Source organism: Mesoplodon densirostris, chromosome 18 (assembly GCF_025265405.1).
Source record: "Mesoplodon densirostris isolate mMesDen1 chromosome 18, mMesDen1 primary haplotype, whole genome shotgun sequence".
NCBI classification, from domain to species: Eukaryota; Metazoa; Chordata; class Mammalia; order Artiodactyla; family Ziphiidae; genus Mesoplodon; species Mesoplodon densirostris.
The window spans coordinates 52508482-52574088 of NC_082678.1; the positions used below are offsets into that span (position 1 = coordinate 52508482).

A 65607-nucleotide genomic window follows, 5' to 3' on the forward strand; every position below is an offset into this window, starting at 1 on the left:
TTAAGAAGGTGCGCTTGTCAAGGTAGAAGGATGGAATACATACGGCACTTTGTTGGCTTGATTCACAACTTTTAAGTATTTGGACAGATGGCATGTGGGCCTCCTTTTGCCTTTTTGTCATGGGATCCTCTGACATTAAGGGCAAGCCTGATGAGAGGCATTGCAGTGGTCCTGGCTGTGGGCAAGGAACCCATTTCTGGTTTCTGTAGACTGTCTCAGTGGGCGCCAGCCCAGGTGAATCAGGATATCTGTCCTGTTTGGAAACGTCAATCAAACTCCATGAAGCTTGTTCCTGGGAGGAAGCTAGTGGACCTTCAGGGCAAACCTACTCAAGCTGCCAAGAGGGAAACAAGCATTCAAAGCCTCTCACTCTGGGGCTATGTTGAGTCAGGGCTGGAAGACGGGCGTTTGTTGCAGGAGGTTCTAGAGACGAGGCTGGGGATCACAAAAAGGAAAGCCATTTCTCCTTTCTGTCTGTTCATGAGCAAAGCTGAAATTCATTCAACAAATATTTCCAGAGTGCTAATCGTGGTCATCATCATCAAAATAGCTAAGATTTATTAAGCACTTATGTCCTAGGACCTGGTGAGGTGACTTTTACATATAACCATGTACAATACATGTTATACACAACAGTCAGATGAATGGGATACTAGTATTTTCCCAATTTTACAGATGAGGAAACAGAGGCTTGACGTTAAGTGACTTATCCAGGGCCATAAAATTTGTACATGACAGAGCTAGGATTTGAATCTGGAGAAACTTGGGTCTACACATTGGGCCATAAGCCAGTGCCAAAATTGTAGAAGTGAGTCATGGTCTACTGGGAAAGTCAAATATGCACATAGATGTGTCTTGATAACTCAGCTTGGATAAAACTAGATGATCAAGAAGGACATCTAAATGAAGCAAAGCTAATGACCTGGGAGTGATGGGGCATGTTGGAAGTACAGTGAGGGGCCTACCAGACTCTAGAAAAGAAACACACAGAAACAGCGTGGGTGAGTAGTAACCAAGTTAGCTTAATATTGGATTGTGGAGGACTTCTAATGCCTAGTTAAAGGAGTTTGGACTTTATCTTCCAGTTAGTGGTAAGGTAGAGGAGTGACAAACAGCCTTAAGATTCATTTGTCTCCTCTGTGTTGGGTGAATGCAGTAGACACAACCAATGACAAGATGACCAGTGAGGAAGGCCATGGCACACAATGACGTGGGCTTATGGTGGGTGCTGGCCATCAGATAGGGAGAAAGGAATGGTTACAATGAGCTTGGCAAAGAAAGGATGGATAGGGCTTGCAGCTGTTTAGCTGGCCAAGGGACACTAGTTAAGATTAAGACCAGGAATAATACTAGGGTACTACCAGGAATGCAAGGTAGCCTCTAAAAATGATAGCTATGAACACTACATAGCAATTCAAGGAAATGCTTAAAAGGATAAGTGAAAGGACCAGAATTTTTACATTCACACGTACCTATGATTACAAATCTCTTTTTAAAGCCCCAGAAAAAATATGCCCAAACAAATTAAGTGAATCATCCTATCCCAAAATCTTTTTTCTACTCGGTTAGTGTTATGGAGTGAACTGTGTTCCCCCCCCCCCTAAAATTTGTATGTTGAAGCCCTAACCCCCAGTGTAACTGTATTGGAGATAGGGCCTTTAAAGAGGTAATTAAGGTGAGATGAGGCCATGAGGGTGGGGCCCTGATCCTATAGGACTGCTGACCTTATAAGAAGGGAAAGAACACCAGAGTTCTCCCTGTGCACACAAACAAAGAGAAGGCCACGTGAGCACAGAGCAGGAAGGCACCATGTACAAGCTGGGGAGAGAGGAACTGATTAGTTTCACCAGAAACTAATACCACCTACACCTTGATCTTGGACTCCCAGACTCCAGAGCTATGAGGAGATACATTTCTGTTGTTTAAGCTACCGAGTCTGTGGTATTTTGTTATGACAGCACAAGCAGACTACTGTAATACAGTTAGCCAGCCAGTCACTAAATCCTGTCAACTCTTATCTTTGCAATTCTTGCTTTCTTCCTCACCGTGTCCACTGCCAGCAGCAGTAGCTCAGGATCATCTTGTGACCAGATGAATGCAATCGACTCTCTTATCTTGGACTTTGTACTTCCTGACTTCTTTTTTTTTTTTTTTTTTTTTTTTGCGGTACGCGGGCCTCTCACTGTTGGGGCCTCTCCCGTTGCGGAGCACGGGCTCAGCAGCCATGGCTCACGGGCCCAGCCGCTCCGCGGCACGTGGGATCCTCCCGGACCGGGGCACGAACCCTTGTCCCCTGCATTAGCAGGCGGACTCCCAACCACTGCGCCACCAGGGAGGCCCTTTTCTTTTTTTTTTTTTTTTTTTTTTTACATTCATTCTTTGGTCCTAGTTTAATCCACTTTTTCATCAGAAATTGACAAGCATCCCTATTGTACATCACAGTTACTAAAGAACTTTTAAAACAGTTGGAATTGCTTTCTTGATCTTTTCTAAATAGCTCCAATCATATCAGTTATTTTACATGTAAAGCATTTTGAATCTCTTTAATGATCCAACCTGTGCTTTTATGTGCTTTGGATTGGCAAACACCTTCTTCAAATACAGCACTTATAAATGAATATGATTCTCAGAGTATGGTTTTACCAGTATAGATTAGAGTTTGCATAAGACTTTGCTCCATCTATATCATGTTAAAAAATATGAGTACATCCTTGCTCCCAGTCCAAAACAGTTAGACTCTAATACTCTTCTGCATCCATTTTTATTTATTTTAATGGCCTTTTCCTCATCTATGGTTTTTTTTATTTTTAATTTTTTTTTACAGTAGGTTCTTGTTGGTTATCTACTTTATATATAGCAGTGTGTACATGTCAATCCCAAACTCCCAATAATTCCTTCCCCCGCACCCTTCCCTCCTGGTAACCATAAGTTTGTTCTCTAAGTCTGTGAGTCTGTTTCTGCTTTGTAAATAAGTTCATTTGTATCCTTTTTTTAGATTCTGCATAAAAGCAATATCATATGATATTTATCTTTCTCTGTCTGACTTATTTCACTTAGTATGACAATCTCCAGGGTTATCCATGTTGCTGCAAATGGCATTATTTCATTCTTTTTAATAGCTGAGTAATATTCATTGTATATATGTACCACATATATACAATGACTTGCTTCTCATATTCCCAGCCACCAATCCCTACCTTGCCCCCTCCTGACTATCATCTCAAACATCTGAAATGTTTGAATCTGATGCCTGGTATTTTCCTCTAGTACCAACCCTTGGCTCCCTCTTTCCAGAACTCCCTGCACTCACCTAAAAGGTGCAAGTTCTCGGACCTCTCCAGGTGAACTAGACTTTTGCATTGTAAGTGCCCTTCATGCACATGTGTCAGTAATATCGGTAGGATCTATTCCTAGAAGTGAAATTTTGCTAGGGCAGCTGACGCGTTTTAAAAGGTACACTTTAAATTTTGATAGACACCATCAGATGGTCTTCTATAGGACTTGTACCAGATTAAACTCTACCCAATAACATATAAAAGAACCTGTTTCCCCAAACCATCATCAGCACGGTATTAACCATGTCTTTGACCTTTGACAGACTGAAAGGTAAAAATAGTATTCCACTTGTGTTTTAATATAAATCTTTCTGATGACAAGGGCTGAGTCATCCATTTCAGACAAGCACTCAAATAGCCGGCATGAAGACAGTCTCTTTCCACGTTTCCTGCCCCACCTCTCTGGGTCTTTCCTTAGCTCCACATTCCCAGACTTCTATTGCAGAATTTTCCACATGGAGGGGAAGAGGACCACCACAGCCTTAAGCCTAAATCATCCCAGCTTATCAAACAAACTTCGTTCTCCCAGCACCCATAGGTCAAATTCCAGGAAGGACTGTGACTGATCTTTCTTGGGTCAAGTGTTTGCCCCTGAGTTGGTCACTCTGGCCAAGAGGAAAGGAGATTCCACTAGGCCAGGGCTAGGTCATGATACAGCAGTTTGCAATAGCAAGAGAAGCCCCTATTATCAGAAGAGGAAAGAGGTATTGAGCAGATAAAAACAAATGTCTACTCTTCCAGGTAACACCTGCGCTGATGGAACCCAGCACACAGGGCACCTTCCCCAGGGTCACGCTCACTGACTTTGCCACATCCCAGCAGGAATGAATCGGATGGCACCGCCCCCCAAGAAAGAGCCCGGCATCCTGTGCTGCCCCACATCTCCGGGGCCATAGGTAACCTATTCTGATTGGTAATCCAGGAGAGGAGCATTTGAGCTCTTCTTGGAACAATGGGAATGTTTTTCTACTACAGTGATTTGTACAAACTTGGCAGTGGGGTTTTACAGAGAGAGGAAAATAGACACTGACATCTCTGATGCGAAACTGTGAGTCCTCCACAAAGCTGAGCCTCAGTTGGACAGGAAGTATTGGGGTTTGTGATGCAAAGAAGGAAAGTCTGCTGGCTTTAAAGGTTAGGCTAACACTGGTTTAGAGCACAAAGTAAGTCTGCAGAAGCTGCGTCCTGGGGGATCCTTTAAATACGACAAGCCAATGCTGGCAATGGAAAAGTGAATTGGGCACACGTGTACATTGTTGGTGGGACTGTAAACTAGTATAAGCCTTTCCAAGAGCAATTTGGCAATCCTGTCTCTAAAATGCCAATACCCTTTGACCCACAAATTTCATTTTCAAGAATCCACTCCAAGAAAACAATACAAGTGCTGAAGACGCTTTATACAAAAAAGATGTTCACTATGCTTATTATTTATAACAGTGAAAGTTTAGAAACAACATAAAGGAACAGTTAGATACATTACAGCAAATCCTCCCCATGGGATATTTCTCAGTCATTAAAAACAAAGTCTAGTCATTTCACAGAAAACAAAATATAAGTGGCTTTGAAAGATTACTCAGGGCTTCCCTGGTGGCGCAGTGGTTAAGAATACACCTGCCAATGCAGGGGACACGGGTTCAATCCCTAGTCCGGGAGGATCGCGCATGCCGAGGAGCAACTGAGCCCATGCGCCACAACTACTGAGCCTGCACTCTAGAGCCCACGAGCCACAACTACTGAGCCCACGTGCTGCAACTACTGAAGCCTGTGCGCCTGGAGCCCGTGCTCCGTAACAAGAGAAGCCACGGCAATGAGAAGCCCGCGCACCACAACAAAGAGTAGCCCCCGCTCTCCACAACTAGAGAAAGCCCGCGCGCAGCAACAAAGACCCAACGCAGCCAAAAATAAAAATCAATAAATAAATTTATTTAAAAAAGATTATTCAGCCTTTCTCATGAAAACAAATGATGTTAAAAGTGGAATTTTTACCTTTCAGTTTGTCAAAGATCAAAGACATTGTTAACACTCTGTGCTGGTGATGGTATGGAGAAACAGGAACTTTTTTTAAACTTTTTTTTTTTTTTTGGCTGCATTGGGTCTTTGTTGCTGTGCGTACAGGCTTTCTCTTGTTGCGGCGAGTGGGGGCTACTCTTCGTTGCGGTGCGAGGGCTTCTCATGGCGGTGGCCTCTCTTGTTGCAGAGCACAGGCTCTGGCGTGTGGGCTTCAGTAGTTGTGGCACACGGGCTTAAGTAGTTGTGGCTCGCGGGCTCCAGAGCACAGGCTCAGTAGGTGTGGCTCATGGGCTTAGTTGCTCTGTGGCATGTGGGATCTTCCCAGACCAGGGCTCGAACCCGTGTTCCCTGCATTGGCAGGCAGATTCTTAACCACTGCGCCACCAGGGAAGCCCTTTTTTTTTTTAATTTTTATTTTTGCTGCATTGGGTGTTCATTGTTGCGCACAGGCTTTCTCTAGTTGCGGCCAGCGAGGGCTACCCTTCTAGGCGTGCACACTTCACTAGTTGTGGCACAAAGGCTCAGTAGTTGTGGCTCACAGACTCTAGGGCACAGTCTCAGTAGTTGTGGCGCACGAGCTTAGCTGCTCCGCGGCATGTGGGATCTTCCCAGACCAAGGCCCAAACCCGTGTCCCCTGCATTGGCAGGTGGATTCTTAATCACTGCGCCACCAGGGAAGTCCCGAAACAGGAACTTTTATATGTTATTGAGTAGAGTTTAATTGGGTACAAGTCCTATAGAAGGCAATCTGATGGTATCTATCAAAATTTAATGGGTGTACATTTTAAAATGCATCAGCTGCCCTAGCAAAATTTCACTGCTACAAATTTTTCCTACAGATGTTACTGACACGTGCATGAAGGGTAGCACTGTTGCTTGAAACATTGTCTATAGGAATTAAAAAAAGGAATAGTCTTCAGTAGGAGACTGGATAATGTATTATGATACATCCATGAAATATATTTTATCAGCCATTAAAAAGATCATGTCAAGATCATATGTGCTTTTGTGGGATGACTTCCAAGATACATTAAGTGAAACAGAAAGAAAGCAAGGTGCAAACTAGTATGTCTGGCACTCTATTATTTGTGCAGAAAAGCCCATTTATGTTTGAATATGCATAGAATTTCTCTGGATACACAAGAAAATTAGGACAATGGTTCCTCTGGAGAGGATGACTGAAGTCAAGGGTGGGAAAGAGACTTTTTACTGTACACCCTGCCCTATTTGAATTTTTTAAAATCATGGGTATGTATTTCCTTTTCAAAAAAAAAGACAATAAAAATAATACAATACATAGGCTAAAAAAGGATATCTATATATGTTTACAGTTATATAAATATCTATATTATAACAAGCAAAAAAAGAAATTAAAATTATTCATAGAGTATATTCAGTTATGTGAAAAGAGAAAAATGTTTGGAAGAAAATAAGGAAATGTACTAAAATGTTACCCTTGAAACTAAGAGTGATTTATTTTTCAACTTTTTCTGTCGTTTCCAAAATGTGTTTAATAATCACATTTTACTCTTGTAACAGAAAAAAATAAACTTTAAAAAATTGTGTTAAATTAAAATATAGTATCCATCCATCTTTATAGTCTAAATGCAGAAGGTAAAATCAGGTGAGACAAGAGGTATTAACTTTTCAACTCCATGATTCTGCATTAATGAAGTTTGCTGTGGTTTATTAACTCCTTTTCACTTTTTTGGGCTTGGCAACTGCTGCCGATAAAGACAAGACCTAGTTCATAAATCAGTCTCAAGAAAACTGTATTTATAATACCCAGTACCAATGGATATGCAGTTGGATGAGCTTCTTCAGACATTACTGCATTCAAATTGATACCACCTTTTTGGAAAGCAACTTGGCTACATGAATCTGAAGCTATAAAGAGTGTTTATGCCCCCTGACCCAGTAATTTGACTTCTGGAATCTTAAGGAAAAAACCTGAAATACCGGAGAAGTTTATACATAAAGGTCTTAATTAAGAATGGTATGCAATCATAAAAAATTACAATTACGAATAACATGTAGCAACATGGGGAAATGTTTATGATACAGTGTTAAGTGAAGGAAAAAGAATACAGAAAAGTGTATATCCTACTATTACAACTGCTTCATAAAATACATGTGGAAAAATCCCAGAAGAGTTTTACACCAACATGGTCACAGTGCTTATGTTCAGGTGGTGGGACCTTGGGGGAATTCTTGATATTTTTCTCCTTTTCTCTTTTCCAAAATGTTTATAATGTTTTTTTTTTTTTTTTTTTTTTTTTTTTTTGCGGTACGCGGGCCTCTCACTGTTGTGGCCTCTCTCGTTGCGGAGCACAGGCTCCGGACGCGCAGGCCCAGCGGCCACGGCTCACAGGCCCAGCCGCTTCGCGGCATGTGGGATCCTCCCGGACCAGGGCACGAACCCGTGTCCCCTGCATCGGCAGGCGGACTCTCAACCACTGTGCCACCAGGGAAGCCCTGTAATGTATTTTTAATAATATATTTTCAAATATGTAAAAATTTGAAGTCTGGGCTGTTCCACTGGAAATAATGACTCTCTATGTTATCGTGTCTCTAGTTCCCTTAACTGAAAATAAAACTCCTTCCTCTCATGTAATAATAACGGTCACTGACATTTATTAAGCAACTACTTTCTGCCAAGCCCTTTACACATTTTAGTTCAATGACTTCAGTGAAATAGAAATTCTTATTATATACCATTTTGCAGATGGGGAAAACTGAGGCTCAGACCGGCTAAATGACACAAGCAAGAGGTGACAGCATCAGGATTCAAACCCACGTCCTTCTAGCTTTAAACTCAGTTCTTTCCACCATTATATTGTCACAATAACTACGCAAAACAGTTCTCAGGGTCCAGGGTGTACCAGGGAGAGTACTAATGCTTTACACACATTCTCTCATTTAATAACACTGTAGATGTAGATGGTGTCCTCATTTTACAAATGAGGAAACAGTGGCTGAGGGAGGTTAAGTCACCAGTACAGCTGGTAAGAGGTAGAATCTTTTTTTTTTTTAATATATTTTTTGGCAGCACTGCAGGGCATATGGGATCTTAGTACCCCAACCAAGGATCGAACCCATGCCCCCTACAGTGGAAGCGCAAAGTCTTAACCACTGGACCACCAGGGAAGTCCCAGAACTGGGATTCTAACCCAAGTTGGCCTGTGTTGGGAACCATGACTGTCGTGCCTTCCCACAACAAGGAAAAACCCAAACCCTCCGAGCCCAGGATGCAGGGCACCATCCCTGGTGCAGCCACTGTCAAAAAGGAAGCACCTGGCAGGAAGGTGAATGCAACAGGAGGAGGTGGGCTCCCGGGCTCCCCCGCTGGGCAGGGCCGGCTCTGCACACACTGCACACCTGAGGCCCCCGGCTGCATGAGCTGGCGCTGTGCACTGACATCCGCGTGGCGTGGCCTGGCCTGCGGCCAGCACACATGTCACGTCCTCCTGCCGGCACTGACAGGGCTGGTGCTAATCTGCCCAAAGGCCTCAAGAAAAGCCCTTAAAGCTGTCTTTAAGGTTTCCTGGTTCTGGGAGGTGTGGGGAGACAATACCGCCTCCTCCATGGTGGAAAATTCCAGGGCCACCTGGTTTGGCAAGAGAAAGTGATGTCTAGCCTACTTGACCCCCAGGAGCCAGAGGGCCCTATGCCTGGACCCAGAGGCTGAGCCAACAATATGAGCCAGGGCTCCAACTCTCTGGGAAACAGGAAGTTCAGGTCAGCCTGGGGGTGGGGGGAGGGGGGGACCAAACCAGAGGGACTCAGGCCAGAGGCCAAGTGAGACCAAGGGGCCTCTGAGATGTGGACACAGCTGAGTGGACAGACCAGCACTGAGGAGAGCTCTGAGGATACGGAGTGTTAGGAACACTCACAGACTGCTGGGAGGAGTAGTGGACCCAAGTATTTGGAAGATAGGTTGGCATTACCCAGTACACACACTCTACGACCAGGTAGCTCTACCTGTCATAATGCACCTGGAGAATCTCTTCCACCACATGGGCCCCAGGATGTTCATAGCAGCACTGCTCATAAAAACAAAAGCTGCAAACAGTCCAAACACCCGAGGACATGAGAATGGGTTAATATATATACATTCTCTATTCAAGAACAGACTTGCGGTTGCCAAGGGTAAGGGAGAGGGGGAGGGAGGGACTGGGAGTTTGGGGTTAGTAGATGCAAACTATTACATATAGGATGGATAAACAACAAGGTCCTACTCTACAGCACAGGGAACTATATTCAATATCCTGGGATAAACCATAATGGAAAAGAACATAAAAAAGAATGTATATATGTGCATAACTGAGTCACTTTGCTGTACAGCAGAAAGTAACACTTTGTAAATCAACTATACTTTAATTAAAAAATAAAAATAAAAATAAATATATTCTCTATTCATACAAGGGAATACTACATGGCCATAAAAATAAATATGCTCTAACTTCATGAGTGAATCCCATAAACAATGTTAAACAAATAAGGGAAATCACAATATAATATATACAGTGTGGTTTCATTTAATAGAAGTCCAAAAAACTCTCCAGACTAAACAATGTACTGATTGGGAAGGAGGAAAGGGGAAGGGGGGTTGTTGGCCAAGCCCTAAGCCTCTGTCTTCAGGACCTTCTTTTGGGGACCCAAGTTACCAGCAAAAGGGCAGATCCTCACCCACAGACTCACCATGTCCATACTCGTCTCCACTACCCACCCAGCATCCGTGGCCCTTTTCCCGTGTGCGATGTCAGTCTCTTCCCTCCTCCCTGCCCCTCCCCCAGTCTCTGGGGAATTGATAAATTGCCCTTCATTTCATATTTCTTACCCCTGGCATCCCACATCTGCCATCTCCTCTCCCAAACCAGACCCGGGGCCTGGCAGATCATTGAGAGCACACAGAAAGGCCACCTGAACTGGGAGCTTTCTCCCCTCTCAGTCATGAGCTCCAGTGAAACAGAGATGGTCTGTCAGTTAAGGTGGAATCACAGAATCTTTGAGGCCACCGGCCCCTAAGCTCTTATTTTATCAGGTGAGAAGCTGAGGCCCAGGGGGTCCGTGTGATGTGACTGGTCTAAAATCACAGCTAGTTTGAAGGCAGGGCTAGGCCTGGGACCAAGGATTCCTGAACCCCAGTCTTTTCTCCTACAACGTGCTGTCTCCCTAAAGCTGACGTTGAACGGACTTCTGATTCTGGCCACAGAGCTGACTAGATACCTCAAACTACTTCCTGCTGAAACAGTCAAAAGGCTGGACAAAACATTTTCAGTCCTTGAAAGGCACCAACTGAGCTGGCATAAAGGGTTAAGAATAGTCAGAGGCCAAAGAGGAAGGGAAAGCAGGAAACTGGAGAGAATGTAGAAGCTGGCTTTCTCCCTGAGGACCTGTGTCAAACCCACGTGATCTTGAGCACTGGTTTTCAAGGCCTCATAGAGTGCGTAGACAAGGAGACAAACCCCGGCCCGGTCAAGGTGAAGAATTAAATGGAGAGCTTCCCATAAGGCTGGGCCCCATCTTCAGTACAAGAGTGGGCGAGAAATAAACTCCTTTTCCCCCCACAGGAGCAAGGAAAATTGCCCATGTTAAACATTGGAAGCAGGTGGGAAGGAAAACAAACAAAAAACCTTTACCGTGAGAATTCTTTAACCACAAGCCAGCTCTTATATATATATTTTTAAAGATAACTTCCTTTTTTTTTTTTTTTTTTTGGCTGCACCGTACAGCATGCGGGATTGAACCCGTGCCCCCTGCACTGGAAGCAGAGAGTCTTAACTACTGGACTGCCAGGGAAGTCCCAGCTCTTATATTTAAATTCAGAGATAGTGGGCAAAAATCCTCAAGCTAATTGAGCAAGGCTCTGGGGGGTTGGGGGGGGTGGGGCGGTGAGGGAGGCAAGAGAGTTAGCCGTAAGACTCTCTGGAACAGAGCATTCCGGGCAGGCAGAGGTTATCGCCAACTCAAAGGCCCTAAGGCAGAGTCATGCCAGGCTTGTTCCAGGAACACGAGAAGGCCCAAGGGGCTGGGGTAGAGAGAGCCAAGGAGAAGTAGAAGGAGATGAAATCACAGGAATAACAGGAGACCAGGTTGGCCAAGGCCTGACATGCTGTTGTAAGACCTTGGACTCTTCCTCCGGAGTGTGGGTCCATTGGAGGAGTTTGAGCAGATTATTAAAATGGTCTACCTTATGCACTACAGGGATCACCCTGTGGTGATGGTGGCACAACAACGTGAATGTACTTAACGCCACTGAACCATACACGTTAAAATGGTAAATTTTATGTTATGTATATTTTACCACAATTTTTTTTTAAAAAGATCACCCTGGCAGCTGCTGTGCTCACACGTGGAATGGAAGCTGGAACACCACATAGGAAGACATTCCAGGAATCTAGGTGAGAAACGATGGCTCCAGCAAGGATGGCAGCAGGATAAAGGATGAGGTCATATTTTGGATGTGCTGGATGTAAGGTATCAAAAAAGGGAAGATCGTGGTGACTCCAGGGTTTCTGGCCTGAGCAACTGGAAGGACAAAGTTGCCATCGACTCAAGAGGGAACAGGTTTATAGGAGAACAGAAGAGTTAAGTTTGGGACTTACTGGGTTTGAGATATCTATTAAACATTTGGCTGGAAGTGTCACGTGTTAGTGAAGATGTGGAGCAAGTAAAACTTTCACACACTTCTGGGGGAGTGAAAATTGCAACAACCTTGGAAAACCCTTTGGCAGCATCTATGACCCAGTGATTCCATTCCTAGGTATATGTCTGATAGCAAATCTCTACATATGTTCACCAAAAGACATGAACGAGAACGTTCATAACAGCATACTTTGTAACAACCCAGAACTGGACATGACCCATCAACAACAGATTAGATAAAAGTGATATATTCACATCATGACATTTTATCGAGCAATGCAAATGAGCGAGCTACTGCTATGCAGTAATGTGGATGAATCTCTCATTACAGAATATAATCTTCACAAAGTATGAAGTCAGACAGAAAAAGAAGATGAATCTGATCCAGCAAACCCACTCCTGGTCATATATCTGGAAAAAATGAAAACTCTAATTTGAAAAGATACATGCATCCCAATATTCATAGCAGCACTATTTACAATAGCCAAGACATGGAAGCAACCTAAATGTCCATCCACAGATGAATGGATAAAGAAAATGTGGTATACATGTACAATGGAATATCACTCAGCCATAAAAAGAGAATGAAATAATGCCATTTGCAGCTAAGTGAAGTAAGCCAGATAAAGACAAATATCATATGATATCACTTATATGTGGAATCTAAAAATATGATACAAATGAACTTATTTATAAAACAGAAATAGACTCACAGGCATAGAAAACAAACAAATGGTTACCAAAGAGGTAAAGTGGGGGAAGGGACAAAGTAGGAGTTTGGGATTAACAGATACACGCTACAATATAAAATAGATGAACAACAAGGACCTACTGTATAGCACAGGGAACTATATTCAGTATCCTGTAATAACCTATAATGGAAAAGAATCTGAAAAAGATTACATCTATATAACTGGATCACTTTGCTATACACCTGAAACATTGTAAGTAAACTATACTTCAATTTAAAATAATTAATTAATTAATTAAAAAAAAAAGAATATGAATCATGTGGCCAATTTTAAAGTTCGAAAACAGAGAAAATTGGTGTTCAAACAAAAATCTGTACACGAATGTTCATAGCAGCACTATTCATGATCGCCAAAAGGTGGAAACAACCCAAATGTCCATCAACTGATGAACGGATACAGAAATGTGGTGTAGAAATACAATGGAATGTTATTCAGCCGTAAAGAAGGAATGAAGTACTGACACATGCTACAACATGGATGAACCTTGAAAACATTTTGCTAAGTGAGAGACACCAGACACAAAAGGCCATATATCGTGTGATTCTATTTATATGAAATGTCCAGAATTGGCAAGTCCATAGAGACATAAAGCAGATTCGTGGTTGCCAGGGGCTGAGGAGAATGGGGGATGGGGAGTGACTGCTAATAGGGGTGGGGTTTCCTTTTGAAGTGATTAAAATGTTCTGAAACTAGGTCACGGTGATGGTTGCACAACACTGTGAGTGTACTAAACGCCACTGAATTGCATGCTTTGAAATGTTTAAGATGATAAGTTTAAGTATTTTACTGCAATAAGATAAAAAAGATAAAACTCGGGCTTCCCTGGTGGCGCAGTGGTTGAGAGTCCGCCTGCCGATGCAGGGGACACGGGTTCGTGCCCCGGTCCGGGAGGATCCCACATGCCGTGGAGCGGCTGGGCCCGTGAGCCGTGGCCGCTGGGCCTGCGCGTCCGGAGCCTGTGCTCTGCAACGGGAGAGGCCACAACAGTGAGAGGCCCGCGTACCGCAAAAAAAGATAAAACTCATCTATGGTGTTATAAGTCAGGATAGTTGTTATTCTGGGGTGCAGAGACGGGTAAGTGATTGGGAGAAGGACAGGGCTTCTGAGGTACTGATAATATTCCTTTTTTTTCGAAAACCTAGATGGTACTTACATGCGTGTGTTCATTCTGTAAAGATTCATTGAGCAAGAGACAAGTACAGACAATTCTTGCAAGGTGTTTTGCTGCAGAGTAGGGCTGAGAAAGTGGGCAGGAGCTAGAGAGAGAAGTGGGATTACGGGAGGGTTGTTTTCAGATGGGAGAAATGAGAGTGGTAAAGAGGGCGAAATAGATGATGTAGGGAAGGTAGGAGAGAATTGCCTAAGTGGCTCTGAGAGGAGAGAAGACCTCATGCATGCACAGGGGTTCTGCAGTGAGCCCATGATAGAAACTAGTAACAAGCAGGAAGCTGATCTCAGGGGCGTCAAAGCTGGGGGTTGGGGAGAGCAGTGGTGAGTCTGTAGAAGTTCACTCCTGGCTTATTGCCTGGTTTATTGCCCCTCAATTTACCAGCGAGCGCCCTGAGACTCAGGGAGAAAAGAGGGTTGCTCACCCTCACACCACTGGGGCCAGGAGTGGAACCCAGGTCTCCCCGATGCCGCGTGCAGGACACCGTGCCGCCCACATGCCTCCAGTCCACCTTTCCACCGTTGAAAAGAGCGCTTCCTGTCATTTGCCCTGAAACAACTTCTCAGAGCTTCAGGAGTACCCCCCTAGACTTCTAAGGACTCTGGGATTCGAGGAAGACGTCTGTTCCACCTTGTGGACATGCCTTATCACATAAAGGACTTGAGTGCTGCCCCTCCTCAGCGTCCGTCTTTCCCGGCTGGAGAATTCTCACTGTGGAGCTTTGCCCTGATGGTACAAAGCCCTTCATCACTCCAGTGTTTGGCCCCTTTCCAGTTCTGTTACGTCTTTCTTGGAATGCAGAGGCCATAACAAGAGAAACCACAGTGGCTTCCATTTTGAAGAGCCTTTCGCAGGGACAAGGGCCCCATTTATGCATTCAAACCGATGGTCAGGGAGCCTGTGGTCTGCCCAAGGTCACACAGAGTGTCAACAATAGAGCCCAGCAGAGGAGAATTCCAACTGCTGCAATCTCTCCTCACACCCAACTGCCTGCGTGCAGGACTCCAAATGGGCACATATATCTGTCAGGAGGCACTCAGCAGCAGGGGACGGGGGAAAGTCATGTCAAAGCAATAAGGAGGATTGATTGAATTACATAACTGGAAGTCCTGGAGCAGGCAGGCTTCTGGGGTTGGTCCATAGGGGCTCAATGATGTCATCACAGTCCCAATTTCATCGTCTTGCCACCCACAGAGGCTGTAGTGGGTTGAATGGCAGCCCCCCAAAAGATATGTCTCCCTCCTAATCCCTGGACCTGTGAATGTGACCTTATTTGGAAAAATGGTGTTTGTAGATGCGATTAAGTTAAGGATCTTGTGGTGAGATCATCCTGGATAACCCAGGTAGGCCCTAAATCCGATGACAAGTATCCTTACAAGAGACAGAAGAGAATAGGAGAGGCTTGTGAAGGCGAGGCAGTGCCTGGGCTGAGCAGCTACAAGCCAAGGATTCCGGCAGCCACCGGAAGCTGAAGGGATTAAGGAACAGAATCTCCCCTAGAGCCTCTGGAGGGGGCACAGCCCTGCCGATAACTTGATTTTGAACTTCTGGACTCCTGAACTGCGAGAAAATAAGTTTCTGTTGTCTTAAGCCACCAAGTCATGGTTATTTGTTAAGCAGGCCTAGGAGACTCATACAGAAGATGAGATATACAGATCAACTTAGACCTGACCCCCATGCTCCACCCCTATGTCCAGGGGTGGGGTTAGCTTTCCCCAAGGTCCATGAGAGACACAGGAAAGGGGTGATCATCAAGAGGAGGGCAACGGATGTAAGGGAGGCAATCAGAGAGTCCACCCCACACACCATGTGCGAGAAGGTTCCATCTCCTGAGCATCTGCTCTCCGGGCATAGGAAAGACAGAGGGTGCCCTGGACGTGTGAGCTTCACAGGTGAAGTTCAAGGTGGAGGGCTACACAGCCCTGGGGAGTCCTCCAAACCCTGAGAGCAAAGTTGAACATCTGGAACAGGGAGCACCTTCCTCTTAAAATACTGGCTGGGAAAGGTCTTATGAATCTAAAGATCATTCACTCGTAAGAGACTGTTTCACCCACCTGGTTGCCCAAGCCAGGACAGACCTCAAGCTCATCCCAGACCCTTTCCTGTCTCTTGCTCCACCCTTACAGCCAATCTGTCCCCACTTCTATAAATAGTCCCAATCTGTTCGTTCCCCTCCATCTCCTTAGCTATCACCCTAGTTTAGGTCCCCATCCTCTCTTACTAGATTACAGCCCCCAGACTGACCTCCCTGGCTTGAGTCTCAGCCTCCTCCCACCAGTCTCCACCAGGAACTAGAAAGTTCTTCCGAAAGTGAAAATCTGCCCAGGACACGTTCCTGCTAAGAACCCTGAAAGCCCCTTGGCATAGCTTCCAAGGACTCTTGCTTACCTGACCATCCCTCACCACGTCCCCAAACACACAAGGCCTCTCACACCTGGGGGCCTTTGCACACACAGCTCTGTCTGCCTGGGCGATCCCCCATCCCACTTCCTGGCCAAGTCCTCCAAGACTCAGCTTCTAGGCTGTCTGCTTTGAGGGGTCTCCTTGACCTCCATCCCTTCTTCTGGGTTCCCACCATACCCTGGGCTTTTGTAGTTCTCCTGTGCTAACATAAGGGTCGATTTATGTGCCATCAACTTCCCCCTAGGCTCTGAGCTCCCTGAAAGCAGGAACCAGGTCCATCCTGAGTACATAGTATATAGCAGATGTTCAGAAATAAATTGATGACTAAAGATCAAATCTACACAGCAAGCATATGTTAAGCACTTACTACATGCCAGACTCTGGGGTAGGTGCTGGGGTAGGAGAGAGGGGGATAATGATGACTCTTACCCTAAATTTCACAGTAACTTTTTCTGAGAAAACCCATCTATAAAATCAGGAGTAAATCCTGCCATGAATTCACAGGTGAGCTTGCCAACCAGTAGGAAGCCCACCGACAGGAAGGTAACCCTGAGCAAGCTCAGCACCTCCTCCAGGGCCCCTCGCTCTTCCCTCCCCGTGGGTCACGCAGGAGACAGAGCAGTGATGGGTCTTTACTGCCACCTGCTGGACGAATGGAAAAACGCTACAGGCGGCAGCCAGGAGCAATTCAGGCGCCTGCCCTGAGTTGCCAAACACATGGCTCTGACTTATATCTGCCACATTTGTTCAACAGCTAATGAGAAGCTGTCAGGGGAAATAGCTTTTGAAATCAAGATCACCTCACCAGAAAACGGGGTAGGGGGGAAGAAGAAGAAAAAAAGGAAAGCCGACTGTACCTTGCAATGGTCAGAAAGTGAGAGCATGCCTCCTGGGGAAATTTCTCTCTCTGACTCAAAGGGGAGGACCAGAGAATCCTGTAAGATGGAGAGAAATATCTCCTTCTGAAACTGGGGCTGTTTTGGTTTTTTTTTTTGCGGTACGCGGGCCTCTCACTGTTGTGGCCTCCCCCGTTGCAGAGCACAGGCTCTGGACGCGCAGGCTCAGCGGCCATGGCTCACGGGCCCAGCCGCTCCGCGGCATGTGGGATCTTCCCGGACCGGGGCACAAACCCATGTCCCCTGCATCGGCAGGCGGACCCTCAACCACTGCGCCACCAGGGAAGCCCTGTGGCTGTGTTTTATTCCCCAGGCCCCCAGCAAGCACAAATCCTGGTGGAACTCTCCAAACCTTGGTGCCCTGGCACCCAACTGAACTCTCCTCCTGCCCATCAGCACCTGCAAGATCTAGCTCAGTCCTGGAACCAGCATAACAGAAACTGCCGGAAGCTGGGAGGCCGTTCTTTCCAAAGGCCTTGGCTTTGCAGCCAGACTCGCTAAGTCAACAAAGCGGGAGCCAGCGTGCTGCTTGCCCTCCTGTTACACCCTCCAACTTCTCCTGGGCCTGCCACACTCACACACATGTGTGCACGCTCACACAGAGTGCTCCAGACCCAGCATTCTGCTATTTGGGTGGGGAATTTGCTCTGGGAGAACTGGGAGGCAGAATCCAGATGGGCTACAGCCAGAGTATTGGGTTGTTTTTTGTGTTTTTTCCTCTTTCTCCATATTCCAACCATCCTGTGAAAAGCTGGGCCCAAGAATGCAAACTCCGGAAAACCAAGGGCAGTGCAGCGCCAAGATATTTACTTAGCCAGTGAGTGTGCTTCCGTCCCACTGAAAGACAGTCTCAGATTTCCTCAGGGCACTGGAGCCTTGCAGAGTCCAACCAGCTGCTTCTTTATATAAAGAGAATGGTCCCTGCAGCCTTCACTGTCAACCCACCCAGCCACCCAGGCATCTGAGAGAAAGCTAGGGGAAGCACCATCTACCATCCCCGCCCTGGGGTCTCAGGATGACCAAACTGTCCCCACTATAAACAGCACCAAACTAATTTAGAGGTGGGGTGAAAGGGTACATTCCCCCAGACCTTCCCAAAGGGAAGAAAGCTATAACAGACAGAAACACGCCAGAGCCATCAAAAATACACAAAACTGGGACTTCCCTGGTGGCGCAGTTGTTAAGGATCCGCCTGCCAATGCTGGGGACACGGGTTCGAGCCCTGGTCCGGGAAGGTCCCACATGACGGGGAGCAAGTAAGCCCGTGCACCACAGCTACTGAGCCCGCGTGCCACAACTACTGAAGTCCACGCGCCTAGAGCCAGTGCTCCACAACAAGAGAAGCCACCGCAATGAGAAGCCTGCGCACCGCAACGAACAGCAACCCCCGCTCGCCGCAGCTAAAGCCCATGCGCAGCAACAAAGACCCAACGCAGCCAAAAATAAAAATAAATAAAATTAAAAAAAAAGAGTACCCAGGAAACTTCCAATGCATTTATAACTTTAAAAAATAATAATACCCAAAACCACTTATACAAATTGTTAATGGCACAATTCTGTTTGTTCTGCCACAGTACAAAAATGGCAAGTTTTTCATCCAGATAGAAAATAAAAATGAAGAAAAAATTATCAACAGTCTGATATGAATCAACCCATGATGATACTTTCAATACACCATTCTCTACCTACCTGATGGCCTGGTCCCCTGCCCCCAGCAGCAAGTCATTCTCATCTAGGCTTCTGTTAACTCTGCATCTCTTGCATCTTGGGGGTTCAAGAAGCAAAACTGTCGTCTCTCTGACCATCCCAATTTCCAACCCCAAGCTTCCATGTGGGCCTTCTGGGGTTCTCACCTCCTCAAGCAGTGCATGATGTCATCCAATATCCATCTTCACAGGTCCTCCTTGTCCCATGGCCCCTCTGGGTCCATCAGGTTCTCTGCATGCTCAAGGCCTGGGCACCTTTTGCCAGATGGTCCTGACCGCCTAGAAGAACCAACATCTGTCAGTCTCTGGGGACCTAACTCCCCAGGGACACACCAAGAAGCAGAGTTCATCATTCCATCTGCTCTTAGCGTCTCCAGATCTCTCTCTCTCTTCTCTCCATCTTCCTTCTCATAGCCCAGGGGATTTTTTTTTTTTTTTTGGCCTGGGGGAAATTCTTTCTTCCCAAATGCCTACAAGATTCATAGTCTGTTGGCCCCAAACTCCCTTGCCTCCTTACCAAAACAAATTTTTTTTTAATTTAAAAATCCCTTTCTGTAAAACCAAAACTAAAAAAATTTCTTGGCTGTTTTCGACTCTGTCACATGCCTCCACTAAGGCAATGAGCCTGCTTGCATGGAGAGAGGGCAGGAGAGAAATGAGGGTATATCTGAAATGTCATCCAGTACACGATAAACACGTTTTTCCTCTCTTTTCCATCACCCAAGATTTTTAAAGTGGTCAGCTGTGGTTTCTTTCCTGGTAAATGACATTGTCTGAAAAAAACGCCAACGACTGTCCCTCCGAACAGTCCCTTTGTGCCTCTATTTCTCCAGCAGCCTCTGCCCACTTCTGTCCCTTTCCCTGGTCCCTCCTTTTCTGTCCCATGGCTGCCTCTTCCAGCCTGGCTTGTGCATTCTGAGAGAAGCTGGCCGGAAGTCACCACTGCCCCCCAGCCAAGAGAAACAGTAGCACCAAGGGGTCAGGTGCATCCCCCAAAATGTGTTAGCCTGCAATGCCCTGTCCCCATCCCTGCACCTGCACCAAGTCAATACATTCTCTGAGCACTTTCTGATTCCCACATCCCAAAATATCTTTTCAGCCTGCATCTTACTTTGCCTCTCTCTAGAAGAGATAGCCACTCCCTCTTCCTTAAAACTCTCTTCTCCTTAGATTTGGCTTGAGTGGTGTCTACACTCACCTGGTTTTCCTCCTCCTCTGCCACAGCCTGCTCTTGGGATCCAATTCTTCCGTTTACCCTGTAATCGCTAACTCTCCCCAGGGCGCTGTCCTTGGCCCTCTTCTATTCCACAAGCCCTTGCTGAACAAGTTCAACCTCTCTCAACGCTGCAACGCCTGCCAAAACCTCAAAAATCCCCAAAACAGTCCCCTCTCCCTTCCCCTTCCACCTCCTTCCCCACCCCCCGCCCCCGGATTCCAGACACATGTTTACAACGGCCTAGAAAAGGAAAAGCCAGAGAGAGGATAAGAGTGCTCATTTCCCACATTGGAAAGAGTGTCAGGACCACAGAGCAGACCACGACCACCAAATGGGTAGACTCCAACTCCATACAAGAGAGCCTCTTCCAACAAGTAGCGCTAGCCAGCAATGAATGGGCTCCTTCTGAGGTAATTATTTTATTTTTTGGCCATGCCGTGCAGCATGCGGAATCTTAGTTCCCCAACCACGGATCAAAACTGTGCGCCCTGCAATGGAAGCACAGAGTCATAACCACTGGACCTCCAGGGAAGTCCCTACCTTGTTCTTTCATCACCAGCTTGGGATGTTGTCAGTCAACCCTAAACACAGCCTGGGCAAATACTGCACCATTACTGAAGAAGACTGAATTTGTGCCAGGTTTACTGAATGTTTTCATGCTGGGCTCCATGCTATGAAACCGGGGTGCTGAGGAGTAAGATGTAGTCCTGCCTTCAAAGAGCACTCACCCTAAGGAGGGAGGTGGACCCGTAAGCCGGTGACTGCAGCAGAGGGAGGCAAGTGTTGGGATATTTGTCAGAGAGAATGCAGAAGACTAGGCAGAGGAGGCAACTCTGTTTTAAGATAACAGCTTGTCTTTAAATACCTCATTGCAAAATCTATATTAAAAAAACAAAAATATAAAAGCAAACTGCCAACACCTCCACCATCTAATCAAATTGTTTCCATTTGTCCGTATTAATCCTTATCACTTACATATGCCATTTTTTCATGTTTCCAATATTATCAGAGTGGTTTTATAGTCTATATTTTCACTTATTATATCATTAGTATTTTTCCACGTCCCTACTTTCTTTTTCTTACTTGCACTTCACCCCACCTTCACCCCGCTTAACTCCCCAGTGTGAACCAGTGTTCACAGCCTGGGGAGTTATCCGTCTCCATCCTTATCTGTTTGATCCATCCTAGGAGGGGCACCAGAACGATACCTAAATCAGAACAATTGACTAGCCCCTCCCCCCTTTTCTTGTTCTCCTGACACACACAACTTTTGGCTGTGAAAGCCATTCTCATGTCTTTAACTCTAAGAGAATATTGCTGGAAAGAACCAGGAGGAACTGCAAAGAGTAACTTTTGAAAAGCAGGAGAGTCTAAATTCACAACCATTCCATGGATCCCAGCAGCAGCAGCTTGTACATTTTCTTTGCTCAGATACTCATGCACGTGTACTTTCCTTACCCTTTCTTCCGTCCCTCCCTCTGACATACGTGTAATCTCCCCGCCTCGTGACTTCTCCTTTTACTCGGTTTCAGCTGCCTCATAATTGCACGGGGGCCCACGCAGCCTGTCCATACCACCTTTCTACTTGGTAGCCCTGCCAGCTCCTCAAGCCCTCAGGGTTTCTTAGCTCAATTTCTCCAGTTCCTCTTTTCACGTCCGACACACTCATGGTCTGATCAGCCATGGCACCGGGAGGGGTAAAGCAAGAGTGGTGTGGGGATGTGGTCTATGACTGTCTCTCCAGCAAGGACAGCGGAAGGGACCATTTTTTCTCCCTAGGACAACCTTGGCCATGAGGGTTCCTCACGGCCAAAGCTACTGCCCTCTCTCATTAGGTGCTGCCATATTCACACATTTTATGGGGTCTCTGAAAAATAGCTTAAATGGTTAATTGTTCATCCAACGGCCGTGGATTTCAGGTCTGAAACTTTTTCTTGATTCAGCTTCAATACGGAGGCAGGGAGGTGCCCAGCCTGCCTAAGAGGCAACGGTGACATGGTCTGGTGTGTCACAGACCTGCCGAGGTGTGGCCCCCAGGTCCCACCTCCAGGCTCACACACACACACACACACACACACACACACACGGGCAACCATGGAAACAGACTTCAGCGTCATGGGAGGGTTCAGGTCGCATTTCTGCCGTTTCCTGGCTGTGTGATCTGGAAGAGGTTAAAACATTTTGAGCCTTATTTTCCTCATCTCCCAAATGAGGTTAAAAAAAAAAATTTAAGTGACATGTAAGTAATTGTACGGATTAAAAGGAAAGTAGAGTGTAAAATCCTTTCATGCCAATCGAGGGCTACACAACTGCTGGTTTAATTAATTTGCCATTTCGTCTTCCAGCCTACAGAAAGTCCTTGTTAACTAAGTAAATGGTCAATTTTCCATCACCAGGAATAGCAGTCAGCCACAAAGTCACCAGTGTCCCTTGGGTTCCAATCTCTGGTCAATAGGGCCAGATCTACAGAGGCAAAAACTAAAGTATCGTTTTCTTTCACAGAGTAGTTTCATCTCAGACAACGTCAATCCTGAAAATGTAAGTGAGGGGCTTTAAATGAAGGAGTGAGGCTTTGCTCAGAAGTATCTAATGAAAAAGGGGGGGAAAAAAGTAGGCAAAAGCATGCTGGTTTTTTTTCTACTTTTATTTATAAAGAACACCATTCCTTCCCGACACAGACATAAACACTCACCCATTCCAAGGAGGAGCTCATTAAAAACAACAACAACAGAACTGGGGGATAGAGGACCTTATTTAACACCAGTCTGTGTGCCCGACTCGGGGATCACTGGGAATGTTTCCTCAGATATGAGACCTCACCTCAAAGAAAGGAGACGTTGACCTGGAGGGCCCACCCACTCACCAGGCAAAAGCCACGCCCTCAGTCTTCGGCATCATCAAACTGTCCCGTTTCAAAGACCATCTTGGAATAATGGGGTATCAGTGGAGGTGGATGGTGCCAACTGGGGTCATAGATCATGTCTCCTTGCGGGGCACAGCACACCCAGGGTCTGACCTCTTGAGAAAGGCAGCCCTGGATGTCGTCAGCATCTGCAGGCAATTTTAAAAGACAGATTAAAGAAAGGAGGGAGAGTGAAAAGAGCCAAAAATGTCTAGGGGACAGACACTTGCACTGTCTTTGCTTAAACACATGCACACATGCACACACAGACACACACACACACACACACAGTCCTCCTTTGGTGGAGAATCCCAAGCACCTTCATTCTGACGCCACCCACAGTCCTGCTTCTCAGACACCGGTTCCTAGCAGCGCAGAGGAAGCAACTGGTGAACACAGCACTTCTGTCTACAGCCGCTCCATTCACACAAAGATATGTGGAGACGGTAACACTGTTTCAATGTTAAAACTGACCAATACATTATATAATAAAATGCAAAACTGGCACTTCCCCCCCCCCATATGAAAGAGAAGCTGTCACAGAAGTTTCAGACCTATGAGAGCTATCAGGCTAAGCTCATGGATGTGGGTCCCTCTTCCAAACTGTTTAGGGGTTAATGTGTAGGAGGGTCTCAGAAGCCTGGCCTAGGACCCCAAAAACCCCACACCTACCATATGGATTCCCTTGATCTGCTTTCAACTCCAAGTCCCAGTCCTCGTTAAAAAGATCAGCAGCCTGTTCCCTGGGGGGACAGCCGGACACCCCTTCTGACAGCTCCCAGGGATTCGGTTCCCCATCAGAATCCTCGTCATCCACAGCAAAGCCTTCCTCTTCACAATGGGTGCCCTCACCATGGGCAGGACTATCATGAGGGATGCTCTGTGCTCCACTGGCTAAGAAATCGACAAAAGGAAGAAGGTCTTCAAATAACTGGCAGACCAGAGAGGGCCTGGTCGTGCACTCGGGAGATTTTTGGCAGACTTACTAAGAGGGCAGCAGTTAACAAGTGTGCAGAGCTCCTCAGCCACCGGAGCGCTTACTTAAAAATTGTTGTTCTGTTTCCAGTTTTAGAAGTAGGGTTGATCATTTACTTTCAGTAAGATGTTTTGCCTTAAATAAGGCCGTTAATTACCAGCTCTTTTCATTCACATGAGAAGGCAGGCACAGTTTATGTTTTCAGGTAGTTTAAATGCCACTGAGGCAAAGGGCCTCTGGCAGATGATAATCACAATGCAGACCTCCTTGGTGTCTCCCAACACCCACCCCAGGCTCTGCTGCCTACTTGCCTAGTCGATCCGCAGCCTTCTCAGTCTCTCTCTCCTGACCGGAGCGGCCAGCTGGGGCAAAGGCAGCCTGCGGGAAGAAGAAACAATTACCCAGGACTTGGATATCTCGGGTACGGCCAGTATTTCAGCCCCACACCCACCCTTCCATACCCTCCTTTGTGAGGCTGGGGCAGGGACTCTGCCACCCACATTTCTGCTGTGCCCTGTTCGACTGGGCCTTGCTGCTTCCTCTTCCTGTCAGCATCAGCCCTGCCAGCAGGATCGCCTGTCTTCCTGGAGTGGCCACTGAATCCAGTGCACAGTTTGCCAGCACGTGCAGAGCCAGCCTCCTCTCGAGCCCTGTCTTGAGTGGTCTCAGTCTCGGGCCCTCAGGACCCCTCCTCCAAGCTCGGAGACTCTAGCACTAGCCGGGACAGTGCCCCCTCCTCAGAGGTTGGAATTTCAGCTCCCTGCAAAGCCTCTCCTTTGAGCTTGTACATTTCAGTCATTCCAAACTCACCCCTTTGTTCCCTCAGCCCTAGGGCAGGTCGCTGTTTCCCCGCAGTGGCTACCTCCCTGTTTTTAGCTTTTCAGTTACTTAACTTTTTGTCCAGTTAACAGCTCCTTTATCAAATTCTCTGTCTCCTGACTGACACATGGGGACAACAGAGCTTTAGTTGTTGAAGGGAAATCGTCTTCTCCCATAGCCACCCATATGCTTCTCTGCTCCTGTCACTCAAAAGTTCCTGAAATCCTATTACCTGTTAAGACCTCTTTCTAAGTGGGATGAGAAATGTTCACAGCCTGCATGAGAAGACCTGATTTCAATCCCATTCATTCAGTGTGTACCCTGGACACATCACTTCAGCCACCACACCTGGGTTTCCTTCTCTGGAAATTGGGGATGACTGTTCTGACCTTGCAGGAGGTTTATAATGAGATAACATTTATGAAAACACAGCAGGAATATAACATCTGTTGAATTGAAATCCACCTCCTTGGCCCCTACATCTAAACTGCGTTTGGCACCTGCCCCAATTAGTTCATGATCTAGTCCTACCTGGATTTAATGAGTCAATTCCATCTCCTGTAGTCAGCGACAACTCCTGGTCACTCCTGCTGACCAGTAGTAGGACCTCTCATCTCTTCCACCTCAAGAGCTCCCTAACTGACTTCCCACTCACCCATCTTGCACAGCCCTACACACTTAATGACTCCGCTGGTGAAAAACTCAACAGGCCTCCACTGCTGGAGCACAAAATTCGCCGTGGCATCCACACCTCCCCCTCACGCTCCATCAACCTGTGCAGCAAAGTTCTCTCTCCCAGCTCCGTGACCCAAGCTCCCAGCCATTTGCCCCGCATTTCTTCATCTCCACGCCTTTGCTAGGACCACCATCGTCTCATCTTGGAGAGAAAGCGCACAAACCTTCCTGCTCTGCTCTGACAAAATTAGTTTTATCCTACCCGCACCCTAAAGTAATTTTCCTTATAAGCTTATCACTACATTTTTCATATCTTGGTTAAGATATGGTATCTCTGATGCTTAGACAAGCATTCCATTCCTCCATCCAATTAATATGTGTGTCTATGGTGCCAGGCACGATGCTAGGCGCCGGGTTTACAGCAGTAAACAGAGGGTTCCTACCCTCAAGGAGCTCACCCTCTAACACGGATTGCTGACTGTAAACAAGGGCAGATGACTGTAATAACGGTCTCTGAAAAGCCAGGAGCTGTCTAGCGCGCAAATGAAAACAAGTTTCTGGAAACCCTGCGTCAAACGCGGCCTTTTGGTTTCAGTGAAGAGAAAAGGCGAGAGCGCATGAGACATCATCTAGTGCTCAGGCTTAGCTGAGCATCCCCACCAAGGGACACGGACCCTTCAGGGAAAGTCGCTCTCCTCGCTGCCCTCACCTGGCCCCAGACCAGGCCCCCCAGTAGCGGCTCCAGCTCTGGGTCAGCAGCATCACCTCCCATTTAGCAAGGACGCACAGTCGCCCTGCGGCCGACAGCCAGCCCTCCCGGCCCGGCGCGCCCACCCACGTCCTCGGGGTGCCGCGCCCCACAGCCCGGCCGTTTCCAGCTCGGGCGCGCGCCCAAACGGCGGGGTTGCAGAAGGCGGGTCCGAGGCGCTTCCCCGGCTCCCCGCGGCCCCCGCCCAGCCCACCCCGCGAGCCCCGCAACTTCCCGCACCGGGCCGCAGGTGGTAGCCGCGCCCAGGCCCCGCGCCGCGCTCACCCCCGGACGGGGGGGCGCCTCCCGCGTGCTCAGCAGCGGCAGACCCGGCGGCGGCTCCGCCGCCCCCAGAGCCGGGGCCCCAGCGGCCTGAGAGTCCATGCCCAACGCCCGCAGCTCCGCGCCCCGGACGCCGCTCGGCCACGTGACACGCCGGCCTGGCTGCCAGCCGGAGGATACGCCGCGGAGGGCCAATCAGCCGGGGGTGCTCCCGGCCGGGGGGCGGGGCGCGGGGGTCACGAGGAAGCCGAGGCCGGGGCAAGGGGCGGGACGGAGCACGGGGCGGAGCGCGCCCGACTGCTAAAGCCCCCACTCCCTCCCTACCGGTCCCGGAATCTGATTTTTGTAGCTCCTGACGATGCAGATCCCAGGGCTAGACGACTAGCTGGGTCTGGAATACTGTGTTATCCCTACCCCACCACACTGCGCATGCTTCCGCTTCAAAAACTGTTAGAATAGTTGATTACCCGTGTCTACCTGATAGTGTGTAAAACTCAGCTCTCAAAACTTTTCATGCAACTGTAGCTCTAACCCCATTTCACTCTTTAAACAGGTTTCTCTAGAACTCGGTCTGGAATTAAGACTATAACTCACCCACAAATGGATGAGGCAACTCAGGAGCCCAGTGATTCCCCACCTTGAGTTAATGTCAGTTCTTAAAAGTTAACCCATTAGAAACCAGGTTGGATGATCAAAACAAACTCTTCAAACGTTCCAGACACCCTATAGGCTACGACAATTGGTCATAGTAACCCTAAACATTCTGTGCTGGGCCGGTACAGTCTCACCTGGGCGCCGCTACCAGCAGAGGTTAGGCAGCGCCTGGGCTAGGGATAAACCAAACTCTAACGACAGCTTTCCCTGCCCTTCCCTGCACTGTCTGATCTCCAATAACAAATCTGTTCAAGGTGTGATATTCATGTTAACCTTTAAATAGCAGAAAAGCTGGAAGCTGGGAGTCCTTGCTCACCAGGCCACCGTATGACAATCTGAGACATTAGCCTATTCCTTCATCTCCCTCAAGGAGTGTGTTGTTTATACATACACATTTGAAAAACTTTAGCCTAAAAGTTCATACATTTTTTTCTCTACGCAGACTTTCCTACAAGGAAGAGAATGTGACCAATCAATGTGTGTTCTGTTCTGACCCATGAGTTAGTTTCCCCAAATCTAACTGGATCTAGGTCAAGTGTCCAATAGAACCTTATTTGATGGTGGAAATAAAAGTTCTGTTATCTGTGATGTTCAGTATGGTAACCATGCAGCTGGTTGAACACTTGAAAATGTGGCCGGTGTAAACAAGAAACTGAATCATCTAATTTCGATACATTTAAGTTCCCACACGTGGCTGGAAGCCACCCTAACAGTGCAGCTCTAGGTCAACTGGCTACATGCATTTTCATTACCTGCAATGGTGAGAACCGGGATGACCCCAGGGTGACCCACCTTCATAGCCTTGCTTTAAGGCAGAGGTCCCCAACCCCCGGGCCACGGACCAGTATCAGTCCGTGGCCTGTTAGGAACCGGGCCACACAGCAGGAGGTGAGCAGCGGGCCAGCGAGCGAAGCTTCACCTGTGTTTACAGCCGCTCCCCATCGCTCGCATTACCACCTGAGCTCCACCTCCTGTCAGAGCAGCAGCAGCATTAGATTCGCATAGGAACCTACTGTGAACTGCGCATACGAGGGATCTAGGTTGTGCGCTCTGCGCTCCTTATGAGAATCCAATGCCTGATGATCTGAGGTGGCGCGGAGGTGGTGATGCTAGCGCTGGGCAGCGGCTGCAAATACGATTATCATTAGCAGAAAGGTTTGATTGCACAGAGACCGTAATAAATCAGTTGCTTGCAGGCTCATATCAAAACCCTATCAGAGGGCTTCCCTGGTGGCGCAGTGGCTGGGAGTCCGTGCAGGGGACGCGGATTCGTGCCCCGGTCCGGGAACATCCCACATGCCGCGGAACGGCTGGGCCCGTGAGCCATGGTCGCTGAGTCTGCGCGTCCGGAGCCTGTGCTCCGCAATGGGAGAGACCACAACAGTAAGAGGCCCGCATACTGCAAAAAAAAAAAAAAAAAAAAAAACCCTATCAGAGGGCTTCCCTGGTGGCGCAGTGGTTGGGAGTCCGCCTGCCGATGCAGGGGACACGGGTTCGTGCCCCGGTCCGGGAGGATCCCACATGCCGTGGAGCGGCTGGGCCCGTGAGCCATGGCCGCTGAGCCTGCGCGTCCGGAGCCTGTGCTCCGCAACGGGAGAGGCCACAACAGTGAGAGGCCTGCGTACCAGAAAAAAAAAAAAAGAAAAAAAAAAAACTATCAGTGAGTGGCAAGTGACAAGCTGCATCTTACAGAGTAGACTGGACATAAGCCACACACTTCACGGTGTCTCTGTCTCCCATCACCCCCTGATGGGACCATCTAGTTGTAGGAAAACAAGCTCAGGGATGCCACTGATTCGGCATTATGGTGAGATGCATAAATATTTCATTATATATTACCATGTAATAATAATAAAGTGCACAATAAATGTAATGCACTTGAATCATCCCCAAACCACGCCCCTGCCCCCATCCGTGGAAGAACTCTCTTCCACAAAACCGCTCCCTGGTGCCAAAGAGGCTGGGGACTGCTGCTTTAAGGAATCACCCACCACCCTCTTTACTCTCATCTCTTATGTGCAACATGTATCTCTTTCCTAAAATAAAAAAGCCCTTTAAGGATTTAAATGTTGAACTTCCTGGGACTTAACGGAGCGGAGAAAGAGGAGATTTTTCTTATTTTAAAACAAATGACACACAAACACCATTTTGGGTACAAAAGCTCATAATAAAGATGCCCTAAAATAGACTCTAATATTCATAGGAATTTAATATATAATAAAGGTAGTATTACAAATCAGCAGAGACAAAAATGGCTACAAACGGTGTTGTGGAAAATTTAGTTAACTGCATGGGGGAAAAAATACTGAGTTGTCCTCAGCAAGAGGCAGGGTTTTCAACGATAGAAATCATATATACAAAACCTCTGGACCTCAAAAAACACCACATTAAAAAAAAGCTGGGGGCAAATTCTTTGCAAAAAAGAAGAGACGAACTAAAGATTACTATTCTTAGTACATAAAAAACTCTTATAAATTAGTAAAAAAAAAAAAAAAGGTCAAAAAATAGTCAAACATGAAAAGACATGAGAGCCAGGAAAAATGCATTAACTGCACTGATATCAAAGAAATGCACATTAAAACAAGGATATATCATTTTTCCCCTATTAAAATGGTAAAAATAAGAAATATAATACCCACAGTGCTTGAAAGTATTTTCATACATTGCAAATTGGCAATACTTATCAATATTCTTTAAAACAGTTACTTCCCTTAATACAGTAATTCTACTGTCAGATGTCAGTCTCCTAAAGAAATAACCAGGGATGTTAACAAAGATTTACAAGAATCTTCACCAACAGTACTTACAAGAAAAAATTAGAAATGACAAGGTCCAACCAGAGGGGATTAGTAAAATAAGTCATGCCTCATCTGTACAATGGCATGTTCTGAATTCATTAAATCTTTTTAAGGCTATTTAATGACATGGAAAAATAACATAATAGTAAGTGAAACCTAATGGTAAGTAAACTGACCTGAATGCTTCTCCCAACGACGGCATCATCACGTTAAGTTACAGGGCGTACAATTCAAACAGCTGCCTCCCCTGCTCCCAGAACGCCCCTCTCTACTCCAAGCCATCCTCCATCCTCGCCTCTGAAGCCCTTCTCTTTCTGAGTTACTCCCTACCCCTGCCCTTCTTTTGTTGCTGGGCCTCCCCAATGTAAACATTTCTCTGCAGATCGGTCCCAGAGATAGAACACGCTTTTATAATCGCTTAAATCTTCTTAAAGGACAACTTTTCCCCCAATACCCAGCATCCTTCTCTGCTGCTTCAACCAACTCAGGACATCCAGCTCTGTTCCTCCAACCCTTACCTCCAACCCAAAAAGCTTCTCTTCTTTCCTGCCTATGACGGGCACTCAATGAATGAATGAATGAGTAAATGATCTAACAGTATAAATCCAATTCTCATAAAGGAAATCAAATTAGTGATTTTAGTCCAGATGATAAAATGACAGGATGCTTTTATTTTCTTCTCCACATTATTCTATTCCGCCCATAGTTTCGACAACAAACGCATACCACATATGCTTTTATAATAAAGAGACAATAAACAAACAGAACTGTACTTTCCTATCTTAACTGACCCCTGGGTCTAGATTAGAGATACTCAAGTTTGACCGGTGGTAATAAAAGAAGATCAGTGATACGATTTTCATGTATTTTGGAAAACATTTAGGACCTATGGTAGGTCTGGCCTCAACAATTGGCCTCTGGCCACTAAACAGCAGCTCTCTTTTCTGGCATTAAAGATTAGCACATTAACAAAATTAAAGCATGTCTCAAAATCAGACACCACCTCGTCTGCCATCTCAGCAAACTGCAGATGAATGCATAAAACAAAACTATGCAGAGGGCTTACAACACTATTTCAGAGTTGGCTGTGTTCTTCCTCTTTTCACAACTGGCCGGCCTGGTGCACAGCATGTTTAGCTACAAACAGCTCTGCTGACTCTCCCTGCAACATTTTCATGGCTCGCCAGTAGATCTGTCCGCAGTGCTCAGGTCTACCAAGGGGGTGGTTCAATTCTTCTTTGATGTAATCCATCCAAAGATCTTTAAAGGGAACCCCAAAAATTACTGTAAACATACAATTAGGTAACTGACAAGGCTTTACTACATAAACTTAATTATTTAATATCAATTCAATGCAAGATTTCTAAGAAACTTAACTTCTTGCTGTTATTTTCCTAGAACCCTATGTAAAACAGTACCTCTCTCAGCTTCTTTACACTATGGTATTTCAAAGCCTTTTTTTTTTTTTTTTTTTAAAGTAGAAATCTTCACTTGGATCGTGACAGTCTAGTGCTCTCAGCTTCTGGCACAGCCCACATTCTACTATAGAATGTGTATCTCTCAAGAAAACTGCTTTCACTTTTAAAAAAAATCATGACAGTCTATATATTTCATAAACTCAAAAATACTAAATATTGTAGAGGGAGGATTTTGCTGCGTCTCTTTCAAGGTGAAACAGACCTCAATGAGTTCATTAGGACCTTGTCAGCCTGCTTAATAAAACTTGTTTGGGTTAGTAAAAATGCCATATTCATTCATTTCACCAGAAGGTCTGCTGAAACCTTGAAAAAGCTAATGTATCATTTTAAATCTGAGTTTAACAACTCTACATGTCAGTTTTTGAGTTCACAAGTAAACAGACTTTACATGACTTACCTACACCGAGAAGTATGTTTTACAAGTCCTATAAATTAGACACAGACAATGTGGCAACAGCCCATGACAATCTTTGTCAATTAGTATCCCACTACCCTTCTGCTGTAATTCCCACCCCATTTTGTTCTGACCTACATTATTAACCTTTTCCTTACAAATATCACATTTTTCAAGAAAACCAAACCAAACGAATCTCCTTCTAGTCCAGAGTTCTTAACAGAAGACCCATGGATACCTGGGCTTGTGAACTTGAAATTATAAGCAAAATTACGTCTGCCAGCATTTATGCACTGAGTGAGGGAGGAGGCAGGGGAAGGATGCCAAGTTTTATCCTCGAAGAGGCCCATGACCCCAAAGCAGTTAAGAACCACTATTCTAACCATCATAGGTTACAGACCACACATGCAAACAGACCCATGTGTCTATAACTGAAGTTTACTTACCAGAATCCACGGATCCAAATTCTCTCACAGCTCTCTCATAATATTCTCTTAAGTTCGCCATCTTGCAGGATTCCTAACAAAAATAATCAGACAGTCTTGCCTCAAAAGCCTAATTTATAACGTCACAAATTCATTTCACACGTATTGTTAAGCAGCTATCAACTATTAGGCATTTGAAGGGGAGGAGACATAGGTTTAAATGAACACAGCCTGACTCTGAACTTACCCAGAGAAAAGTCAAAGACACTACACGGCAGAGTGAAGTAAACGCCAAACAGTGATAAAAGCACTTTGTTCTGGTGGCAAGGAAAAAGCCTAATTAATTCTCACCTGGGGGAACATGGGCACCTCCACGGGAAAATATATGTGAAAGCCCTGAGGGAGGAGCAGGATTTAAATAAATAAATGGGGAAGGTTCTATTCCCTATGGTAAGGGATTTCTTCCTTTGAATATCTGGGCTCTGGCACATGTTAGCCATACCCACCTTAAAACTTTTTATATCAAGGCAAAATATATATAAATACTACTTATATGAACTTCAGGAAGTTTTGTGAACCCATCAGACAGACCTTAAAGTCTCCTCACCCATAAAATGAGGACAATAATATCTCTTAGGACAACTACAAGGATTCAGTTAAAATGCTGATGAATTATGCACCAAGCAGAGTAGACAGTGCTAACTTTACAATCAATAAATGTTAATTCTTCACCTCTACTTCCATTTAAACGTATTCTCTGTTTCATTTTCAAAGCAGATTAATTAACATCTTCAGTTTAAAAATCTTTTTGTGTAGTCAAATAACTATTTCCTCATTCCAATTTCTCTTCGCTGAGACTGTACTATTTTATAACAAGCCAGTTTAACCTCACATCTTACACATGCATGAAAAACAGAATCACACTTTGTGAAGGGCTCATAGTGTGCATGGAACTGTGCAAAGTCCTTTCCATCCAGTCTCCCACTTGGCCTTGTAACCCTCACACCCCTGGAACAGGTATTCCAACCTCCTTTACAGATAAGGATGTAGAAGCTTAGAATTAAGTGACCTGCCCAAGGCACATAACCATTGTGTTATTAATCCAAAGCCTGGCTATGAATTATTATGCTAGACTAAGTCCTATACTGTAAGACAAGAACAGATCACTGACCCACACAATGGTCAAACCTATGAAAATGAGAGTTCAACCTCATTGTTAATTTTTCAAAATTCAAATAAAAATAATAAACACCAATCCCTGGACTTCCCTGGTGGTCCAGTGGTTAAGACTCCACGCTCCCACCGCAGGGGGCATGGGTTCAATCCCCGGTCGAGGAAGTTCTGCATGCCGCACAGTGTGGCAAATAAAAAAAGTAAAAAAATAAATACCAATCAAAATACCAAAATAGGGCCTCCCTGGTGGCGCAGTGGTTGAGAGTCCGCCTGCCGATGCAGGGGATACGGGTTCGTGCCCCGGTCTGGGAGGATCCCATATGCCGCGGAGCGGCTGGGCCCGTGAGCCATGGCCGCTGGGCCTGCGCATCCGGAGCCTGTGCTCCGCAACGGGAGGGGCCACAACAGTGAGAGGCCCGCATACCGCAAAAAGAAAAAAGAAAAAAAAAAAAAAAAAAGCCAAAATAAAAGAGAGAAGGCAAAACTGAACACTTGGAGAAGGTATGGAGGAAACAGGTATACTGATATATATATATATATATATGGTGATTATCACTATAAATAAGTGTAACTTTCAGAGAACTATCTGACAATATGTAAAGAACCATTTAAAAAGCCAGTATAGGGACTTCCCTGGTGGTCTAGTGTTTAAGAACCTGCCTGCCAGTGCAGGGGACACAGGTTGGAGCCCTGGTCCCGGAAGATCCCACATGCCGCGGAGCAACTAAGCCCGTGCGCCACAACTACTGAGCCTGCGCTCTAGAGCCCATGAGCCACAACTACTGAGCTCGCATGCCACAATTACGGAAGCCCATGCGCCTAGAGGCCGTGCTCCGCAACAAGAGAAGCCACTGCAATGAAAAGCCCGCGCACAGCAACAAAGAGTAGCCCCTGCTCACTGCAACTAGAGAAAGCCCGCGCACAGCAACGAAGACCCAATGAAGCCAAAATAAATAATAAATAAATAAATAAACTTATTTTTTTTAAAAAAAGCCAGTATCTCCAGTCCTCAAAAGAGAAGGAAAAAAAAAAACTATATAAGCAAAATGCTTGCAGCACTGTTTTTCAATATCAAAAAATCTAGAAACAACCTAAACCTAATGGAATGGTTAAGAAAACTACAGGTTTAAGAATAATACAACAACCATTAAAAATGATGCCAGGTAAAAACACAAGAATGTGTTTACAAAATGATGTTCAGGAAAAAAAGTGAGAACCTCCACATGTCACGTAAGTCAGAAATAAAACGTCACAAAACTGTGCACATGTATGTAAATGAGGATTAAAGAAAACAACAAAAATAAAAATAAATATGATCGGCTGTGTTATTGCAAGGGGATTACAGATATATTTGGATTTTCATGTATAATTTTTTTTAACTGACACTTTCCTGTATTTTTTCTCATTCACAAGTTCCGTTAAAAACACCAGAAACAGTTAAGAGTGCCTACTCTGTACCTCACAACCCAAAACAAGAGACAGACAGGGCACTGGAGGCAGAAAAGCAGCACCTCACACAGCCTGGCAGGGAGGACTTCCTGTAGGAGGTGACATCTGAGTTGTCTAGTTTCCAGACATGTACCTTTTCTTCTTTGCTTGATTACCATTCCTAAAACCACATCTATGAAAAAGGGGTTGGAGGAAGGGACCAGAAATTATACTGTATTATAACGAGAGCTTTTTAAGTAACAAAATGCTGCCATAGATTAGTTAGCACTAATCCATTTTCCCAGACAAAAAGCGCATAGACAGGACACTTACTTGCTCCTTTTCAAATTGGATCATCTTCTTGAAAAAATCAACTGAAAATGGACGGCTTTCCTGTAAACTAAAAAGGAACAGGGGGAGCCGTTACCTTCCACAGTGAAGAAAGGCTCTTACATCGCATGAATATAAACACCTGCGCCAGTGCCTCCGCCACACGTAGCTGGATAAAGTCCTGGCTGCAGTTCAGCACGGCGACTGGACCTGGCCACCAGTCACTCACCATTTTCAATCTCCAGTGCCTTTACTCTTCACCACCACCAAACACCTACCCAGTTCTCTCCCTGTTCTCTTCTTTCTCACTCTCAGGGTTTTAAGTTCCCTCTCCTTCATCTCAAGGTCTTTTTGAAGGAGACCAAGAACTCCATTTCTAAGAACATATTCTAAGAAAATAATTTCCAATATGGACAAATAATATTTGGGCACAAAGGTTTATCAAAGCAGTTACTGTGGCCAAATAAATCATGGCATGTCCACAGGGTGGTATATCATATAGCTGTTTTTAATAAATGTTATTGATGAAGAATTGTAACTGGTAGGAAAAAGGCCAGTCTAATGTTCATCAATAAAAGTGGTACACCACGTGCGATTATAGCGTAAGCTCAGATATGTGAAAAACAAATTTTAAAATGATACATTAAGACGCTTTTTCTCTTGATGATAGGATTACAATGAATTATTAGTTACCTCTCTCTTTTTTAAAAAATTTCCACAATGGGTATGAACTAAACAGCTCTTGGATTTATTCCTCCATCTGTTTGTGATTCATATAATCTGGGTACGAGGGGCTGAGAAGGGGGTTGAGAGACTCATAATAGCTATGCGTGTCTGTGAGTACCTTTTAAACACAGCTCTGGCCTTTTTGTAGCCACCACTTCGATAAGCCCAATCCAGGTACTTATCCTTCAGAGTGACTGAGTCGCCACCCGTGACAGCTAAGACAGCTTTCTAAAATTTAAAAGAAAAGAGAAACAAGCTACATGAGGAAATGTCTACGTATCAAAACAAATTTTCCCAAAACCATCCCAGGCCATGCAATGAACAGTGCTTTAAAAGGAGCACCTGCTTTAGAAATAACCCTTTGAAAGCTAGCCAACTAGCAGGGCTATCTGCTCATTCCCCACACACAAGACTTACAACAGGGGACCTGTACCTTAAAGATTGCTTCAGTGTCTTCTTGGCTTTTGGCACCTTCACTCCACTCTGCCCAAGAAATCCACAATGGCAGACAAGTCTGCTCACAATTTAAAGCAAAAAAAAAAGGTTAGAAAATGACATCTTAGCACTATGCTCTGAAAACTAGTCACTATAAAGACAGGTTCCTCCTGAGATAATCAATATGTGCAATACAGAGTCATTCCCAGTCTGCCCCACTGTACGGAACTCTCAGTGCTTGGCAGGAATGGCACACCGGAACACAGACAGCCTTCGGACCCCGTTGCCCAAAGCAATACTCTCCTGTTAATTCTACTTCCCCTGTTGGGGAATACTGCCTAAAGTTATTATCATCAATTATCAGTAAGTTAAGCACTTAACAACCCAAAACTAGTCAGACCCAAGCAACCCCAGGTCACGTCTCTGCTGTGTAGGACCACAACACAAGTGCTGACTAATCTAGGCTGAACTATCTAGCCTTTGTTCATGTCCCAGCAGCACATACAAATGAGCGGTAAAATAACTATGGTTTTTTTCCCCCTATTTTAACTCCTGGAATATCTTTTTCCTACTAGTATAAAAGATTCACTGCAAAGCTTTAAGGTTTAGTCTTTTAAAGTTTAGAAATAATATTCTATTAGTATTTCTCACTTATAAGATATATAAACAGGAATAGAAAAGTTTACATAATTTAGTCTACTTTCAAATAATGAATTAGAAATAGGCTGGTAAATGGAAGTAATTCCTCCACCCATGATCCCTGAACCATCATCACAAATGTACTCTGGGGCCAGCTTTCCTTAGACAAGTCTACTCCAAATGAGCTTTGGCTGCAGCCTTAAAAGGTTTCCCAAACAGAATGAAATACAAAAGACACAACTCACAGACCTGGGGTTTCAGGTGCACAAAGGCTTCTTCAAAAAGCATGGCTATGTCAGGGCTCTTTGAGGCAATCAGCACCTGCAGCTTCACCTGCCACATCATCACGGAGCCTCTGAACAATTCCATCCCCGCTCCTGCCACCTCCAGAGCTTCCGTGAGGAAGTCATGGTGCAGCAACAACTCGCTCTGGATAAGACAAAGGGTCATTGGAAAAGTATCTACTGAGAGCTACATTATCTATGAAAATGGGGACAAATAAAGACCTCATGTGAGGCAATAGATTCAACAGCCTTTCTACTAAACCTTTCACCATGGTGGCCAAACAGGCACAAAGTAAAAAATTTGGAATTTCTCCTCCATTCCCTGTTCCTATCCCCAAGGGCTATCAAAAAAACATAAGTGAAAAGCAGACGGCCTAAATAATTTAGGTTGAAAGTTGTATTTTTAATAAAATAGTTCACTATAATAAAACCCACATCCACCACCAGTATTTGTGGGATGGTAAAGAAACAAGTTTATTCATTCAAACAGAGTTGGGCACACTATAAACTGGTACCCATTTTTCTGAAAAGAGTCATGAGACCGTTCATGCACAAACTTGGGAATTTTACTCTAACAAATATGACCCAACAAATAAATGAACAGGAGGAAATATCTGTTTAAAAATGCTTCTGTCCACACTACTGTAACAGGGAAAGAAAAACCTAAAACCAATCCAATTCTACAAAACTGTGAAAAAGCAAGTAAATGGCAGTATATAATCCATTCATTCAGCAAGTATGTTAATTGCACGCTATACAGTCTAGATTCAATAATGAGGAGGTCAGGTGCATTCCCTACTGCCCACAGTGCCTCCAATTTAGTAGCAGAGAGTCTGATACGTACCATCACAGAAAAAGAATCGTATGCTACAGGAGTACAAAGCAGAAGCACCCAACAGAATCTTTGGCAGTGATGAGAAAGGACTCCCAGAAAGGAAGCCCCATCTATACTAAGACTTAAGGAAGAACAGGCATTAGGTGAAAGCAGAGATCCCCAGGAAAAGAGAAGCCTCTCCCACCAGCATGTGCAAGAAGCTGAAGATGATAGAAAGCTTGGATCCGAAAGGAAATCCAAGTTCAGAATGCCAAAAGAAACTAATAATGGAAAGAGAGCAGGACTGCCAAGGCACTCTAAGCCACGCCCAGCTGAATTTACAGGGTGGGACGGACTGTTGCCAGCAGCATTCAGTAGCTCCAACAGAGTAGCTGAACTCATCAGACCTGGGATTTTTCACAGATAGATTCCATAATGGAAGAAGGGTACCCAGTCGTGGTACAATACAATACGCTATTAATATATATCAACAGTTTATGTCGATCTACATATAAAGTATAGAAAAAATGTTAATGTAAAAACAGTACAACACAGTATAAAACAGCAAGACATTAACTGCAATTACATAAAAATTGTGTAAATTATATAAATCAAAAGAGGTTAAGAGTTATACAAATAAAAGGCATTCAATAAATATAAAGATTTTTGTCCTTTTTTTTTCCACTAAGAAAGTATTTAAATACATTAACACATTCACCATCTCATGGAATGCTCTCAACAACTTTGTGAGGTGGCAAAAACGAAGATCACTATCATTATCCTAAAATCAAGTAAACCAACTCAGAAGGGTTAAGTGGTTTGCCCATTACCTACCTATTAAGTCACAAAACCCAGCCTAGACCTGTGTATTCCCACACTACATTATTCCGGTCTCTATATAATAATCCTTACCCACTTCAGAGTATAAGGATGGGTTAACATGCCTCTTACTAGAATGTCAGCTTCTAAAACACTGAACACATCTAATTTGTCTTTATTGTACCAACGGTTAATCTGAGCCAAGCATAGGTTCAGGAAAACACGAATGGATGGACAAACAAAATACACCCAGTTGTGACTCTGTTCTGAGTGTTTTCCACTATGTATTACAATATTCCTCCCTCTACTGGTACAGATTTCATTTCTGGCACACACTGAATACTGACAGCCAAATAATAAACACCCTCTACATCTACCATGCCAATCTTCCAAATGTGCTTAGTCATAAAACGACATTAAAACACAGGACACCAGCCTGAACCAACCAGAATTCAGTACGTGTAATTGACACTGAATGTGTCCAGGTCCTTACCCACTGCTTGTACTGGAATTCTGGTACAAGTTTGAGATCATGTGCCTTCCTGAATGCAACCATGGTTCTTTCCAGCCTCTGAAATCAGAAGAAAATCTCTCAGTTCATCACAAAGCTCCCAGCAGGGGTCTTTGGCCTCTGACAGGAACGAAAGCAGTTCTACACCTTTCTGAGAATTGAAAGAAGGGACGGAGGTGGTTTCGCTTATGATTACATGATCTGGGCAGTGGCCCCAAGCACAGCCCAGCCAAGAGAGGACCTCCTTACCTGGTGGCCAGAATCAGGGCAAAGCAGACTCAGACCTTCAGAATGACAGGTCACTCACAGGACAAAGCGTGGTTACGCAACAAGTTCTCGGAAGCTGTCTCAGAGCCCCAAAACCTGTGCCTATGTTCATCTTTCAGAAGACACTTTCTAGTCAGCCACTGTAACCACATAACAAAGTCAATACCTTCTCTCTGAGGAGCCGACTGCTTGTCTTCTTAGCAAACCTTTCCATGCAAAAGTTGATGTAACACTTGCACATGGCCTCTGGAAAAATCAGAGAGATTATGTTGATCAGACCAGCAATTCTTTTAGTTGAACAGTCATCGTACATCTTTTCTTTAAAGGGAAAACTCCTCTGAGGAAGGGTTTAAACTAGTCTGGTGAAAAATATAAGTTATTCTGATTACAGCCTATCAAACATCTCAAATACTGAGGGCAAACAACTGAGTAGTGACATAAATACAAAAATTAAAAGTCTTATCCATGTCATGCACCCTTTACCTTTATTTTCCAATATTTCAAAATTATCAAGTAAATCTATAACAGAAGATAATTAAGTAATGATAATGAAACAACCTTCTGAATGATCACATCCTAAGTATCATTTATTTCCCCAAATAAATGAACAAATGCCACAGCTATCGAGGAAGGTCATAAAAGAGAAAGAACAAGTTGGAAAAGCCAGGCACACTGTAAACTACCACAGAGAGGTTCCAGAAATGGATTCTGGTCATGGGAATGGAGCTTCAGGTTCGTATTCAGGAACACCGTTACTCCTCAGCACACAGGGCCTGGTGAAGCTCACCTGTACAAAGAGTCTTCACCGCCTCTTCATACACAGCACAGCACCTCTCCTCCCGGCGGCCCACCTCTGCCACTTTGGTTTGTTTCGTTGTGGGCGGCTCTTCTCCTGGCTGTGACTCGATCTCTAATTCTCGCCGGGCCACATAATCCCAAGTGAGGGGGTCGTCTGTATGCAGAGCCTGAAGGCTGAAAAATACTGACATCAACCTAGGACATGAGACTAACTCAGAACATCAGAGAGACAGTCCCAATGCTCTGAAAATGTACCCAGGACACCCCTTTAACAATTCCAGCACCAAAAGAATCATCTCCCAACAGGCTTCCCAGATGTCTTCACCCTCACTACGTAAATGTCGTCAATGGATCAGAGCTGTCACACACTTGTTAGTTTCAGATTGTTTCAGACATCATTCACAAATGTTAACTTGTAGGTTAGCTCTCAAAGTCAAACCAGCAGGTATGTTGACAAGACACCTGGTTCTCGAGCCCAAGAAAACCTTATCCTATCTAGACTCTTGATTTTCTCTAATAGAAGGATACCCTAAAGGTATCCACAGAACAAACTGATCCCAGTTCTCTCTTATCTCCTATGAAAGTAAGAGTCCTATTAAGGGTGAAGTAGCCACAAGGTAGGCTGCAAGTAATTCTTCAACCATATAACCAGACGTTAAAAGAATAATGTCTGGGGCTTCCCTGGTGGAGCAGTGGTTAAGAATCCACCTGCCAATGTAGGGGACATGGGTTCGAGCCCTGGTCCAGGAAGATCCCAAATGCTGCGGAGCAACTAAGCCCGTGTGCCACAACTACTGAGCCTATGCTCTGGAGCCCACAAGCCACAACTACTGAGCCCACGTGCCACAATACTGAAGCCCGCGCGCCTAGAGCCCATGCTCTGCAACAAGAGAAGCCACTGCAATGAGAAGCCCGTGCACCGCAACGAAGAGTAGCCCCTGCTCTCCACAACTAGAGAAAGCCCGCACGCAGCAACGAAGACCCAATGCAGTTAAAAATAAATAAATTAAATAAATAACTTTTAAAAAAGAATAATGTCTGATTACCTGCAGCTCTCAACTATAAACATTCATGAGTACAACTCTCATCTTAAGGACAAAAGACATGCCAGGAAAGCAGGAATATAGATTTTTATATAAGCCATAGGACATATTTCTTATTGAACAAAGGCAGACTATTTCCCAAGGGAAGCCAGTAAGTGAGTCAAACAACTTCTCCAAAAATACTTTTTTTATGTATACATAAAATACTATACAATAGTCCTAAAACAGCTTTCTTCCAAGGATTTTGTATGGTATCTTCTTTCCCCCTTCCTAAATATCCAACTTCAAAACTTTACCACAAGATCAAAACAGACATATTCACTTTTCCACTATTTTACTTACTCATCATAAATTTCTCTTTGCAGATCTTTGGCAAAGTCGAATAGCTGTGCAATTGAAAGCAGTGACACATGAAATTCTGCACCTAAAAGTTAAAAAGCGGGGGAGGGGAGTAAGACTCTAAAGGAGCACTTTCTTAAAGTACTGGAGTTAGTTTTGGTTTTTTTATAAAGTGGGAAGTAAGATAAAACAAAAAAATCACCCATGGTCCCACTATACAAGCAAAGTCATTATTAATATTTGAGTATTCATTAAAGACTTTATTCTAAGCATCGTTAGGACACAAAAGAACGTACTAAATCATTTATTTTTTTCAACTCCCCACATGATTTAAGTACTCAAAAACTTATTGAAATGTTCAGTTATAATCTAAGGGGAAATAAGCCTTTTCTGAAAGAATCAGGACACTATTTCCTACAATCAGAGTTTTATATACATTCTAACAGAAATTTTCAAAATAGGCTAAAGGTTCCTCATTATAAATTGAATGTTTCACTTTCCCACCATAAATAAATTTTCAAAGGATACCTACTTTTAATTATGTTTACAGAATTTTTGTAGATGATCCTTGCCAACTCGCCCATAAGGATTTCTTCAGCATACTCGAGATTCCCCTAAAGAGTATGATATTAAACAACTGAACGGGTAATGCAAGTAAGTAGAAATAGCGCTAGAATGAAAATTAACAATCCTAGACTACCTGTGCCACATGACCTCTGGCAAATCACGTCTCTCTCTGGGCCAGTTCCCTCACTTGTAAAATGTACAGCTTGAATAAGATCACTGATCTTCCAACTGTATTCTCAGGCTCCTGGAGTTGTAGCAAGATTACACGGCTTAAGGCCTCACTCTCTACCTAGACCAGAATAGGTCAAGTTTTACATGCCACGTTCACCCTTCTGTGTAAGATTTTATTTGGATAAAAAAGTTCAGAGCTGGGAACCACAATAACAGGTGATAGTGAAGTTCCTTTTTCAGCTCTAATATTCTCAAACTTGTTTCTTTAAACTTACTCTGTCACGTAAAAAATTACATAAAAAGGAAAAGAAAGAAGGCTAGGAATCACACGTTTCACAACCTTTCTTGAGCTCCTTTGACCCATTAACATATATCATTTTAATGAGATCATAAAGAACAGTATGTAGCCATTCCATCAGTAATAATTTCAAGGACCACTCCAATTAGTCCAAATGTCTATTTTTAAAGCACAAAATTCCATTTTTATTACTAAGCCCATTTTAATTAAATCAATGCAAGACATTTAAAAGTTTCAAAATATTAAGTTGGAAAGAAAAGTACATTCTAAAGGTTTTCTTTTTTATTCCCACTTTGTCTCCAAGACCTGAAACCAAGAGCCACCAGGCAGTCAGTCGCGTGGTGCTGGAATTGCTGTGGCACTGGAATGGAACCCACCAGCCACGGGCAGACCGGCAAGTCACGAACAGTGCTCCTAAAGATTTTCTGTTACTCCTAAGCAGGTTCAAAACACTGTATCTTGTTAACAAGTGACAATACATTAGGATCTTACCACATCCATCTTGGCTTTTTCAAACTCTTGCTTTTCCTTCCTCAATTTCTCAGCATGCATCAGCTCCATCCTAAAATACTAACACAGAAGGGAAATAATGAACTGAAAACCTTTGGAGATAATTTTTTAATTAGAAATATATAACATGCCTCTTTTTACTCATAAATATCAGATCTGGGGAAGTGTAGAGGGAGTGTTACAATCTATCTTGTTATGAAACTAGCTGACATTGACAAGGCATTTTTTTTTTTTTTTTTTTTTTTGGTTGCGCCATGCGTCTTGCAGGATCTTAGTTCCCCGACCAGGGATCGAACCCAGGTCCCCGCTGTGACCACCAGGGAATTCCCTCTCCTGAATGTTTCTATACAAACATATGGTTAACACATAATACAAAGTTGGATTTGTCCAGAATTTTTAATACTTTGAATTCTATGTTACAAGACATATTAAAATGACAAGTTTAAAAACAATGTTTATATTCAGTAACCCAAAATTTCTGCTTCCAGATATCGATCATAAAGAAATAATCCTAAATACCTAGAAGTTTCATACACAAGGGTATAAGAGCAAATAACGCAGACAATCTAAGTGTCTAAAAGTAGGGAAAGTAAAATATATTATAAAAGAAGCAGACTGGTGATGCGGCCATAAAACCGTTACAATAATTTAGTAATGGTGCACCACAATTCTAGTGATATTCTACTTTGTTTTTAAAACTGGCTATAAAATTTTGCATATAACACAATTACCATTATGTAAAAAATGTGCACAGGAAAAAAGCCTATGAAGAAATGTTAATAGTATTTGTCCTCAATCAGTCATACTTTTTCCTTTTCTGTGCTTTTCTGGCTTTTTTTCCCAAGATTTTCTACAAAGTACATATTACTTTTAGAGTGTAAAATAAAAATCTTTATTTTTTTTTAACAAATGCAACTATCAGAACAGATAATGTATATCTCAAAATGTGACTTGGAGATATCCAGAGGTTCCCAAAACCCTTTCAGGGGGTCTACAAGGTTAAAACTATTTTCATAATAATATAACATGTTATTTGCCTTTTTCACTCTTATTCTGTCAAGAGTTTAAGGTTTTTCAGAGGCTATATGATGGGTGCTATCACCCACACTGAATGCAAAAGTAGAGACGAGAATATAGCTGTCTTCTATTCAGTCAGATATTTAGGAGATTAGCAAATATGTAAAATAAGGCCATTCTTCTCTTTAAACTTTGTTTTAGAAGAGTTTTTTTCATTTAAAAATAAGTAACCTATATTGACATGTAATGGGTTTATTATTTTTAAGTGAATATTTTTAGATTTCTTGGTTTTAATTTTCAATTAAATTAAACTTCAATTAAATATTTAATTTTCAAAAAAAAATTAACAGATAACCCATATAACAAAAGAGCCTTGGGGATTTCGGTAATTTAAGATTGTAAAGGGGTCCCAAGACGAAAAAGTTTGAATACCACTAATATAAATTAATATATACTAACATGGGACTATATTCGTGATGTATTAGATAAAAATATAGAACACAGGGCTTCCCTGGTGGCACCGTGGTTGAGAGTCCGCCTGCTGATGCAGGGGACACGGGTTCGTGCCCCAGTCCGGGAGGATCCCACATGCGGCGGAACGGTTGGGCCCATGAGCCATGGCCGCTGGGCCTGTGCGTCCGGAGCCTGTGCTCCGCAGCAGGAGAGGCCACAGCAGTGAGAGGCCCGCGTACCGCAAAAAAAAAAAAAAAAAATATATATATATATATATAGAACACAAAAATCTGTAGTAGAATCCCACTTTTCAGAATAAAGCCTGTTTTAAATATCTGTAATATGCATAAAAGTATGGGAGGTAAAATTATGAGTACTTTTTCTGTTACTTTTTTCATAAAACTGCTTTCTCTGAACCATTTATAATAAAGAAATTCTATTTACTTTTGATAAGAATAAGCAAAAAATCTATTTCCATTTTAGAAAATAGAAGTCTAGGCAATTGTGAAAGCCTCTAAAAAACATAAACAATAACACCATACAATAGCGCTCTAATAGCAGGGACGACTGATTCTTATAATATTTCTCAACAAAAATAATAAAGGCCACAAAGAACTGTCTAACAGAATATGAAGAGAAAGGACGCAAGGCTTTAAAACATTAAATTACTACTAAACCAAAATACAGTTGAGACAGCTACAAAACCTATTAGCTTTAAGACCCATCACACATAGGGGTCTTAATGAGGGTCCCCCTCATCACATAGCGCTTAATTTTCCTTTGAAGGCTCAACAGTAGTTTCTCCCTTATTCTGACAAATACCTCAGAAAAGGGTGCAGTTTCAATAATATGTCATTTCTAGCATTTGTTGGGTTTTTTTAAATTAAGTCTGGCTATCATTCATTGCTCTAGTGCACCCCTCTAAGAGGGAATAAGTCCACCAGGAAGGGAAGGAAATATCTATCTCAAGAAAACTAGATGAAGAGAATAAGAAGAAAGTGGGAAAAACAGCAAGGGAAGCCAAAAGAAGCAGGAAGGGGATGGGAGGGGAGAGCAGGAGAAGGGGAGGGGAATAAATGAATGAATGAATGAATACATACATACAAAGATATAAAGATGGCTGAACCCTGACCCTTAAGTAAAGAAAGGTAGGGTCCAGTTCCCTATCCCTCCCCACGGTAATGGACAGGTAGGAGTTCCAATCTCTCACTAAAAACCTGGAAGATGAGCAAAGTCAACACCTACTATTGGCCAAGAAATACTCTTCTGACCTCCTTTCCCCAGCAGCTCCCCTACTTATTCCTAGTCTCCATAAATCGAAGCCTTTTTAACTTAATAAAGTATATACGTCTCCAGAGCACCAAACTAAGACATGACTCTCTCACCTTATGTTCACACTCACCTCTTGATAAAGTTTCGGGCACCCTGGATGAAAGCGCAGAGCCCGAAGAAATAGTTGTCTTGCACTTTCTGAAGACAAGCGATCTTCCATTTCCCATTTGGCCGCCATAATCCACAAGGCTGTAAGTGAAAAACATCAGACTTCATTTCAATAAAGTAATCAAGTCAGGTATGAAAAGATCAATGTTCCAATTTTGATACCCAAAGATCTTTTTTTTTAAATCTTACCAAAAGAGGAAGATTAGGAGATAGGGAATTTCTAATGGTTACCTGTAAAGTATTGTTGCTTTATCTAAAATTTAGAGTGTTCTAAACCAAATCTGGAAATGTTAACATCTGTGGGTACTTATGTGCCCGTTACTCTATTCTATCAGATCTAAGGTCAACATCTTCATTAATTCACATACAAATTTTTAATGTCTTAAAATGCTGGAAAAAGTTGTGCATCTTAGAGTCAGTGAAATAAATTATTTTGCTCTTTTCTCTGTATTTAAAGTAGTTGATAGTTTTTTTCAAATGACTCAATTTTTTTTTTTTTTTTTTCTTTTTGCGGTATGCGGGCCTCTCACTGTTGTGGCCTCTCCCGTTGAGGAGCACAGGCTCCGGATGTGCAGGCCCAGCGGCCATGGCTCACGGGCCCAGCCGCTCCGCGGCATATGGGATCCTCCCAGACCGGGGCACGAACCCGTATCCCCTGCATCGGCAGGCGGACTCTCAACCACTGCGCCACCAGGGAGGCCCAATGACTCAATTTTTAAAGTAAATTTTTTATTGTACCTACTGGGAATAAAGTCTTCAAACAAACAAACAAAAAACCCTTGTCCTTCTACATAAGAAATTAACCTTGAGGTAACGTTCTAGCTATCTCCCTAGAAACTTCATAAAGATCAGCGATTACCAAACACAGAGAATGGACCTGAGGACACGGAGAGGGAGAAGGGTAAGCTAGGACGAAGTGAGAGAGTGGCATGGACACATATACACTACTAAATGTAAAACAGATATCTAGTGGGAAGCAGCCGCATAGCACAGGGAGATCAGCTCATAGGGAAGGCGGGAGGGAGACACAAGAGGGAGGGGATATGGGGATGTAGGTATATGTAGAGCTGATTCACTTTGTTACACAGCAGAAACGAACACTCCATTATAAAGCAATTATACTCCAATAAAATGTTAAAAAAAAAAAGATCAGCTATTACCCGGCAAGATTGCTTTTGGTAAAAATGACCCACGGTTTGTAACTGTGTCTGGACGAGGAGGGCTATGAATGGTAGAGAGCCACTGCTCTGGGCTTTCTTGAGCATATGACTCCTGAAACTGAGCACAGTTCACAGATATAATACCTGGAAGCTGCACCCACCCAGGGGTCCTCTACGCCAGTGTGGCTGCTCTGCCCACCTCCATGCTCTCATGCCCTCCCACCAAAGACAAGCCTCCGAACGGCTGACAGTACTAACAGTCCTGTTGTATCCTTCGGAATCAACCGGTGCCAAATGTAGCCGATTTTGAGTCTCGTGTGCTGTAAACCTAATACTCCAGAACAGACACTGAAGCACCTTCACTATAAAATATTGTACTGCTTACACAGTGTTCACAAGAGAAGTCCTTCTCTCACAAAACTTGAGTACCTACTCTGTGCTAATCACTCTTGTAAAATCTATATTAATATTTTCCCCTTTATGTTTCTGAAATCCTCAGATTTGAGTGCCTCCAAACAGAATTCCCCTCAAAGGACTGAAGAGTTTCTTTCACCATCAGCTAAAAAGAAACTTAGTCCTTCTTGCTCACAGATAGAACGCCTGGCACAGTAACTAGTTCACAGTAGCAGGGATGAACTAAGAGGCAGCTATTCAGGAATAAAAACTGCTGAGGCCATACGCTGAGGTTCATATGCTCAAGTTCTCAAAATAATTCTCTTAGGTTTATCAAGCAAAATAAATTCCAAAATGGCTTGAGTCTACAAAAAAGGTAGAAAAAGAACTGACAAGGATTTCACCATACCTGGCTTGTTCGAATGAAGGGCCAACATGGCAGAGAATACCTTGCTAAGTTGAACTTTGGTAGCCTGTAAAAGAAGAAAAAGTCTACTTCCTGCACAGCAAAGTTACTGCTATTAAACTCTAAGTGATCTGCACTGTACCCTCACCAACTGTGAACTCCAATGAGGTGACATCTGCTATTGCTAAGGACATATAAACAAATACAGATTCATTCAGGGTTCTCTTCTACCTAAACCACTTAACATAAACATTTTAAATATCTAAAAAATATTTTCAACTTTACTGAACATATATGCATAAAGACCCTTTTCAGCTGATATGGAAGCCATTTATATAGTCATTCAAATATGCAAATGTTGTTACATTGAAGTTCAGCCTTCTTGGGTTCTTTTCCCATTTGTTAACCTTACACACCTTTGGAGAAAACATGGAGTTCAGTAGTCAAGTATGAGGTTTAAAATGCAGACTAACCAAAAGCAGGAAAGAGGGACTGAGACAGGGCTGCCCAATACTCACCCACTTCTTACAAAAGACTACATAAGACAGCCAAAGTTGAACATCATCCTGCAAGAAGAGCAATGGAGTAAGTTGCCTGAATTTGAATTTTATATACAATACACCTTTGCATTCATTAATTTTGTTTGCAACAGAGGCAGATTTCAGAAAATCCAATGTGCCACATCCCTCAGCCTATTAGGCTGTTCCTTACCCGCCTCAGATCTCTTAACCATGACAACTTGTTCCATCCCCCCACTCCCACCTACTATGATCTAAGACAAAATTTGTCATCTATCCAATTTGTTCAATGCACTTCTGAAATGGTCTCAATCAGAGGCAACAAACTAAAATTTGTCATTCCCAAGAATCCAAAGTACTTCCCATATAATATATCCCGGTCCCAGAATCAAACTTGAAGAAAACCAAGTTACTGAGGTGCTGCGCCTACTCTAACCTTATCTTCCACCTCCAAGTACCCCAGCTGGGGGTACTTTATTTAGAGACATATCCAAATCCCAGACAATTTTCTGATCCTTAAATATGAATCAAATCCACTGTTTTCAGCATCATCCTCACAGACTAACTCTAAGGTAATGTGATCAATTTTCTTAATGGTTTCATAAGTGGTTTCAAGTCATGATATTATCATTAGAATAAGTATTGAGATACCCAAGAATCCACAACCATACATTTGAATATCCATATTCATAATACGTATAATACACATCTTCACATCCCTTACAGCTAAGGGCACCGTGAACACTTACTTTCCACTTGGCTGATGCACGTCGGAAGACACCTTGTACCCGGTGTACGATAGAATTTTCAATCTCATCCTTCTTAAATGAATACCCAATACGCTAAAAAGGGACATTAAAAAAAAAAAGCCTCAGTTTAATCCCATTTATCCAAAGCAGCATTCCCAGTTGATCTTTAAACAGTACTGGTAGAGAAAGCAAATAATTACAAGTATCATTATGAGCACACCACCACACAATTATCAATGCCAACTACTTCCCAAACCCAAGTTCTAGCTTTGCAGTCACACTATTTAATTCTATATTTTTTTCCAACTTCCAGAAAATCATCTACTTACAACTCGTCTTCGCTGGATCAGTTCCAAAAGATTGATTTCATACTATGAAAGAAAAACATACAAAAAAAGAGAAAACAAGAAAATGTATAACCTTCTATATAGAGGAGATGCATTTAGTCAAAACCATAAAGTAAATAAAAATCAAGAACATAAAACAGAAAATAATTTGCTATCAAGAAACCTAATTTACAGTAAATGTCTAGCATTCACTAAAAATTCACCTTACATCTGCAAAACTCAAAAATACATACATTAGCATGCATCTAAACATCTTAGATACGAAGAAAGCATGTTACTAAAACTCTAAGACTTCTAAGATTTACAGTATCAATCTAACTTCCTCGTCTACAACAGTGTGTTCAAACTTTTAGGAAACTAACCATTCAAAAATTTTAGCTGACGCACAAGCAAATAAAGCAGATAAACAGGGTTGTACTAGCTGAAACAGGGCACCTAATTGGCTCTCCCTACCCTTGCCTCCAAAGGACCACTGAGAACCTCTAAGACTCTCTAAAAACCACTACTATATAATTCCTCTCCAAGCTTGAAGACTACTAGAGACAGAAGGCACAGAACCTTACAAGATCGCATGCTTCATTTTAAAACTGTCTTATGAAATATTTGAAGCATACAGAACACCCATGCAGCTACCACAGAGCTATGTCAAAGCCTACATTTTACTGTATTTGATTCAAAACGTTTTTAGAAATAAAACATTTCAAATAAAGGCAAAGCCCCCATGTCTGATTCCACTCTTCTCCCTCTCCAGAGGAAATGATGATCTTGACTCAGGTGTTTATCGTTCACAAGCATGACTTCAAACTTTATTATAATGCTGTCTTGAATGCTTTTAAACTTTATACAACTGGTATCATACTGAACCCATCACTCCATATTTTTACTGAACATTATGACTTTAGATATATCCCTGCTGTCATGTAGAATTCAAGTCCATTCATTTTAACTGCTGTATAGCATTTCATTATACAAACGTGCAATTTACCTATCCTTCCTCCTGTGATGCGTATTTGTTTCCAATTTTTCTATTACAAAAAGCTGCAATTAATATTCTTGTACACATCTTCTTGTGGATATATCCAGGAACTTTACCACTAACATGTAAGCTCCTCAAGGCCATTATTTCTGTCTGCTTAATTTATTGTTGTACCCCAACAGTGTCATGTGGTGGGAAAACTAAATCAATTCCACAGGCATTTATTTTTGCATGAGGAAGGGATCTAATTTTATTTTTTCAATGTGGATAATCAGAACCTCAATATAAAATGCCACTTATGTCTCATAGCAAGTATATATGGTTGTGTGCAGGCAGAGAGGGTATACATGTAAGAGGCACATGGGCTTAGTTGCTCCGCGGCATGTGGGATCTTCCCGGAGCAGGGCTCGAACCCGTGTCCCCTGCATTGGCAGGCAGACTCTTAACCACTGCGCCACCAGGGAAGTCCCAAAGTGTAAGATTTATAACATCTTATTATTGGATTCTTTCTGAATCCTGATTTTATCATCCAACACATTATTCTCCCCCACTGAAAACTGATCTAGCATGTGTGTGTGTATGTGTGTATATTTTATTTTTTGGGGGCGGGGTGCTGCGTTGGGTCTTCGTTGCTTGTGCGCAGGCTTTCTCGAGTTGCAGCATGCAAGCTCTAGAGTGCAGGCTCAGTAGTTGTGGCGCACGAGCTTAGCTGCCCCACGGCATGTGGGATCTTCAGACCCGGGATCGAACCTGTGTCCCCTGCATTGGTAGGCGGATTCTTAACCACTGGACTACCAGGGAAGTCCCAAGCATGTATATTTTATCTTCACTCAAATCTTCCATTCATTTACAGGACTGAAGAATCTTGCATCATACCTCACCTCTCTCTAAATCGACAGACCTCAGGCACATAAGCATTAACTTCCTAACCATGTGCTATCATCAAACTCACTTTCCTTTATTTTTCCCCACAAGACATAATTGATCAAACCTCTTGCTGAAATCCTGATACACTGGGTCTTTGGCAGACTCTGATCTACTAACCCTATAGAAGAAAAAAATGTTCAGTTTGCCAAGGACCAAAGCCTTAGTGGAGCAACACTATTACCAAATTACCTCTATTCCTGTTCAAAAATTACCTGTCTAGGGCTTCCCTGGTGGCGCAGTGGTTGAGAGTCCGCCTGCCGATGCAGGGGACACGGGTTCGTGCCCCTGTCCCGGAGGATCCCACGTGCCGCGGAGCGGCTGGGCCCGCGAGCCATGGCCGCGGAGCCTGTGTGTCCGGAGCCTGTGCTCCGCAACGGGAGAGGCCACAGCAGTGAGAGGCCCGCGTACAGCAAAAAAAAAAAATTACCTAATCATCAGTTCCAGAATTTTGTAGAAAACTGACATCAAGCTCACTATTCTATAACTGATTTTAAATTTGTGAGGGGATTAAAAAGTAATAAAATTATTCACTTACTTGAACATAATTGATAAAGTCTTCCTTAAAAAGAGTTCTTCGCTGTATTCTGTATTCTAGATCTGAAGCCTTTTTAATGATAGCCCTAAGGAGAAAGCCATTTAAAATGTAACACTTGAAACAAGAAGTTAAATAAATAACTTTGGAATTTTTAAAGTTTATTTTTAATATATTTGAAACATCTATTTGCCAAAATATATAATTCCCAAATAATTATCCTTCATAAGCAAGTACATATTCTTTTTTTTTAATATAAATTTATTTATTTTTATTTCTGGCTGCACTGGGTCTTCGTTGCTGCCTGTGGGCTTTCTCTAGTTGTGGCGAGTGGGGTCTACTCTTCCTTGCTGTGCGGGGGCTTCTTATTGCGGTGGCTTCTCTTGTTGTGGAGCACGGGCTCTAGGCACGCAGGCTTCAGTAGTTGTGGCACGCAGGTTCTAGAGCGCAGGCTCAGTAGTTGTGGAGCACGGGCTTAGTTGCTCCGCGGCATGTGGGATCTTCCGGGACCAGGGCTCGAACCCGTATCCTCTGCATTGGCAGGCGGATTCTTAACCACTGCACCACCAGCGAAATCCCCATATTCTCTTACATAATTACCTCTGTGTTCTTTTTTATTATTATTATAAAGTATAGTTGATTTACAACATACTAGTTTCAGGACTTCTGTGGTCTTAAGGGCATGAAGATGTACCTGATTTTTCATGAAAATCACCTCAATCGATTGCCAGGACCACTGACATTCCCACTAGCAAAGTAAATATTGTTAAGTAGTACTTTACATTATTTATATGTGGTATTGGTAGAGATTTCTTTTCCTCCAAATTCAAGTCACTTGGGTTTTAATAATAATCAAATTCTTTCCTAAATTCCTCTTATTTCTGAATTTTCAACAGGTAGATTAAAAAAAAAAAAACCTAGATTGTCTCTACCTATACCACTACTGCAAAGGGCTTATGGGAGAAGACTCACTGTATTTAGCTAAGGAATGAACTAAATACAGAGTTCACTCTTATTAAAGAGTCCACAATGTGTTGCGTTTCATAAACAAATGTTTACTTTAAGGTTCCCAAAGCCACAGTACGACATTCGCAGTCATTGTAAAATGAAGAAATAGTCACAGTAAACCATTAAAAACTATCATCCAAATTAATGAGTAACAACTATATACTAGTTGTTAGGGCTAAGCCCTGGGGTAAAATATAAAATCGAATTAAATGATCCCCATCTTCAAGTCTTGTTAGAATTATCTACTCCTCCTGGGCTCCCACGGCTCTCTGTTCACATCTCTAGGGCAGTACTCTACTACAATCAACTTACAGTACGCTGCACTGTGATCAAAATGTTTCACTTGTCTGTCTCCCCCACCATACTGTGTCAGGGCAGCTAGCTCTTGACGGGCGGGTATCCTGGTTTTATCCCCTTTATAGCCTCAAAACCTCCTCCATGAAGAGCTGTCAGTATGTTTGAGGGGTAAATGGACGGATCACCTTGCAATGAATGAGAAATTAATTCTGGGCATCATCAGAATCTGGAAATGGGCTTCTACCACATTAGAAAATATAAACACAACCCAAGTGCCCCCTATCCCTGCCCCCCGCCACACACACGCCCCAGCCTCCCCTCTCTACCCGCCCCAGCCCTTCCTCTTCCTCCGCTCTCTCACTTAATCTCCGCACGACTGAACAGTCCAATGCGCTCCAGCTGTTGCAATTCGGGGAGTCGATCCTCTATGCGTTCCTGAATTATCTCCGCCATGAGGTCGAACTCTACAAGCCGGCAGAGACCTTCTCACAGCCAACACGCGCAGGAAGAGCCCACTCTCGATTCCGACGACCCGGCCTTGACGCTCGCGCGTGCTGACGTAACGTGCGCCCCAGGTCCCGCCTTTTCCGCTTCCGCCGCCTGGCCGTTGGACAGGGACCCCTGGCTCTTGCAGCCGCTGTCTCCCCCTGGCGACTGACTGTGGGTTTGCAGCGAGCACCGCCCCCTTCTCTGGAGGACTAAAGAGGACGGGAGTCGAGGGGTGGGGCTAGGATGGGGGCGGGGCTCAGTGCGCGGTATCTGGGATCGCGAAAATCACCTCGGGTCTAGAGGGGTTACCTGAAAGGGGCGTCAAGTGCATTTTCTGCAAGATATTGTCTCCTTTTATTCTGCTTTCCAACACCAAGAACCAAAATACAACCAAACCGGGACTTCCCTGGTGGCACAGTGGTTAAGGCGCTGCGCTCCCAATGCCGGGGGCCTAGGTTCCATCCCTGGTCAGGGAACTAGATCCCACGTGCGTGCCGCAACTAAGAGTTTGCATGCCACAACTAAGGAGCCTGCAAGCCACAACTAAGGAGGCTGCCTGCTGCAACAAAGACCCAGCGCAACTAAATAAATAAATAAATATTTTTTAAAAAATACAAACAAACCGAGGGGAAAGGATAGAGGATATCGTAAAATTATAGTAAACATTTCATTGAGGCGTAATGAAAATTGTAGGCGGTGCTAAAATGGATCAGGCTGTCCCAAACACTATGTCTTTGCTTTCAACTAGATTTAGTAAACCAGTGTGATACTGGTTTTCCATGTACCCATTAGACGGCTCGTTAATTTTTAAATGGGGAGACATTTTTATTACTTAAAAAACTATACTGGCTTTGTAGACGCAATCTTTCAAAATATGGCCCTGGGTGGGTATCAGAAACTGTATTTTTTTAGAAGAGGGAATCTTGGTATTGAAAAGTTTGGGAGTTACCCAAAGAAGAATCAATAAGATATAGACCCTCCTTAAACCTTTGCCCAAGCAACTTAGCATTTCTAAGAGAACCGTCAGACAACCGAGCTTGAAAGTGACATTGCTGGTGTAATTACTAAACCTAAAATATTAACTACATGGCTCAGTTCTTTTTAAGTTCTGGAAGATGATTTAAAAAACCAAAGCTGGAGTTCTTGCTAGACCTGTTTACTTCAACATTGGCATTAGCACCTTGATCCTCCGTGTGATTTATTAAAGAGGAATATATGCTTAGCAAGAGTTCCACCCCTGACCTTTGTGCCTTTCCTTTCCACTGGTCTCAGGATTTAGGCTAAGGTTGGCTTGATTCTTGATTCCCTCAGCTCTAAGACATGAGGGAAGTGGATGTAAAACAAAGATGGAATTTCTTTGTAATAGGAAAGTCCTTAGGGGCCTGTGTTAACAGTAAGAGCAGGAATGCCCTAGAAAGTAAGGTCCATATGGGCAGGGGATTTTTGTTTGTTTTGTCTACTTCGGTAACTGGGCACTTAGAACAATGCCTAAAATATAATAAGCACTCAATTAGTAAAATCACGACAGAATAAGAAAATGTACTAAATGTTCTTTAGGTCCAAAGGAGTCAGCAAGCTCTGAGAGATTGTAATCTTTGCCTTCAAGGCAAATTTGATGGATAACTACATCAAATCAACCCAACTATAAACACTTTCCTCCCTTATTTTCAAATTTAGCTTCTATGTTTATCTTGCTCTAGGAATTATCATAACGATAAGGGCAAAGCCTTCTTGTGTCTCTTCTGTATCTCATAATAATAGCTATCACTTATTTAGGACTTACTATGTGCCCAGCTCCTACGTGCACTGTTCTAAGTTTCTTATATATTAACTCTTCCACTCCTATCACAAACATTTTAAAATATCAACACAAGAAGGAGCTCTTGAAGAGGTAAAAAGCACCTAATAGAGAAAGACCAATACAGCAGAAGAAACTGTGTTTGCATAATGGCTACTGGGTCTCAGAATCCTTAGCTGAGCACACCTTCTAAGTAAGGAACCCAAGGGCTTGAGAAAAAGTGCTCTTGAGTCTGGAGTTCTAAGGTGTACCTCAGAAAGCTTGACATATCTTTAGTCCTTTACTTGACCTTTAAAATTCACCACAGATGTTAGATTAGTAAGCAGGTACGGACTGGTAGGGGGCACAAGGGAGCCTTCTGGGTGCTGGAAATTTCTATATCTGATCTAGGTGGCCATTATATGAATGTATACGTATATAAAAATCCATCCATTGAGGTATACACTTAAGATTCACACACTTGGGGCTTCCCTGGTGGCACAGGGGTTAAGAATCCGCCTGCCAATGCAGGGGATATGGGTTCGAGTCCTGGTCCCGGAAGATCCCACATGCCGCGGAGCAACTAAGCCCGTGCGTCACAACTATTGAGCCTGTGCTCTAGAGCCTGCGAGCCACAACTACTGAAGCCCACGTGCCACAGCTACTGAAGCGCGTGCACCTAGAGCCCATGCTCCACATCAAGAGAAGCCACCGCAATGAGAAGCCCGCGCACCGCAACGAAGAGTAGCCCCCGCTCACCACAAGTAAAAGAAAGCCCGCGTGCAGCAACAAGGACCCAACGCAGCCAAAAATAAAATTAATTAATTATTTTTTTAAGTTATAAAAATTATTTTTAAAAGATTCATGTGTTTTATGAAAATTATACTTTAAAAGAAAAAATTAATGACCAGCTCGCTCTCTGAGGATATTGTTCTCTTCAAGTGCTTCAACTATTATTTTTAGGAGTGTGGCAGGGTCAAAATACTGAAACACGAAAGACCAAAGCCTTCTCCCTCTCTGAAGGAGTTCATTTGAATTTTGCATTCTAGCCCACAATAGATTAGTATTTGTTTGAATATAAATTATTGTGGGTTTTTTTCCCAGCTTGTCAAGTAAGATTAATCCCAGAAAGATGTACCCTGCTCACCCCACGTTAGAGAAACACTTGGCCCCATTGCAATGCTCGCGAGACAGTTTGGAAAATAGTAAAGAGGGGTCTCAGTTAGGGTCCCAAGACAATCTTTTAAGGAGTCTGGCAGATGAACAGTAACCAGATGTTTGCAAATCAAGTTAAAATTTCTATTATGGCCTTCAAGTTATTATTATTATTATTTTTCTGAGGTACGCGGGCCTCTCACTGTTGTGGCCTCTCCCATTGCAGAGCACAGGCTCCGGACGCGCAGGCTCAGCGGCCATGGCTCACCGGCCTAGCCGCTCCGCAGCATGTGGGGTCCTCCCGGACCAGGGCACGAACCCGTGTCCCCTGCATCGGCAGGCGGACTCTCAACCACTGTGCCACCAGGGAAGCCCTAAATTATTTAAATGTTAATTTCAAAGTAAACTTGAACTCTTCCCTAGAGTATTCATTGTCACGTCTGAAGATTAAGTTCACCAACAGCTCAGTGGTTAAAAACAGCAGAAAAGGGAATTCCTTGGCAGTCCAGTGGTTAGGACTCGGCACTTTCACTGCTGGGGCCTGGGTTCAACCCCTGGTTGGGAAACTAAGATCCCAGAAGCCGCGTGATGCAGCCAAAAAAGAAAACAAACAAACAAAAAAAGCAACAACAGCAGAAAAATAAACATTCCTCTCTTTTTTTTCATTATTATTATTGTTATTATTATTAGGTAAAGAGAAGTACCTAATTTCAGTGACACTGAGAGGAGAGACACCTGGAATCCCATCCCCCTACCTTGTTCAAAGTCCCCTGCCTGCTTCTCCCACACAGAGAACACTGGTAGACTTCAAAGTCAGAGCAGAAGTGATAGACAGAGTCTGGTCTTTGATGCCTAAGAACATCGTATCCCTCAGTTTGATGTGAATGCAAAGCATCTGTACCTTTCAAACCTTTCATGAATGTTTCCTCACGTTGCTAACAACAAAGCTGAAAAGTTTGAGGTGACACCCGTTACACACATTACAATATTTGGAACCAGGAACTTTTCATTTCTTTTTCTATCATATATAGCTTCTTTTACTTTGTGAACCACACTGGATAGTAAATTACTTCTGGCATGCAGCCTTGTCAGCTTGCCAAATTTCAACCGGAGCAAGTTTTTACAGCCGGGCTAATAAGCCCTGAAAATTAGGAGGTAAGTATAATGGAAATAATGACATGGTCTTTAACTGCAGGAGCCGAGAATGACAACGTGAGAGTCTAATAGATTCTACTTTTCAAAGTTTTTTTTTATTCTAGTGAACTCCTTTTAAAAAATTTTAGGTTCTTCTAGTTCAAAACACATGTAAATGGAGAGAGTTTCTTTTAATTGGTGAAAAGCATTTTTGTGGGGTTTCTCCCCTGTGGCTTAAGTTATTGCTTTTTGCAAACTCGAAAAAAAAACAAAAAGAAAAAGAAAACCAAGAATATGGTAGTTTGAGGATAACAACCTACTATTAAAACAAACTAACATCTTGAAAAAACATGTTCAGAAATGATTGGCTTCCAGGATGGGGCCTGGCGATTGTTTGTATATGAATACATTTCATCAAAACCATAGCTGATGAGTTACATCAACTTTTTTTCAGTTTGCCCCCAATCCAGATAGAAACCCCAGTCCCTGCTAAGTATCCGTCAGGTCTTTATGGAACAAATCTTCAAAAGATGGAAAATTAATATCATATTTAATTTTTATAGCTGAAAGTAACAGGTAGTATCTATGGCAAGGTAGTATCCATTTCTCTAAATTTAATTCTTACATCCATTCCCCTTCACAGTTTACAAATGACCAAGAAAATTCTTTTTCCCCTTCTCCTTCTGCCCTCCAATTAGACCTGGACTGATTAGCTGCAGCATCACATGCTCAGTCCCAAACTGTTTAAGCAAAGAAGAGGTTTGGAGTTGTGTGTGTGTGTTTTTTTTTAACTATACTAAAATAATATGGCCTTGCTCCAAAACTGCCAGCTCCCTTATAGTTCCCCAACTATACTGTGCTGCTTTATACTTCTGTTAACACCCACTATTCCCTGTGCCTGGGGTGTCTTTGTCCCCCTTATCCACTTGGCAAATTTAGTTCATGAAAAAAAAAAAAAGGAAGCCTGCTCTTAATGCCCCACCATCCCATCATCACCACCAATTTGCGTACTTATGTATATACATTTATATAAAGGGCTCAGTCTTCCTGTTTTGTTTTATTTTGTTTTGTTTTTGGCTGCACCATGAGGCTTGCGGGATCTTAGTTCCTTGACCAGGGATTGAACCCAGGCTCCAGCAGTGAAAGTGCCAAGTCCTCACCACTGGACTGCAGGGAATTCTACTAAAGGGTTCAGTCTTTGAATCTCTTTTTCTCCTTTCTCACTAATTCTCTAGGTCCATAAAACAAGAAATTTATCCAGGTCCGTAACATCAGATGTCATCTTTCAGTGCTGTCCAATAGGACTCCAGTGATGATGGGAATGTTCCACATCTGCACTGTCCAATACAAGAGCCTCAAGCCTCATGTGGCTGTTGAGTACGTGAAATGTGGCTAGAGCAACTGAGAAACTGAATTTTTAATGTCATTTAATTTAAATTTAAATTGCCACATGTAGCTAGTGGCTGTCACATTGGACAGCATAGATCTATGTGACTTCCATATTTCTAACACCAGTTCATAACTGTCCCCCGAACTCCAGACTCATGCCAGTATACCCAACTGCCTACTCAGTATCTCCACTTGCAGATCTTACAGGCATTTCAAAATTAGTACATTCAAAACCAGGCTACCGATGTTCTCCCCCAGTATCTGCTCTTGCTGTAACCTTCTCCATCTTGGTTAATGGCAATTCCATTCTTCTAGTTTCTCAGACCACAAACCTTGGAGTTGTCCCTGACTCCGCATCTAATTCGTCAGCAATCCTCTCTGTTCTACAAAATATAGCCAGAATATGACCTCTCCCCAGCATTACTACTGCAATCATGCTCGCGTACACCGCCATTATCCCTCACCTGGATTATTGCTAAAGCCTCCAACTCTTGTCTCCCTGCTTTCTTCCTGGCCCTCTTGAGTCTGTTCTTTCTTTTTTTTTTTTTTTTTGCGGTAGGCGGGCCTCTCACTGTTGTGGCCTCTCCCGTTGCGGAGCACAGGCTCCGGACACGCAGGCTCAGCGGCCATGGCTCACGGGCCCAGCCGTTCCGCGGCATGTGGGATCTTCCCGGACCGGGGCATGAACCCGTGTCCCCTGCATCGGCAGGCAGACCCTCAACCGCTGCGCCACCAGGGAAGCCCTTGAGTCTGTTCTTAACAGGAGTCTATTCTTAAGAACAGCCAATGTTATTTTATTAGACTATAAGTCGGACCACATCACTCCTCTGCTCAAAGCTCTGCAGTGGCTTTGACTCAGAGTAAAAACTAAAACTCTTTCACAAGCCTAGAAACTTCCTACGATCTGGTGCCCTGCCCCTCCCTTTCCTTTCTGACCTTATTTCTCACCCGTTCTAGTTTCCTCCACTGCAGATACATTAGCTTCCTTGGTATCCCTCCACAGGGCAATGCAGGGCCTTTGCACTGGCTATTCTCACTGCCTGGAATTCCTTTATGCAGATAAATTCTTGGCTCATTCTTTCACCTCCTTCAGATCTTTCTCGAATATCACTCTCTTGGGGAAACTTTTCGTATTTAAAATTGCAGCCCCTATCCTCAACAATCCTTAATTCTACCTTCTTGCTTTTTTTTCCCTCCATATCACTGATCACCATCCAACATATTACAGTAGTGTTTATTATTTGTGTCTCCTCAAGCTTACACTGAAACAGAAGCTCCATGGAGCTGACATTTTTTGCTGTTCAATCTCCAGAGTTAGGCGCATAATAAGTGCTCATTACCTATTTGTTGAATAAATGAATGCATATTTGTGTAGTTTACTACTTTGTTTGTACTGTAACTTTTTTCTTTAATCTACGTCTACCCTTTATAATACTGTGACTTCCATGACAAAGAGAACAAATATTTTATTTATCTGCGAAGTCCCTAAAACCTAGCATTGGAAAACATTAGGTACTCAATAAACATTCACTGAAAAGAAACAACTCTACTAACGCATACTATCTAAGAGTCACTCGCAGAGTTTAATATGCCCAAAACCCTTCCTGCAGGAAACTGATCTACCCACAGCTACTTGTTTTCTTACCACCTGACCCTGGGCAATTTGCCATTACTGCTCAGACCACAAGTAAGCTCCTGACTCAAGAACAACCCATCCACTGGCTGGCCAAAAACCTATAATGTACTCTGGTATGAAAAGATGAATTGAATTAACTTAACTCTCCCTCTTTGGATTCTGAATTAAGAAGTAAAAAGAGAATTACGTGGGGCTTCCCTGGTGGCGCAGTGGTTGAAAGTCTGCCCGCCACCGCAGGGGACATGGGTTCGAGCCCTGGTCTGGGAGGATCCCACATGCCGCCGAGCAACTGGGCCCGTGAGCCACCACTACTGAGCCTGCACGTCTGGAGCCTGTGCTCTGCAACAAGAGAGGCCGCGACAATGAGAGGCCCATGGAGAGGCCCACGCACCGCAGTAAAGAGTGGCCCCCGCTCGCTACAACTAGAGAAAGCCCGCGCACAGAAACGAAGACCCAACACAGCCATAAATAAATAAAGTAATTAATTAAAAATAAAATAAGAAAGAATTACGTGATGGGAACGTGTGAGTTAAAACAAAAGAGAATCCAAGAATTAAAGATAGGAGCTTGAGGAGCCTGGCAAGGCAAAGTTGTAAGGAAGCAGAAACTGCATTAAGTAGAAACTATGAAATATAGAAAAGGCATACAAAATAAAAGGGGATGGGAGAAGGAACACAGTACCTAAGAGAGAGTCCCTGAATCCCATTAATAAGAGTGCCCTGGAATGAGGATCCACAGACTCCGGCAATTGAAGTCCCATTTGAACTGTTTTGAATCCAGTACTCTTGAAATTCTGGGCCCCTTCTTTTTTTTTTTTTTTTTTAAGAAATTTATTTATTTATTTATGGCTGTGTTGGGTCTTCGTTTCTGTGCGAGGGCTTTCTCTAGTTGCGGCAAGCGGGGGGCACTCTTCATCGCGGTGCGCGGGCCTCTCACTATCGTGGCCTCTCTTAGTGCGGAGCACAGGCTCCAGACACGCAGGCTCAGTAGTTATGGCTCACGGGCCTAGTTGCTCCACGGCATGTGGGATCTTCCCAGACCAGGGCTCGAACCCGTGTCCCCCGCATTAGCAGGCAGATTCTCAACCACTGCGCCACCAGGGAAGCCCTGGGCCCCTTCTTGCTCTCTGTGTCACTTACGATAATGCCCAATTGCTTGAGGTGCCTTAAAGAGATTGCTCTGTAATTTACAATCCTCAACCTAACTAAAATACCATTCTTGGTTCATACAGTTGCTGTCATCTGTCAAAGAGTGAGAGTATTGTGTTTTCGTATTTTCTACCAAATGATACACTTGAGATGTTCTTCAGAGCCTTTGGCAATTGACCCTTTGAGCTTTGAACCTTTATTAGGAGGCACAGGGACGAATGTTCTCTTCAGAGCCGTTTGGTTTCCCTTAAAGTCACCCTCCTGTGGTAAGCCAGGCTCCACTTACACTGTGAATGTACCTTGCTTTAAACAGATTTGAAACTCTGGATTTACAGCAATAGATTATTATGGGGTCACTTTTAACAATCTTGTATTTATTCATTTTATCAGAAAAGTCACATACTGTTAGAAATTCAAAGGCGTTATTCTTTTCAATAGTGAGGATTTATGAACCACAAGAGAGCCACAAACCTCAAGTTCCCTTGCTACATTTCAGGGACTACCATTGGCTTGGGTACACACAAAGCACCCAAGGAAAGGTGCTTTCTGCTTCAAAGACTTGGTCACAATCTTTCTTTTTCCTTCTCCATGAGTAGCCCTCTCCCATGGGTCCACACAGCTGCCACTACCCAAGGAAGCCAGCTATTTCAAAATGCATTTGCTACTTTGCTCAAGGGGCAGTGGGGGCATAACCATTAAGACAACCAGCTTTATTCTGAGTACGTTTTGGCAGTATCTACCAACATTTTACACATGCATGCTTAAGGCCCAGCCGTTGACGCCATTCTGACATCTACAAATCTATCCTACAGAAACACTAACGAAAACGCACGAACACATACATATAAGCAGGGTCACTGAAGCAATGTTTATAATAGCAAAACATTGGAAAGATCCTACATTGTCTATCAGGGAAGTGGTTAAATGAATTAGAATACGTCCATACAATGGTATACTATGCAACTATTAAAGAGAATGAGGGGTGTGTTATGTAATGAGATGGAAATAGGCCTATGACACGTTGTTAGATCTAAAAAAGGCAAGTTGCAGAACAGCAGTTATTGTATAAGCCATTTAAAATGTGTGTATGTGCATGTTAGGAGCAAAATAAAAAGTTAGGAGGATTGCCCACCAAACAATTCACACATTGGTTACCTCTGAGAAGTGGAATGGGGACTTTCTACCATACTATATTGTTGAGCAATATAACAAAGGTGTATTATTTTTGTCATTTTTATTTAAATAAAACATTTCAATAGAGGGAAAAGAAAAATGAAAGAGGCTTCAGAATCAAACTCTGGTTCAAAATTCCAGCTGCATCATCTTTTTCGGGTTATTTGGGATATTAAAACGAAAACGTGCTTTATCTTAACTTCTGATTGACTTCACAGCAATTGCTTGAAATACCTCAACTTTTACTTTACACATTGTTGTTTTTAAACACCAGAGAAGATTCTGCCTTAAGTGACTTAGGATCCATTTTTCATGTGAGGAATACTTTTTGTAAGGTGAGTAATTTCACTCCTTAAGCTATCTGTTTGCTAATAAGGTACTCATAATAAAGAGGGCATATTCTGTCGCTTTCCAAAATCCAGCTCCCTTTTCTCCCCTTCTCACCCCAAGCCTCCACAACCTGGGAGCTGTCCAGGTACAAATTAACATGTAAAAAGACCTCTAGTTGTTCACACAAGCAGCTCTATTATTGCTCTCTCCTTTACAGCCTTGGTCTGCTCAAAAACCCACATTCAAATTGGATCACATCCACTCCAGTCCTTCCGCACACAGGTATTGTGGCAGAGAGGCTGCTTTTGGCTACAAACCCCTTTATTCATTCTAAAATAACTTCATTCATAAGGTTCATTGAACAACTAGCTTGTGCCCATCACAGAATCTGACAAAGCATTTTTGCCTACCTGTCACACTAATCCTTACTGAAACTCTGTGGGTGGGTGAAGCTTCATTTCACAGATGAGCAAACCAAGGTTCCAGAAGGTGAAGTGACTTGCCCAAGTTCACACAGCTAGTAAGTGGGGGAGTCTGCTGGGAAATCTAGGCTTACTAAAGGTCACCAATGGTTCTTTATCTTTTTTTTTTCTTTTTTGAACTAACTAGTTTTAAAAGTCAAATAATACTCTAAAACATGTAAAGGAAAAGAGCCTTCCCCTACCCCCACACGTCCCCTCTCTCCTATTCTAACGCGTCTGTGCAACCACGTGCAACTTTTTCAGCTCTGTCTACTGGTTTACCGCCAGATTTCTAAATAAACGCATGACCCGTGTGTTGCACAGGTTTAACCACGGTATAACCAAAACGCCACTCTACCGCCCACTCCCTCTGCTCGCTCTTGGTTCCCGGGGTCACCCACCCCGCCCAGCTTGGAAATTCGATCGGGGCCCCTCTCTTCGCTCACTTAAGTCTCCAGCACCTCCGCTGTGGTAACTAGGCTGGCCAGGGCCAAGGGACCATCATCGGGACCCGGACCGGGATGCGGGCTGAGCTGTCAGCCTCCTCTGGCCCGGCCCGAGCTCACCCCAGACCCCTCGAGGGCTGCGGACTGGGCTCCGGGCGGCGGTCGGTATCTGTGAGCGAGGATCGGGCGGGGGCGAGGGCTGGGGTCGCAGGAGAGGGTCAGGGTCGGAGGCCCAGGGCCTGGCCCGGGGGACGATGATCCGGGTCAGCGGGCGAAGAAGGTCTGGGTGGGGGTCCGAGGGCCGGGGTCAGGGGACAAGGATCAGAATCAGGGATGGAGGGCCCAGCGGGCGCGGCGGCGGAGGCGGGCGCTGGAAGCGAGGCGGAGCGGAGCGGGCGCCTCCCCGCCCGGCCGCGGTGGCCCTCGGGGTGTTCCTGCCGGCCGTCGATAGCGCGGCCGCAGCCCCGCGGACAGGGCGCCGCCCTCCGCTCCCGTGCTGTCCCCGCGGCTACTCGGCGCCGCAGCCCGGGCCCAGCTCGCCCGCCCTCCCCTGCCGCCCGCAGGCCGTTGGCCTCCCAGGCCACGGATTCCCCGCGGGAGGCGGCCCGGGCCGCAGCCGGCGCGGGGCAGGCACCGGGCCTCCGGGTTTCCCGGCCACTCGGCCCGAAGTCCGCCCCCGAGTTCGGGGTCGAGGGTTGCACCCCTGTCCCTTCCTCGGGAGACGAGGGGGTCCACAATCCCGCAGCCTTGCTCCAAAGAACCGCTCCAACCAAGCCCTCCATTTTTCCCTTCTGGCCCCGTTTGTATGT

The 65607-nt window shown here is 44.0% G+C and overlaps 2 protein-coding genes and 1 non-coding gene across 6 annotated transcripts; all 3 read right to left on the reverse strand.

The window, feature by feature from the left end:
• Window positions 1–22776: 22776 nt before the first annotated feature.
• On the reverse strand, window positions 22777–26692 carry COPRS (coordinator of PRMT5 and differentiation stimulator). 3 transcript variants are annotated; one of them, XM_060081587.1, is made up of 4 exons: window positions 26495–26692; window positions 24324–24390; window positions 23709–23930; window positions 22777–23185 (listed from the first exon to the last, which is right to left on the reverse strand). In XM_060081587.1, exons 1-4 carry the CDS (start codon window positions 26636–26638, stop codon window positions 23016–23018), a joined length of 603 nt encoding a protein of 200 aa, XP_059937570.1. In that variant the 5' UTR covers window positions 26639–26692; the 3' UTR covers window positions 22777–23015. The 3 variants fall into 3 exon arrangements, with proteins under 3 accessions (XP_059937570.1, XP_059937571.1, XP_059937573.1); XM_060081588.1 differs by having other exon boundaries at window positions 26540–26691; XM_060081590.1 differs by lacking the exon at window positions 26495–26692 and adding an exon at window positions 26216–26402.
• Window positions 26693–29381: 2689 nt separating this feature from the next.
• Window positions 29382–54206, reverse strand: UTP6 (UTP6 small subunit processome component). Of its 2 annotated transcripts, none has more exons than XM_060081975.1 (19): window positions 54022–54206; window positions 52359–52443; window positions 49903–49944; window positions 49574–49666; window positions 48825–48872; window positions 48310–48373; window positions 46310–46428; window positions 43420–43497; window positions 42424–42505; window positions 41895–41976; window positions 40499–40683; window positions 39878–39957; window positions 39427–39504; window positions 37266–37445; window positions 36376–36456; window positions 36061–36170; window positions 35220–35286; window positions 32307–32379; window positions 29382–31248 (listed from the first exon to the last, which is right to left on the reverse strand). In XM_060081975.1, exons 1-19 carry the CDS (start codon window positions 54111–54113, stop codon window positions 31091–31093), a joined length of 1797 nt encoding a protein of 598 aa, XP_059937958.1. In that variant the 5' UTR covers window positions 54114–54206; the 3' UTR covers window positions 29382–31090. The 2 variants fall into 2 exon arrangements, 1 of the variants encoding a protein (XP_059937958.1); XR_009530406.1 differs by lacking the exon at window positions 29382–31248 and adding an exon at window positions 34970–35079.
• On the reverse strand, window positions 43219–43341 carry LOC132479373 (small nucleolar RNA SNORA54). The gene has a single exon (XR_009530495.1). It is a non-coding gene; the product is annotated as a small nucleolar RNA SNORA54 (small nucleolar RNA).
• Window positions 54207–65607: the final 11401 nt, after the last annotated feature.

Excerpts from the sequence above, each read along its gene's own strand:
- UTP6 (XM_060081975.1), bottom strand. The coding sequence starts at position 54,113 with ATGGCGGAGATAATTCAGGAACGCATAGAGGATCGACTCCCCGAATTG. Across the intron at positions 48,873-49,573 it reads GTGCATCAGCCAAGTGGAAA|GATGATGTTCAACTTTGGCT; the intron begins GTAAGTGTTCAC and ends CTCTTCTTGCAG. Across the intron at positions 46,429-48,309 it reads CCTTCATTCGAACAAGCCAG|CCTTGTGGATTATGGCGGCC; the intron begins GTATGGTGAAAT and ends TTTCACTTACAG.
- COPRS (XM_060081587.1), bottom strand. The coding sequence starts at position 26,638 with ATGGACTCTCAGGCCGCTGGGGCCCCGGCTCTGGGGGCGGCGGAGCCG. Across the intron at positions 24,391-26,494 it reads CGGCTACCACCTGCGGCCCG|GCTGCCTTTGCCCCAGCTGG; the intron begins GTGCGGGAAGTT and ends TTCTTCCCGCAG. Across the intron at positions 23,186-23,708 it reads AGATCAAGGGAATCCATATG|ATGCTGACGACATCCAGGGC; the intron begins GTAGGTGTGGGG and ends AATTGCCTGCAG.